At 32.9% G+C, this 61,448-nt stretch overlaps 2 protein-coding genes, 1 non-coding gene and 2 pseudogenes across 8 annotated transcripts; all 5 read right to left on the bottom strand.

Moving 5' to 3' along the window:
- Positions 1–5,081: 5,081 nt before the first annotated feature.
- Positions 5,082–5,851, bottom strand: LOC145571818 (PRA1 family protein D pseudogene; annotated as a pseudogene).
- A 3,068-nt stretch (positions 5,852–8,919) lies between these two features.
- Positions 8,920–12,150, bottom strand: LOC145571817 (sterol 14-demethylase-like). Of its 3 annotated transcripts, none has more exons than XM_081630853.1 (3): positions 11,629–12,150; positions 10,226–11,229; positions 8,920–9,854 (listed from the first exon to the last, which is right to left on the bottom strand). In XM_081630853.1, the coding sequence occupies exons 1-2, from the start codon at positions 12,100–12,102 to the stop codon at positions 10,231–10,233; spliced, it is 1,473 nt and encodes a 490-aa protein (XP_081486979.1). In that variant the 5' UTR covers positions 12,103–12,150; the 3' UTR covers positions 8,920–9,854; positions 10,226–10,230. The 3 variants fall into 3 exon arrangements, with proteins under 3 accessions (XP_081486979.1, XP_081486980.1, XP_081486978.1); XM_081630854.1 differs by having other exon boundaries at positions 8,921–9,777; XM_081630852.1 differs by lacking the exon at positions 8,920–9,854 and having other exon boundaries at positions 10,005–11,229.
- Positions 12,151–22,014: 9,864 nt separating this feature from the next.
- On the bottom strand, positions 22,015–22,098 carry TRNAL-CAA (transfer RNA leucine (anticodon CAA)). Its single transcript has one exon. It is a non-coding gene; the product is annotated as a tRNA-Leu (tRNA).
- An 11,988-nt stretch (positions 22,099–34,086) lies between these two features.
- Positions 34,087–36,892, bottom strand: LOC145571816 (xyloglucan O-acetyltransferase 4-like; annotated as a pseudogene). The gene is made up of 3 exons (XR_014096629.1): positions 36,347–36,892; positions 35,522–36,163; positions 34,087–34,553 (listed from the first exon to the last, which is right to left on the bottom strand). The product of XR_014096629.1 is annotated as a xyloglucan O-acetyltransferase 4-like (transcript).
- An 868-nt stretch (positions 36,893–37,760) lies between these two features.
- On the bottom strand, positions 37,761–46,358 carry LOC145570177 (uncharacterized protein C630.12-like). Of its 3 annotated transcripts, XM_081629194.1 has the most exons (13): positions 45,992–46,357; positions 45,036–45,089; positions 44,783–44,961; positions 42,780–42,915; positions 42,350–42,446; positions 41,490–41,549; positions 40,166–40,266; positions 39,985–40,019; positions 39,836–39,893; positions 39,679–39,753; positions 39,437–39,594; positions 39,038–39,298; positions 37,765–38,627 (listed from the first exon to the last, which is right to left on the bottom strand). In XM_081629194.1, exons 1-13 carry the CDS (start codon positions 46,136–46,138, stop codon positions 38,387–38,389), a joined length of 1,602 nt encoding a protein of 533 aa, XP_081485320.1. In that variant the 5' UTR covers positions 46,139–46,357; the 3' UTR covers positions 37,765–38,386. The 3 variants fall into 3 exon arrangements, with proteins under 3 accessions (XP_081485322.1, XP_081485321.1, XP_081485320.1); XM_081629195.1 differs by lacking the exon at positions 45,036–45,089 and having other exon boundaries at positions 37,763–38,627; positions 45,992–46,358; XM_081629196.1 differs by lacking the exons at positions 45,036–45,089; positions 45,992–46,357 and having other exon boundaries at positions 37,761–38,627; positions 42,780–42,922; positions 44,783–44,915.
- Positions 46,359–61,448: the final 15,090 nt, after the last annotated feature.

Genomic DNA, 61,448 nt, shown 5'->3' with positions numbered 1-61,448 from the left:
ATAAACAAAACTCATTAAAGAAAAAAGAAAAAACATGACTTATTACTCGAATATGAACTGAACGCAAATCGAGCATGACCTAAGTCACATTTTTGCATCCTCGCCCAACAAATACCAGTATACCACATACATCTTCAACGTTTTGATAATTTACTAACAATAACTAGCTGTTTACTTTGATTTGACTCTTTAATCGTACAACAAAACATTGACATACATTGCATAATGACCAATCACAAAATCCAAGAAAGTTGGAAACATAACTCATTTCACAATTATAAAGAATGTTGATCTAGATATTTTTGGTCCCAAGCTTGCAATCTCAACAAAATCTATCAATTTTAGCTAAATTATGGTTTTAAAATTACATAAGATTGGCATTTCTTGGTGTTGTAACTTGGAAAACGATGTTACTTTTATGAAAAGGAAAAGGGTAGACTTATCTCCAATATGTTAGCAATCTCAACGTAGCGCCATTGTTGAGGCAAAACATCTCCCTTATGCAATAGCATTGTATCATTCTCAATCTCAAACATGTACAATTCATTGAATCTTGGGATTTTGGTATCAAGAGCATAAAACGAAGAAGATTGTATTTTTCGTTTTTCCTTAATGCTAAAGCCATGCATGAGTGCTAGCTATATCATAAATTAGAACATGAGTATACAGAATCATGTGTATGGTATACCCGGGTGTATAATGGGCAACCTAATATTTGAATGTAATGTTTATTACTTCGTAAATGTTTTACCCAAATCAAATTTCCTTATAGACGAAAATTGAATTGGATTTTTGGTTAAGTGGGATTCTTCTACTAAACTCACAACCCTCTCCTAATTTCATAACTCTTTTTCAATGAACCATTAATAAAGCTTTATACTTTAACTAACAAACATCCAACCTTTGCTTTAAATTCTTTCATATGTATTTAACTAACAGAACTAGGCATGACCCAAGTATTACCTAATTTGTAAATAAAATCATTCATGAATCGCGATAAGGGTGGATGCCAAACGAGATCGTTACAAGATCAGTGTGCAACCACACCAGTAGACAATTACCAGAAATTATGAAGCATATTATCTTCATTGGAAAAGCACATTCATATACCAACAAACACAATATAAATTTGATCATGTTATAAAGTATATATAAACAACGTTGCATAGTTCATTAAACTTTGTTAACTGATTTAAAGGCAGTAACGTGATCAAATCATTAACGAATCAGTAACTGATCTTAGCTTTAGCATTAGCAACCAAAATAGATTGCATCTTTGATTTGGGACAGTAAATCAGTCAAATGGACTAGTAATTTATTTATTTTATTAGATATATATATATATATATGAACAACTTTTGTTAGTTGTGGTTCAACTTGAGTTAAAATATTATTTGAGAAATTACTTATTTTGATGCCAACATTAATTACCAACCAATACAAAAGAATATCATGAAGATATAAAACAACGTTGTCTTATAATTAGTAAATCGAGCAACAAACCTAAGAAGACTTTAGGTTGTTCCAATTTGAGACCAACCAACAACATATCATGTGGAAAATCCTAAAATTGCAATTTGCAAGTGATTAGGAATACTTGTACACCAAATCTTTGAACCAGATAATGGCAAGTATCAACAATAATGTGATAAACAGTTTTTAAATTTAGCATTAACAATTATTAGTTAGTTATCTCCAAAATCTATTGCAATAATTGTGATTTTATTTTTGTTTTTAGTTCGTTTTTAATCATGTGCTGCTTACTCAAGCTAAACTATAAATGATCAATATGAGGTAGGCCATTTTCCAACCACATATTTGAAACTAAATTAATTCATCGTTTTGAACATACAAGGATTTGGTGGTATGTGAGATATGCTACAAATCTTGTTTGTTTTTAGCATAATATAAGGATGTATTAATATTAACTATTTACATCTTACATCTTAAAATCAATAGATATAAAAATTACTCCGTAATAATTATAAAGTTGTACATAAAAAAGGACGTCAACTATTTAATAGGTTATAATATCCTTCAATGATCAAAATGTTGTCTACAAAACTGCAAATACAACTCTCTCGCTCGTCACTTCAAATTTAAATGTGTAAAATGTATTTATCATTATAATATTGATATTTAATTTGGTGGCTTGGTGCTTGTTAAAAAAAAAAAAAAATATCTCCCCTGATGAAACAAGTTCCACTGTAATTTGGAAAAATTATAACCTCTCCTAGATGCCTTATTTGTTAACATGAAATGTGGCAAGACTTCCATCACACCTCTATAAGTTCCACATCAAATAAAAGCTTAATTTGGTTTTAATTGAAAAACAGAAAACATGTAGGCTCCATATTTATTGTGAAGCTTCATTAGAGTTTAGTACCTTTCTAATTCCATGATTGTTCATCCTAATTGAAGCATCTATTTAATTCCATGCATATCCATTTATATGCACCATAAACTCTTGTCACAAAATTTTTAGACTAGTCTTTGTCACTCTTGTCGCACGGAACCAATAATATCAAACACGTAAAATAGACCAATTAGATGGAAAAAAAAAAAGAAGATGATTTTTACTTGAATTGGCAAAAAGACTGATTTAAGATGCTAGGTTTTGTATCTGATACTATCGTCTTATTCTTATTTGTCGTCATCCTTCCTAAAAAAGATCAATTGGTGACTTAACCAATTTAAACTTCACCGTAAAAATTAGAGTCTAATACTCTCTAAGACACGCTCAATAAAAACATAAAACTTGAATTGATTCCATAACGAGATGAGGTAGGTTCCATATAAACCGGATATGATTCCTCAAATCCTATCGACTTAAAGTAGCTTAACATTTAATATACCCCTAATTGCCCATCTTTCATCTAATTAAAGTCTAAACCATAAATAATTAACACAGCCCATTGTTTGTTTGGGCGTGTAATTCAATTATTTTTGTATAATTTAGCTATAACCATGGTGTCTATGACGTGTGTTGGGAGGTGGGACCTTATAAAATTTTGTGCAAATCCAACCAAACAAGTCCTTAAGCCCTCTAAATTATCATCTCATTGCCGGGTAATTGTTCCCTTACAACTCTACCTTTGCTTTGTTTTGTATAAACATCCTTCCTTTTTCTAATGCCTCCTTTGCCAACTTTCGAATCTTTCTATTACAATTTTCTCTTTAAAATTATAAATATTAACCTCTTCTCGAAAACTACTCACAAATTTCATAGTAGTAAATTATATTTTAAGTTTATGTCCACGTTCACTTCCCCATCTTAAAAACTACGTCGTTTTATTTTTTTTAACACATACCCTACTTTTTTCGATACTAGTCATGTTCACCTCCTCTTAGATTATCCCTTAATATATTTATTGTCAACTCATTGGCATGTAATATATATACACCACATTGTGTATCATTCTTTCATAGTCAGTGAAGAAGTATTCTTCCTCCTCATCACATAGTTAAGTTTCTTCCTTTTCATTTTCTTTCCTTCACATTCTTTTCCTAATCACTTGAAAAAGAAAACAAAAAAAAAAATTTAAAAAAAAAAAAAAAAATCTCATTAAGTCATGGCTGAAATCCAACGATACAAGAGTATTTCATATGTTTCTTCAAAGAGAAAGGGAAGTGGATTATCAAGGAAGTGTGCTTCTTTGGTTAAAGAACAGCGTGCTCGAATCTATATCCTAAGAAGATGTGCTACAATGCTTCTATGCTGGTATATTCAGGGTGATGAATAGAGATCCTTCATCCAAGGTTCTGTGTTCTGATGTGATCCGGTGCATATCAGTACTAGCTAATATATACGAATACATAACTACACCTTTTTCTAGGATATGGCTGGCTAAGTGGCTAGTGGTTCCTTTTCCCTCCCTTTTTTAGGCGATCTCCTCCGATTTTCTCCTGGCGGGTCGAGCTTGATTGGTCAAGCAGTAGTGCAGCTTCTTTTTATCACCATCTCTTATGACATCCAAAATTTTTGACCCAATTGGCAAATATATTATTGGGTTTTTACTTTTTTGTTTTGGTTGTTGTTGTTTCAGAGAATTTATGGGTGCACTACTGCTTTTTTTTTTTTGGCGAACCAGCATACAGAATGCTGATAAGGCTTCCAAACATAACCTTGGCGTTGCTCGGAGAATCGGATTTGAGGTAGCTGAAAAGGGGATACCTATACTCACACTTGTGTTGAATGTAACTTGAAAGAGTTTTGTCCAGGGGACTAACTATAATATATTATGTATTTTGATCAAAGTTTGGTTCCATGTTTCTGATACCTTATGATATACGAATTATGAAGAAATGAAAATAAGCGAGAATGTTGTATGTACTTGTAGTACTTCAACATTCCATCGCACAGAATAATAAAATTTATACTAAAGTTATATTTCATGTCAAGACTCAAGAATATTTGTTCCTTTAACAATATTGTTTGTTGGTCTTACGTTAATTTCTGGATAGAATGTTACAGGTTTTCCTAATACACATTACACTTGCACACAATACAAGTCGCATAAAAAGACCAATATTGTCAATAAAGCTAACACCTTAGTTTGTTCAATAAGGTGAGAGCAGATGCATGCACATTGCATATAACTCTAAATGGCAACCAAGAGTAAACACACACCAATCGTAAATAATTTCATGTACCCGAGTTCACCATTTGATTCTTGCCCACAATGGTGCTTGTCGCCTAGGCGATACAGACAGGTTCAAGACCATATCCTAATTAGTTGTATCATTATCTGCATAGCTTGGTTGCTACACTGATATTTTCGAAGCCTCATACGAGTAATATAGAATCGAGTAGTATTGTGGCGATTAGTTTCAAGTGTTGATCAGCAATGGTGCCCCCAATTAAGACAGGTTTTTATTCAGACAAACTGCAATTTGAGCCAAATTTATAAACTCAAATGCATCTGGTTTTTTTAAAAAAAAAAAAATAAACTCAAATGCATCCCCATTGAACAAAAACATTGTATAATTCTTTGGTGAATCAATTTGAGGATCGTCTTAAAGAACAATTCGAGGAAAATAAATGATCAATCACAATAATAACTGTTACTTGAGCTCAAATCTGACAATTAAACCAATTTGACAGAAAAATTACACAAAATTTGTCCAAATTAGCAACAACGCGATCAATTTCATTGCAATCAACTACAAACAAAACTAATGCTCATATAAATCAAGCATATGATTCAATTCCAGTTTCAATCAGAAATCAACAACAATTACAAACTAAAATTAACAATCAGAAAGCCCTAAATGAATTAAAACTCACTATAACCACCAGATTCAGCATCAAGAAGACCACCATAAGGATCAGAATCACCAACAGGAGCCCTAAGAACACCGTGCAAACAAACAAGCACCGCTGAAATCACAACCGAAACCAGCAAATTCATCCAAGCATGAGCAACAACAAAAGCGATGATCGTAATCACAGAAAGCACACCAACGATGACACGATCGTCAACGACGAACCCTAGAATTTCGAGCGGAGAAGTGCGGGAGGAGGAGAAGAAGAAGTAGTACCAGGCAACGGCGGAGAGGAAGACGAGGAGGAGAGAGAGAGGGCGAAGAGCGAGAGTGAGGAAGAGGACGATGAGGAAGATGTTGAGGTAGTTGAGTTTGAAGTGGGCGAGGTTTGAGTTGAGCCGAGTTGTGGCGTCGGAGAGGGAGACTGGGAGAGAGAGAGAGTGGATGTCGAAGAATGACGGCCATGGTTGGGTGGTTGTTGCGGCGGCGTAGTCGCCGGAAGTTTGGGAGGACATTGTTGGGGAAGGAGGTGGTGGGAATGTGGGATGAGACAGGGTTCAGAAGAATCTGGATCGCGGACCGGCTATGTTTAGTTTTGTTTACCAAAAAAAAAAAAAAAAAAAAAAAAAAGAGTACAAACGTACTATAATATGATAATATCTTTCGTAAAAAAAACTTGGAATAGTCTTTATTTGAAAGAAGGGTTTCTAGTACGGAGTATGGTTCATGGTTGAAAATTAAAAATTATCATTTGTCACGTTTTCATTTGTCCGATCAAGAATTAAAGGAATTGCGTTTTTTAGCTAAATAACTGAGAGGGTGAGATGATGCTGGGTTAAGGATCGAGGACGGTTGAAGATAGGAGGAGAGGAGGGAAAACAATGCTTGTTTGGGCAGAAGCTATGGTGGGGGTACTTGGATTTCGAGAATCTAGTTGTATATACAATTGCACAAATTCTTAGCTACACACATATGTAGTTAAGCTAGCTGCAACAACCCTATATATGAACATATAGTATTTCAAAAATGAACAAACGTTTTTTCTCCTTTCTTTATATTTACCCCTCTCTCTCTTCTTCTTCTTCTTCTTCTTCCTTACCTCCATTAATATTCTCTCTTTGTTTTCTTCTCCCCTCTTTATATTTACCTCTTTCTCTTTCTTCTTCCTTACCTCCATTAATTTTATCTCTTTGTTTTCTTCTCCATTCTAAATTTTCTCTCTTCTTTCTTTTTTCTTTCCTTATAAGTAAATTTTTTTTCTTACCTCACTTTCCTTCAATTTGTAAACTTCTTTATCCTCCTATTTTGAATATTCTCCAATTCCTCACACTATTGTAGCATTCTCCATCACCTTCGTTGCGATCCTCACCATATTTTTTTTCCTCAGTATTCTACAATATTATGGATTTGTTGTTATTCAAAAGAGATCATCAATGCAGGTTAGTTTTTGTATTGTAGATTTTTAATTAGTTTTAATTAGGTTAGATTTGGGTTAAAATTGTAATTGATTTTTCTGATTTTATAATTAGTGAATTTCACAATTTGATGAATTTTAATTGACTTTTTAATGAATCTAGTACTGAATTTTTGAATATTTTATGAATATTAATTTAATTAATGAGTTTTTGTGATGAATTATTGAATTGTTACATCTTTAATTTGTTTGTTATAATGATTTCGGTTTTTTGATTGAGTTGCTAATATTTGTGCATAATTTTTAGAAGAAAAACAATGAAGACGGTGTACTTTAAAATTGAACATTTAGTACAAAATGAACATTTAGTGTACTAAAAATGAACATTTAGTACATAAAAACTGAACATATTTTAATGATTCATTTTATCTTTATTTTCCGTTAATAATTATATACAATGAATTTGAATTTATATGAATATAAGAAAATCATCTTCATTTTTAATATACTAACAGTGTGTTTGGATAGATTAGGGGGAAAGGAAAAGATGGGGAGGGAGGAGAAAGGGAGGGGAGGGAAAAATGAAGAGTTTTCCTTCCAAATCTCTCCATTGTTGCAGAGATCAATTTCTTGCTATTCTATTCCTCCATTTCTTTCCCCTCCAATTCTCTTCCTTCCTCATTTGCTATCCAAATGAGAGATTATCTATCCTTCAATTTCTCTTCCCTTCCTTTCCCTCTACTTCCTTCAATCCAAACAAAGTGTAAATGTTCATAATTTTTTTTCATGTGTTCGTTTTTTTATACTAAATGTTCATTTTTTTAATATATTCACATATTTTTATGAAATATTCATTTTATTTGGTGTGGTCTAGCTATTCTATTATTGTATGATAAATGTTCATTTTTAATATGCTAATGTTCATAATTATTTTTGACATGTTCATTTTTTATTAACAAATGTTCTTTTTTCATTATTTTTTTTACGTGTTCATAATTATTTTTACACTAAATGTTCATTTTTAAGGTTGTGGCCCATCAATTTTGTGATTATCATGTTTATTTTAAATATTGAATTATCATTTTTTTTAACATGTTCACTTTTTAAATACTGAATGTTCAATTTTTTTAATGTGTTCATTTTTATTACTGAATGTTCATTTATTTTTACGTGTTCATAATTTTTTACTACATGTTCATTTTATAGGCAGTGGTGCAGCTATTCTAGCTGCACTAGAGTGCAGTTGCGACTAATTGTATACAATTGTATAATATAAAGATTTACTTATATACCCTCTCTATAACCTAAGTTGAAATACCATGTAAGGTTGAGGTGATGGAGTAGTGACGTTGTTCCTTATCTTATGGTCCTGTTTGGCAAAAGTACAATAGCGGGTAGTTTTAGCGGTCGAATAGCGGGTAGCTGTTAAGGTAGCGAGTAGCTGTCAACTAGTAGTGGGTAGAGGTTAGCTGTTAAGGTAACGGTTAATAGTACGAGAGTTTGACAAAAGTAGCGGTTGTAATACTAAAATATATCAAAATTCATATAGATATTAATTAAAAAGTAATAGAAATAAATCAAACGCTACCCGCTACTTCTAAACGCTACTATTTTAAACGTTTGAGAAAAGCTATCTAAACTCTACCTCTATCGCTAACCGCTACTAGAACCGCTACCTTGCCAAACACTCTCAAATTTTTTCTAGTAGTGTTTTAACTAGTCAAAACGCTAATTGTTACCTCAAATGCTGCTACCAAACAGGACCTATATCTTTAAGGTTTAGAAATCAAATTTCATGGAACTCATTTATATCTTCAAGAGTAATAACTACTGAATTAGTATACTAGTTTAGCATGACTCTAAGTTTAAAATAAAATCAAATCAAATCACCCCCAAACACTCAAATTAACACCACTAGTTTGAATGTTAGTGGTTGAAGACTTAAAGTCATGAATTAAAAAGCTCAAAAATAGAAACGTTGCAGCAAATTTTTTAACTAATGAAAGTACAAGTACAAATAACAAGTGTGAAATTGGAAACATCACAACTCACAAACTTAACTATTTCTAAATGAAAAAAATAATAATTAAACAAAGCCCAATATCCTAAAAGATTTTATTTTGCTTAATCTTTCGCAAATATATACTTTTTTTTTTTTTTTTTTGAGTAGTCGCAAATATATACTTAGTACTTAAAAACATTAAAGTAAGAAACCCAAAAGTTCACATCGTTCACATCGTTCTTATTAAAGTAAGAAACCCAAAAGTTCAGACATCAGTGAAATCTGGCCCAAGTTGAGGTAGAGCATCAAGCAAGCCATCATAAGTAGGAGCTCTAAGAAAGGCGTGCAAGCAAACAATGACAATGGAAATTACAACAGAAAGAAGTAGATTAATCCAGGCATGCCCAATGCCGAAGGCTAGAACAGTCATACCAACAAGCACTCCAATGATGATCCAAATATTGAAGACGAAGACTATGCACCCGAAGACACGTACTTGGAGAGGGTAACGTGGGGTCACGTATAGGTACACACATGCGTAAGTAATCATTAGATAAAAGAAGAAGATATTGAAAGGGAGTCGGCGAGGGGTGAAGCTTAGAAAGAGGTAGAAGATTGGGAAGACCAAGTTTATGTAGTTGACATCGAAGTGAGTTATGTTTTGGATTAGTCGAGTCGTGGCTTCGTGGAGAGAAATAGGAAGGGAGAATGCGTGGATGTCAAAGAATTCCAGCCATGATGCTATTTTAGCTGGTGAGACAACAGAGTTATCGTTGGCTGCTTGCGACAAAGGCGTCATTAAGAACTCGGATTCCGGAGGCAGGATCAATGAAGGGTGCTGGGCTGGATTTGGTGAGGATGAAAAGTCGTACTCCATTTGGTGTACTTATATACTGAACTCTTTTGACTATGTCAGTGCTGCTTTCATTTCAATATTCAAGATATGACACATTCAAAGAGTTGATTACCTGTGGCCCAAATAAATAATTTTATTAGGTGTATGCTGAGCTTGTGAGGATCTGCAATTGTTTGCTTCTTCACTATTACTGGGTTGTGCTGTTGCTGGCTTGCTGATGTGCTTCGAATTTCAACCTGTCTAGAGTTTCAGAAATCAAAATGAGGATGGATTGCCAAGTTTCTTGTTTCAGATTCTAATTTATCGATAACCAGATGCTGGAACGAAAAATATTCCATCAATAGAGTATTCAGAAACATGCAGATACTTTCTGGACTTGGAATTCATAATTCCAGATTTTCAGATCAAGTGGAGAAGCAGATCAAAAGGTATTTTCTACGGAGTAGATTAAAATTCACACAAAGTAGTTCAAGTAATGACTAGTTAATTTCAAAATTAAGAGATAGCTAACCACAAGAGTTTACATTTAAAACATTCGGTATTCATGAGATTTTGTTTTAAAAAAAGGTGCAGCTTTACAACCAAAATGCTAACTCTACCAAGAACATGAACACCAAGCAGGACATTGGTGGCACAAAACATATCAACTAATTTAAAAGGATATTTCACCAAATAGGCAATTACATACCACAATTAGTCAACCACAAGTTTTCTTCGCTTGTATCTAACCATCACCTTCCCCTTTACGCCCACCACCATGGCATTCCAGTCAATCTCTGGGAATGGAGATATTAGCTCAAATTCAAAATTTCTCAACAAATGGCTCCAAATTGCCTTTATTTGCAAATAAGCAAACGGCTCTCCAAGACAGCCATGCCTGCCCCCTCCAAAACTGATGTATGAGAATTGCCCTGCTAACTTATCTTCATCCCTTCCAGGGGCAAAACGCTCAGGATTATAACTGTCTGGATCTTTGTATATATGTGGGAGATGGTTGGCGAATGCTGGTGAGGTGGCAACAATGTGACCCTTTGGGACATCATATTCCATACCATCTCGTGTAGTCACACTGAAATCACTGTGTGATTGGCGCAACAACATAATCAGCGGAGGATGAAGTCTAAGTGCTTCCTTGATGCAGCGATGCAAGACATCCATCTCAGATAAAACATCATGGTCTACATTTTCTCCATGCTTCTTCATCACAGTTCTCTGTTCTTCAACCACAGCTGAAAAGAATTCTTTATAACGAAGAAGATATGCTCCAGTCCACGTAGATGTAATGGAGCTGGTATGTTGGCCAGCAAATAGTGCAGCAATCAACAGACCTGTGACTTCTTCCTCTGTAGTAGGCCGACCATCTTTGTACTTTGATTCAATAAAGCACTGCAACATGTCATTCTCACACTTTCTAGAGGATTTACGGGAGCTTATAATGCGTGAAAAAATTTCCGCGAGCTTCTTACGGGCTCTATCACGGCAGCGATGAGCCGGGATGGGCAGGTATGGAAACATAACACTAATGGGTAGCATCCCATTATCAAGATCGTGAAATAGAGCAGACACATCGTCAAACAGCTTGTCACGGACCTCCTGACCCAAGAGACATCTACTGGCAGTCAAGATAATAAGATGCTCCAGCTCATATTTCAAATCAACCTCTCCAGAATCTCCCCAATTGGAAAAGTATTCCTGCATATTAAAACAAAAATTAATAATCTGCATACAACCAGTATACTAGGGTTAAGGTCAGAGAAATGACTAACAAATTAGATGACTGCTCATTTTCAGCTTCATAATACACCATGTATATTGGATAACAGGTAAGATTTTAGAATTTTATAAGGATGATCATACCACAAGTCCAAAATATCAAACATATTAGGAGAGGATTATGAATTTCCTTGCTAAAGGATGGCAGCAAAGACCACACACACACACCCCAAAAAAAAAAAAAAAAAAAACCTGAATTGTGCAAGGATGTATTAAATCAGACACAATGCAACTTCCCAAGGACAAGTAAAATTTCATCTTCCACCAATAAATATTCATTCAGCTAATACGATATAGACTACACAGAGAGAACAAGACCTGAGCTTCCATAACCATATGATCAACATAACTCTTGAGCTTATTGGCTCGAAGAGCCTCAGTGAAGAAGCGGAACTGCTCCTGGCGGATGGAATAGTCTACATCAAAGACAACACCAGGTCCAAAAGTAGGGACATTAAAGCGATAGACCTCCTGCTGACTGAGATCAGTCTCAGGTGCCTTGAAGAAATGAGCAGACACTTCAGGACCAATCAAGAAGGTAATATTCTTATTGACCAGATTTAAGGTGAATACACTTCCAAGCTTTGGGTACTCCTCCCTCAGCATGATAATGGGGCCCTTAAGGAAGCGAAGAAGGCCACCAATAACTGGAGGGAAGGCCTTAATCACAGGAGGAAGGCGTTTTCCAGACTTTGGCATAATGAGTGTTGATATCAATTTAGCAGCAACAAGGGTTGCCACAATGAGTAGCCCCACATTTAAGAACTTATTGTCCAGGACCTCCATCTCCATGCTTGTGCTAGCTCAACCCACTACTACCTGAAGAATCAAGTAAAATGACTAATTTAAACAAATATCAACTACTCGTTTCAGGTATAAATACACAGAAGCAACACTTGCACAGAACTTTTTAGCTTCAAAGGACTAGAAAAAATAAAAAGTCCAGAAAGTTCTGAATCTCCTCTACTAAATATCTCAAAATCCCATACGCCGTTCTCAACCCCTGCTACTTCTCCAACATACAAACACGGCAGTGTCCATAGGTCTTGAATAAGACAAGTGTATCATATACAACACGCTTAGTTACACAAATCACGTAAAGGCTACTCCTTTGCAAATATGACTATGAGGTGAATGGTGTCACTAAACCAATTTGTATACAAATTTCTGTAAAAACTCAAAGTCAACACCCCTCCCCCCCCCCCCCCCCCCCCAACAAAAACACCAACCATGTATTAATAGTTCTTAGCCATTTGCTTACACAAGAAAAAATGTGGATGTCCTTTAGTTTAGTTAAATACTCGAGGGTGTTAATCACTTAATCATAATCAAACCTCGTCTACATCAATGCCATTTGCAGCTCTATCTACACCAAAGATACTTAGATGAAACCAAAGCTACACACCCTTCTCCCAAACAATAATTATTCATATGCTTGGATGCGAAACCATTAAAGTCAATGAAATCTAATGAAAATGCAGTTTAGCTCGTGGGCGGAATTAGACTAGAAAATTGCAATACATCAGCAAAATTTGGCTCAATTATTATAATAGAGTCCCAAAATCACATAAAATTCTTGTCAATTAATAGTAACAACATAAATGTAGCAGAGGATCCCAGTTTCTCATGATGAGAAATGAATTCGTTTCTCATGGTGGCATTTTTGTGAATAAATCAACAACTTTTTCAACTTTATTTAACTATGGAGCCCACAACATTGAAAAAGTTGTTGATTTATTCACGAAAATGCCACTATAAGAAACAAATTTCGTTTCTCACCATGAGAAACAGGGAATTTCCCAATGTAGCAACAACAAAGTCGATTATTGCAAGCTTTTATAACTTCAGAAATCATAACCAATTGTTTGATAATCCGAGTTGAATATAAATATTTGGATGTTAATAAAATGGAAGATTCATAAAAATAACTTCAGAAATCATAACCAACAAGAACTCTAAATTGATATACTAGTACTAGCAATTAAATTAACGAAAGGGTAAAATTAAAACCTAAATTGTGAAATAAATATTTGGATGATTAATAAAAAGGAACAATAATCATACCTGAGACTCTGAGAAGCTCCTTGAATGCAGGAGAGAAAGCTCAGAAACCACTTCAATCAAGTAGGAGAGAGAGTGGTGCAGCTGTCAGATTTAATCAATATCAGAGTAACTTCGATGAATAGGAAAAATGCCCTTTCCCTAAATATTGTTGGGAAATTATCTAATTCCCAAATCACATATACTCTTTTTTAATTCCCATCGTACCGTCCACGTCAGCTAAGAAAAATAAACCGGTTATTTTTTTCTTGGTCCAGCAACAAACCGCTACTTCAAGTAGCGGAATTTTTTTTTTTTTTTTTTTGGATGATTATGTTGAATTATTTTACAAGGGTAAGGGGAAAAGTGATTTTGTTAAAAAAATAATTAGTAAATACAAAGCGCTACTTCAAGTAGCGGTTTCAATGAGTAAACCGCTATTTGAAGTAGCGGTTTTTAGTAGCACACCGCTACTTGAGGATTGGGATTAATAGGATCTGATTCAGATCAAACCCCGCAATTACAATCCCCGAATTTAAAAAACTTTTGCAGTTAATAAATTGATCTTTATGAGAGAGTGAGGGATAGTTCAAGTGGTTAGAGTTTTCTTTCCAATTTTAGGAGATTTTGGGATTGATTTTTATCACTGCCCATATGCCTCCAGTGGTTGAGTTTTTATCGGATTGATAGTTAACTTCCGTCATCTCTAACCAACCTAATAGATAAACGATGGAGAACCCGTACTCATAAACAAATCCATTTTATGGTTTTTTTTTTTTTTTTTTTTTTTTGACAAAGCCCCATTTTATTGTTGATGTATTTGTATGACTGTATAAATTAAATAATGCTTGAATTTCGGCCCAATCAAAGCCCAAATACCTAACTTTTTTTTTTTTTTTTCCTTCCTTTCAAAGTCATGTCTTTCAAAATTTTGATGTGTTAGTTTGTTATTTAGAAACGGAGTATCAAAAGTGCAATTGAGTAGAATTTTTTTTTTTTTTTTTTTTGAAGGATTGAGAATTTAAGAGAATATGAAATTATAAAACATTGATAACAAAAGAGTTACAAGTTGATAACCATTATTTTTTGGAAAAAAAAAAAAAGATTTCATTAATAAAATATAATCAAACAACAATTACATATAATTTCTAAGACATCAAGAATTCCAACACAAGTATATAACACCTTAAAACTAAATACATGGTAGATTTAATCAATGCATAATTGTTTGAGTGAAAATACTCATATGGTCCTCCGGATTCTTTGTAAAACCCTAGATCTTTAATATTTATCATACAATACAAAGATAAAAAGAAAATAAGCTCAAGAAAATCATTATAAAGGACAAGATCTACTTATTAAAAGCAATTAAAAAGTTTTTGAGACGTATCGCGTATAAGAACACCAATAGATATCCTTACAAAAATATAATTGAAACCAAGAGAGAAGGAAAACTTTCAAAAAAAAAAAAAAAAAAATGAAGAAAACCTAGCAATGGTTGTTCATTGTTAGGAAAATATCCAATACAATCATTGTATATCTTGAAAGGAGTGACTTAATTTCCATTTCCCAAAACACTAAACATCCACCTGAGGTTGAGATTGAAGTTGCGCATCAAGTAAACCTTGATATTGATCATAAATGGGAACTCTAAGCATACCGTGCAAGCAAACAACCGTGGCGAAAGTCACAAGCAAGCACATCGGATAAATCCATTGAAACCCAACAACACATAATGATGAAATAATGACAAATACGACATACGCAGCAAGTAAAATACAATAGCATTTAGGGCGCAAATTTTGGAGGTAAGGGCGCTCAAGATCAGAACGGTCCGAATGAATGCACACCTTGTAGAAGAAATAGCACGCTATAATAATAGCGGTAGATATGATAAAACGGAGGACTTCATTCAGTGACTCCTCGATCGCTCAGTTGCCTTGTCGCGTGAGAAACTTGTTTCGAACTGTCCCTTTTTTCCAGTTTTTTAAGGAAAATAAGGGACTGACAGCTGCTATATTTGGTTACCCCCGTCGCGTCGTTCGCTTTCATGCGTGTGAAAGTAAGGTCTCCCCTTCTTCCGCCAGTGGGGTTTCGGTGAAGATATAGTAGAAGACGGTGATGTAGAAAATGAGGTTTAAGTAGTTGGCATGGAAGTGAGTTAAGTTTTGTTGCAGCCGACTTGTGGCGTCCAAGGGAGAGGCTGGAAGAGAGAATGAATGGATGTACCAAAATTCTCGCCATGATGGATATACTGGTGCTACCACGACATTTGAGTTGTCATCGATGCCTCTTGTGTTGACGACGGCGACATTGTTGAGAGAAAATAAAACCATTTTTTTTTTCTTTTTCTTTTTTTTATAGAGATGGTAGATTAGCCCTAATCATATTAGGAAACCTAGAACGACAAAGATACAAAATAATATTAGAGCTGGCAATCCTGACCCGACCCGTGACCCGAAAACGTAGACCCGACCCGTCTCATACCCGACCCGAAGTGGAGTTGACCCGATACCCAAATCCGAATACTCGAATATCATAAACTAATATCCAAATCTGAGTCGAAAAATTTTATACAGTATCCATTATAATTGATTATAATTACTTTCTAAATTTCACTAATTTTACCGTTTTTTATCGTTAAGCTGTACAATATATTTTAACAAATTAGTAGTCTTTTTGCAATAAAAATTATCACCAAATATATTAAGAATATTATAATAAGTTAATAATACATATTTAGTTTTATATGAACAATTTAAAAATTATATAAATATCCGAAATTTTGAAAATCAATATCCAAATATGCATCTGATATCCGCCTTTTCAGATCGGATATCGGATCCGAAATGAAAACTTAGATCGGATATCCAAATATTCGGATCGGTTGTAGATCGGATTAACGAATTCTCGGATAGAACATTATTTCCCAATATTTAGGAAGTGCATTTATACATTTATAACCTAAAACGAGTAATTCTCTTGACTAATTCTCTGTCAACAATGACCTAGTTGAGCAGCTATTAGACTATGATTATTCTTATTAGTAGTAGACTAGTAGCTAGACTCTTACTAGTTGTACATTTGGAGTCCTAATAATTTGATCAAACTTGTACATATTTAATGTGGTTTGGCTGTATTAGCCTGCTGTCAACCGCAGTCCATGACCGTTTCTAAGTTCCATATTTTTTTTTTTAAAGAATACATTCTTATTGAACAAATAATACGGAGTATAGACTAATTAATTAATATGGCTTAGCTTTGTACTTTGTAATTAATTAAGACATCCAAATGATCTATACCCAATAAAAAAATAGAAATAATAATCTTAATCAAACACAAACTACCAATTTGGAATTGTTACAAAAACATTTAATACAATCATTATACATCTTGAGAGTGAGATAGCTTAAGTGGTTAGAGCTCCTCTTCCGGTTTCAGAAGTTCCTGGGATCGATTCTCACCCCCGTCCTTGTGGCTCTCTAAACACCAAAAAATTGTACATCTTACTATACATGGAACAACTTAATTAATTTCAGATCACTTTCCCAAAACAGAAAACACTAAACATCCACTTGAGGTTGAGATTGATTTTGTTCATCAAGTAAACCTTGACATTGATCATACACGGGAACTCTAAGTATACCATGCAAGCAAACAAACAAAATTAACGTGGCGAAAATTACAAGATAAATCCATGGGTGCACAAGACCGAGTGATAACAATTGTAAAATAATGAGCAGTACAAGGTGGTTAGGGCTGAGATTGTAGCGCCACTTGATATCGAAGATGAACTTCCACAACAACATGATCGCGACAAATATGATAAAATGGAGTGGGAAGTCGATGATCATAATGTAAGTGCTAGGAATGGCGAGGAATAGGTATAAATAGTTGGCTAGGAAGTGAGTTAAGTTTTGTTTTAGCCGAGTTGTGGCGTCGTTGGGAGAGGCTGGAAGAGAGAGTGAATGGATGTCCCAGAATTCCCGCCATGGTGGACAAGGTGATGATACGTCGGAGTTGTTGCCGGCCTCCGCCTGTGGTGTCGCCGACATATTAAATTGTTGTTGAGAATAGTATAAGGAGTGATGACCTTTTTTTCCTTTCTTCTAGAGATACATTAGGAGAAATTCAACTTTCCTAATATTTAGGAAGTGCATTTGTACATTTGTAGACTAGTACCATAGTAGTATATATGCAACACTACTAGTCATTTATCTTGACTAGTGCTTTGTCAACAATGAGCTAGTTGAACAGCAGCCATATTAGAATATGATTATTCTTATTTGTTAGTTGACTTGTACTAGTAGTACATTTGAAATTTTGAAGTTCTTAATTGATCAAACTTGTTCATAATATACGTAGTATATAATTATATGGTTTGACTATATTAGCTTGCTGTCAAGAGCAGTCCATGACCGTTTCCATGTTCCAAATATTTTTTGAAGAAAACATGCATCAAGCCGGAAATTGAGTTACTTATAACAACTCCCTCTGTCCCTTTTTGTTTGTATCATATGACTTATAAAGTCATAAACCTCTCACATAAAGTGAGATCATGGTGCAAATAAAAGGAGCCAGAGAAAGTACTAGTTTTAATAATCAACAAGTGGAATATAAGTACATATGAGTATTAATGAAGAGTTATTAATGGTACTCGAACTATACACCTTCAAAATGATACAATACATGTTATTACCATTCTCCTTATTAAACTAAAATTATTTTTACTAATTCTCTATTATATTTCTACGTTAGAGTTACTGATTTTTACTGAACTGAAATTATTTTTATTGAATTGAATTTATTTTTACTAAATATTATTTTTGTAAGGTGAACTCCTAACCTCATAGAATGAATATCACATGTCTTACCATCTTAACTACTAATAATTTATGCTATATTATTCCATATAAATGAATTAATTGTAGAATACAAAATTGCATCCAAACTCAAAAACAAAGAGATAAATATTATATATTCTTTATATTCTCTTCAATATTCAACATTACATTCCAAATTAATACTTCAAACAATTTATTAAAAAAAAAAGGAAATTACTCAAAGTAACATCTCGGACAACGCTCGGATGACACGCTAGTTTGGTTATTATTACATCAACTTTGAATTAACCTGAGAGTAATTAATTAATACGGCTTCATATACTTCGTACGACAAGCACACCCAAACATCCAGATGATCTAACCCAAATCATACTCCGTAGTCATCAAACCAAGCACAAACCACCATTTTGGAAGTACTAACCTTGCTCGAAAAATATCCAATACATATAGTCGTACATCTTACAAGGACCGACTTGATTTCTTTTTCCCAAAACATTAAACATCAACCTGAGGAGGTTGGGATTGAAGTTGTGCATCAAGTAAACCTTGATATTGATCATAAATGGGAACTCTAAGCATACCGTGCAAGCAAACAACCGTGGCGAAAGTCACAACCAAGCACACCGGATAAATCCATGGAAGCCCAAGAAACAATGATAAAATAGTGGCCATTACAATATATACAACAAGTAAAATACTATAGGATATAGGGTTCAAAGTTTTGAAGTGAGGCCGCTCAAGATTGGAAATTTCTGGATGAAAGCGCCTCTTGTAGAAGAAACAGGACGCTAAAACAGCGGCCAATACGATATACACGATTGGGATTGTGATGAAGCCTACGTAGAAGAAGGTGATGTTGTTTATGAGGTGTAAGTAGTTGACATGGAAGTGAGTTAAGTTTTGTTGAAGCCGACTTGTGGCGTCGAGGGGAGAGGCTGGAAGAGCGAATGAATGGAGGTCCCGAAATTCCCGCCATGATGGATAAACTGGTGGTACCACGACTTTAGTTTTGTCACTCGATGCCTCTGGTGTTGACGACGGTGACATTGTTGAGTGAAAATGAGACTTTTTTTTAGGGATGGTATAATCTCAGATATACTTTAGAAATTTTTTATTGATGTTTAGGAAGTGTATTGTTTTGTATATGTACAATTATACTGTGGGTTCTCTTGACTAATGCCGTCAACAATGAGCTTCTTAAGCCTTGAGCACACCATGTTAGACGGTTACGAAGTATTATTAATTGGATGACTTGTTGTACATTTGAAATTTTGATTGCCTAAATTTGGTCCAACTACATATATTATTATTATATATACATTAATTAGACATTAAATATACTTCATAAAATGGAATTAAATTGAGAATTTATGACAAAATCACACACAGATTGATGTAATTAATGTTAATTTGTCCTCAATATTTTCTTTTTTTAGCTTCTTATACATAGTTTTTATAGGGCTATGTTTATCATTAACCAATAATGAAATACACTATACACGTACACCACATTTACCTCTTTAATTTTTGGTTGTTACATAAACTTTGAAATTTGAATCATACAAAGTAATTAATCAATACATCGACTTAATTTCTATTTACCAAAACACTAAACATCAACCTGAGGTTGAGGTTGAGGTTGAGCATCAAGCAAACCTTGATACTGATCTTAAATGGGAGCTCTAAGCATACCGTGCAAGCAAACAACCGTGGCCATAATCACAAGCAAGCACATCGAATAAATCCATTGAAGCCCATAACAGAATTGTAAAATAGTGAATATCATGATATTCAAAACAACTAAAATACTATGGGATTTAGGGCTCACAAAAATGAAGTGAGGGGGCTCATCAATATCAGAACGGTCCGAATGAATGCACATCTTGTAGAAGTAGAAGCACGCTAGAGTAGTGGCTATTATGATATACATTAGCGGACCTACGATGATGCTTGCGTTGAAGTTGTAGAAAATGATGAGTAAGTAGTTGACTTGGAAGTGAGTTAAGTTTTGTTGCAGCCGACTTATGGCGTCGAGGGGAGAGGCTGGAAGAGAGAATGAATGCCTGTCCCAAAATTCCTGCCATGATGGATATACTGATAGACGTTGTTTTATCGCCGATAGTCACCGTTGGAATTGTCACTCGATGTCTCTGGTGTTAACGGTGTCATTGTTGAATGTTTGAAATGAGATTGTTTTTTTTAAGGGAGATAGTGTATAATCTCAGAGATGCATTAGAAATTTTCCGATGTTTAGGAAGTGCATTGTAGTGTATGTATACAAATACTTTTGGTCCGCTTCACTAATGTTGTCATTGTCAATCATGAACTGCTTGAGCCTACCTTGAGTATACCATGTTAGACTATATTATTACGAGTATAAATTAGAAGACTTGTACATTTGAAATTTTGATTGCCTAAATTAAATTTGGTCAAACTATTATGTAAGTGGTTTGGCTATATTTGCATAACCTTTTCAATATATGTTTCAGAATTTTTGAAGAAAACTTTATCCTAATTGAATTCATTTTATTTTGCTTATTTAATATATATCATGTACAAAAATGGAATGAGTATCGATGAATTAGATTCGTCAGAGGTAAAGAGATGAACTAAAGACTAAAAAACGGATGAGTGACATTAGATTCCTATTCTTTTTATGCAACATTGTAACAAAACATTTTTTTAAAAAAATGTAATGAAATAGATATACGAATTTATCTAATATCCGGCCAATTGCCTATAATTGTTTTATTTGGTCATATCAAATATGACAACCAATCATTTGGTCATATCAAATATGACCAACCAAATGCATGATCATAATCACAATACTATAGTGTATAGGTTCAGAACATTGTTAAAAACAACATTAAATAATGTCTTTTATTTTTCACAAAGACATTGCATGTATCGCCGTAGTATATACATGGGACAAATTAACCAAATCTCATAGCTTGGGAAAGATTTAAATTGACTTGGCTAACCAGGTCATACATACAAGGGCACTGTGAAAGGTTAAAATTGACTTGGCCATTCAGGTCATACATACAAGGCACATAATATGTGCTGGTGCATAAAAACATTTGTGTCAATTTATAAATAGAGCAGCAAGAAAAATATTAAACAGCAGGTCGTTGTTGAGCACCAAGTAAAGCAGGTTCATCATAAATAGGAGCCCTAAGCACAACAACGACGGTGACGAATACAGACCACCCTAGCAGCATAGCCATAGCACGCGCTATAACGAAGGGTAAAGCAGTGACGACAAGTTATCTAACGTATCGAGTAATTTTTTTGTAAAACCTTCCTTTTTTTCTAGCTTTTGTCGGACAATCACTATTATTCAAACATGTCGACTTGTTATTAGTTATGACTTGTGAGATATTGAGATAAATGGAGTACATCGTTCTCTTTTTTTTTTTTTAGCAAATTAACATTATTTCTCCATGAGATCAATTCTAAGCTGAGAGTAGAATAAGTACAATAAGTTGATTGATTCCAAACTTATTATATTTTGTCATTTTGATAATTTGATTTTCATTATTACTTGCCAGCTAATTAAATTGATTAATTCAATTTCAATTTTAGCATGGTATAAGAAGTCCACAAAATGAACATAACTCGGAGTATAGGAGTGTACCATATAAGGTGCCACTCTTCGTAGTTGCACTCTCGGCGATGTCAGCCTCGTCGCAAGCAGCGGGTGACACCTTACAACACACATTAAATTATTTGGCAACCACTCGTGATCAGTCTCTCTTAAAGTTAAATAAACGAAATAGGTTTAATGCAACGTTAAAAAAAAAAAGATTGTCGAAAATGTTAGAAGTGGGATTTGAACCCACGCCCTCATTAGAGGACCAGAACTTGAGTCTGGCGCCTTAGACCACTCGGCCATCCTGACTTACTGTTCATTAATTATTTTCATTAATGACATCCTCATTCAATTCAAAACAACATCAACATTCATCAAATCATCGTTTTTTGAGAATGCCTTTAGCTCATAATCTTTTATTTTTATTTATTTTTCTTTTTTGATAATTTATTTTAGATGACTTAATAAATAATTTAATTTATTACTCCTTAGTTTATTTTTTATTGCAGCAAAACGGTGATAGGCAATAGACATCCAGTCACTATTTATACTTTTATCTATTTAAAAAGTGTTCTTAAAAATTTCTATATATCACGTGTGCCTATTGACTCTTTTACTTGAACCTACATACAATAATATTGAGGAGTAGCACCTTCATAATAATGGTATGTAGCTATTATTGTCAATTTGTCATAAATGACTAGAATAATTGTTACAGTAGAAATAAAGATTTTAATTTACTAGAGAACGGCAAGGTGACTTAAAATCCATTGATACTGGATACTTTTTTTATGACTTAATTACATGATCATCAAGTTATTGACGTAAACCAAGACATCAACTTGTTTAAGCTTCGATTAATTGGACAATTCTTAGGAAATTGAATCTCATTTCACCATGACATCAATTCTAGCCAAGATGCAAGTAGGATAATGAGTACGATGATTAAGTTGAGTGATTCCAAACTTAATTTTTGATTTGATGATCGATGTGACTGGCTAAATAGATCAATTCAATGTCAATTCTATCATGTTATAAAAAGTCCACTAAAATGACCAAATAAAACAATCGTATCTTCTTTGGGCTGCTTGTTGTCAAATTAGATTCTAAGAAAATTTTCATTAAATTAGATAAAAATGACATAAAAGATGAATATAGTTCAAATTTTGAATTAATTTTTTTTAATTGACATAAAAATTTGAATTAAATTATAAGGAGTATGTACATACTTCCTTCGTTTCAAAAAAAAATTACAGCAGTGTGAGTAAAAATGTGAATTCTTTGGTCAACCCGCTGTAATTTTTATGAAACAAAAAACACCAAATTGGTATAATAAAATTTTTACTTTCATGTATCTGAAAATATCTCATACATACATATATACACAATCATTGTATATATAGATCATATAGAGCGACTTCTAAAACATTCACCCGAAGTTGATCGTAAAAATTCTAGTATAGTCGTCGACTACGAACGACTACAATAAGAGACTAAATCTGAACTATTGGTATTTATTTATTTAATCCTAACCATCCAATTCAACACCTATGCTACACAGTCATCAAGAGCTTGTTTGGTTATTAGATAATTTTTTTACACGCATGAAATTAATTTTTTTATTAAAATAAAAAATAAAATTAAAAAAAGCAAATTTTAAACATGTCATTTTCAACCTTAAATCTTCTTTCACATTAAAATTGAAATCTTCAACCTTCATCTTCATCCTTAAACGTTCTAATTGATTGTTCATCCTTAAACCTTCATCCTTCATCTAAAACTTGTCCATAATAATTACGAAAAGTATATATGAAACCAATAAATTAATTAATTTATCTGTATTAAAGAATATCAATCACTTATTATATATTATGGTTTTGTGTTAACTTATGATTAGTCATGTGATTTACAGATTAATAAGTTATCGTTGAATGTTAAGAATTAATTTTCTAATTTATCTTTATCTTATAATTTTGAAAATACTCTTATGATTTTGTATTTAAATTTTTCTTTATCTTATAATTTTGAAAATACTCTTATGATTTTGTATTTAAATTTGATAAATCATATGAATTTGTGAGTAATCATCCACCATTGTTGAATGTTGAAACTTTGGGCATAATTTTAGGTTGAAGACAACTAAAAAAAAATTTAAAAAAAAAAAAACTTTTTTTTTGAAAATAGAGAGGTTATTTAGGCAGGCAATATTTGATAAAATCTTTTCATATATATATTATTTAATTATTTTAATAAATAATTAGAAAATTAGAAAATAAAAGGATATATATTATTACTAAATAATATCATTGACTAATTGATATTATTTCACCATGATTTATTCTGATTTATTCTCTCAAATATGTATATATTGACTCATATATTTATAATTTATTATAAAATAATGTTATATTTTTCCCCATTAAACATATGTGTTAAAGCTGCTGAGCACGGGCCATGTTGAGTCATATCACTCATATAGGCTAATTAGTTTTTGCGTCCAAATGTAGTACATACAATACGCATTGGCCATTAGGCTATTATGGCTAATTAGTTTTGGGGTAATGGGGTCCAAATCAAATGTAGTACTCCGTACATGCATTCGCAGTAAAGAGTTTTTTTTTTTTTCTTCTTCTTCTTCTTCTCTTCTTTCTTTCATTTAATGCTTTTTTTTTTTTTTTTTTTGACAAGAATTTAATGCTTATTTTCAGGTGTATGGTTAATTGGTTAGAGCAACTTCAATGGCAAGCTAATTGTCAAATTAGCTTGTCATGCCACATAAGTTTTCAAGCTAATTATCTTTGTAGCTAGTTTGAGCCCCAATGGCTAGCTATTAGCTTATTATTTAAATTATTAATTTATTATTTTTATCTTAATTACTAATTAACTTTTAGCATTTTCTATTTGGCAAGTTTTTTTCAAGCAAATTAGCTTGGCAAAGCTAATTTGCTAGACTAAGCTAATTGCATATTTTTACTCCAATGGTCAAGCTAGTAGTTAGAGATTATTTAAAATTGCTAGCAAGTCCCTAGCTACAACCATTGGAGTTGCTCTTATTACATTTACAATGTACCGAGCAAAAAATGACACAAAGTAAAATGTTTTAAAAAAATATTTAATCTAGTGATTAATGTTGTTAAAAAAATATAACAACAATTTTAGATGAATGATATGAAGAATATTTTGTAATCATATCAAATCTTCATAAATAAACCAATCTAATTTATCGACAAAAATGATACTCAAAAAGTGATACGGAGTATATGTCGTGTAACACGATGATATATATATATATATATATATATATATATATATATATATATATATATAAGGAATGATTCCAGAATAATATAGGTTTTTTTATTTTCCTTTTTTCTGTTTGAGACTACCTAGTAATTGTTTGCGACAGCCTAATAATAATTGTTAATATGCATCAATCAATTACATTATACTAAAGGCGAACCTGGAGAGACACTTCGCAATATAACGTAAAGAGTTTTTCCTCCAAAATAACTTACTAAAAAAGACCTTATTTTTATGTTTGTATCTAAATTTTGACTTTTGATTTGTACAAAATCTAAAAAAACTTCTTTATTTATCACATTGCCCATTATAACTTCTTTACATATTTAATTATTTTCTTTCACATATATATCATAATTTTTTTTGAAACAAAATATTTCATACTTTTTTTTTTTTTTTGAAGAAATACATTTCATACAGTTTAATACTGAGGGTCTGTTCACATTTACTTAATTTCAGTTCAGTTCAGTTCAACTCTAATCAGTTCAGTTCAGCTCCAATCAGTTCAATTCAGTTCAGTTCAACTCTTAATTTTCTTCTCTCATAAAATATTCATTTCAGCTCAATTCAGTTCAGTTCAGTTCAGTTCAGTTCAGTTCAGTTCGGTAAATGTGAACAGACTCTGAATTATACTTTTTTGATAAAATTTATTATCATTATAATTATTTGAAAATTGTGCATTGCACAGGGTTTAATCTAGTTACATATATTTTCTAGATGTGTTCATGTATACATAACATCAAATTTTCTACAATTAAAAATCATCGTGATCTGATTAGCTTATGAAACAATGGTCAGACGTGCTTCAAAAAAAAAAAGGTCAGATGTAAGGACCAATAAGGGATGAACAATATTATTAAAATTTAATTAGACAGTCTCAATGTTAGTTAGTCCTAAAAAGTATTGTTTAGTCACAATAAAGAATATTTGAATGTTGTTACAATTTAATTAGGTAGTCTCAATAAAGTATTATTGATACCCAATGAAAAGTAGTTGAAGTTTATTACAATATACTAGGCAATTCCAATTAAGTATTATATAGTCCAATAAAAAGTAATTGAAGGTTATTAAAATTAAATTAGGCAGTCCCAACTAAGTATTATTGTAGAGTCCTAATAATAAGAATATTTGAGTTTTCAAAAAAAAAAAAAAATAATAAGAATATTTGAAGGTTATCAAAATTAAATAAGGTAGTCCCAATTAAGTATTATAGAGTCTAATAAAAAAAATAGTTGAAGCTAATAAGGTTATTATAATCAAATTAGGTAGTCCCAACGAAGTATTATAGAGTCCCAATAAAGAATATTTGAAAGTTATATATTACAATCAAATTAGGTAGTCTCAATTAGGTACTCCCTTTGTTCTTTTTATTATTGTAATTATTATAATTATAATTATAATAATAATAATAATTATTTTTTATATTCCCATTTACTATTCATATATAAAATGAAGTAGTAAGTTGAAAATGTGTTTCTATATATTTTTACTTGTTATTTAGGAGAGATAAGGCATTTATAAACATTGGTATATTATCATATATAGAGTTTTGTGTGGGCTATGTGGTGACGTAAGATCAATGATAAAAATGAAAAAAACTGTATTGTATGTAAGAACAATAATGGGTAAGAGGGTATATAAAAAAAATGAACATAGCTAAACGGAATATAAGAAGATAAAAAAAGAATGGAGGGAATGATATGTAGTCCCGATTAAGAATATTTGAAGGTTATTACAATCAACTAAGGTAATCTCAATCAAGTATTATAAAGTCTCAATAAAAAAAATAATGGAAGGTTTTTTTAATCAATTAGGCAGTTCCAATTAAGCATTATAGAGTCCAAAAAAAAATAGAAAGGATATTACAATCAAATTAGGCAATCCTAATTAAGTGTTATGGAGTTTAATAAAAAAATAGTTGAAGCTTATATTATAATCAGATTAGACAGTCTAAGTATTGTAGAGTCCTAATATAGAATATTTGAAAGTTATTAAAATCAAATTAAGCAGTCCCAATAATTAAGTATTACAGAGTCCAATAAAAAATACTAGGCAGTCCCAATAATTAAGTATTATAAAGTCTAGTAATTGAAGATTATTATTACAATCAAATTAGGCGGACCCAACTAATTATTGTAGAGTCCCAATACAGAAAATTTAAAGTTATTACAATTAAACTAGACAATTCCATTTAAGTACTTCCTTCGTTTCTTTATACATAGAGTTTTGTGTAGGCTATGTGGTGACGACATAAGTGTTTTAAGTGATTTTTTTTTTAACCATATATAAAAGGAATAAATGATAAGTGGGAAGAAAAAAAAATGAACATAGCAAAGCGGAATATGAGAAGATGATAAGAACGAAGGGAGTATATATTGTGTAATTCCTATTAAGAATATTTGAAGGTTATTACAATCAAATATCGTATTCTTTTTTCATGGTTATTCTTCAAATTGTTTTTGATTCAATTTAATCTTTGGTTTTTTTTGGGACTACCTGTAATTGTTTAGGAGTTTAGGACGATTTAATTATAATTTTTTTTTTTTTGTTATATAATATATTAATATGTATACACATGTTTTGGTGAAGAACATTGTTGGTATTAAATTGATAAGAACATTTGAACATTAAATCATTACCATCATTGTATTTAACAATTAATTTAATTTAACAAGGCCGAGTGTCATATTGTTGGAAAATGACAAAAATACAATTTAAGATCAAACCCCTCTTAATTTCATCATACCCTAACAAGGTGGGGATACCTACCCATAATATAGGACCACCCAATAAACAAGATAAAAAATAAAAAAAAGACTCACTTTTTAACACTTTTACTTATATTTATAAATTATTATTCAACCTGCCTAAATAAAATTTTGGTGCTTTTTCAATGTGGCTGGCCATAACGTGTGGCCGCGAGTCCGCGACTAGTTACTTATTTAGGGGTTACTTAAATAAGGGTTACTTAGTCGGACAAGATTACTTAATTAATTATTTTGGGGTTACTTAGTCGATTAACGCATTTTTGCCGGAATTACTTATTTAAGGGTTACTCAGACAGTCACGGTTTACTTATTCTAAATTTTCTCAATCGGTTAGCGCCTTTTCTGTGTGAGAGTAATCCGTGACCGACCGAATAACCCATGACCTACCAATTAATACTTTTATATGTTTCTGAAAAATGTGGGATTGATGTAAGTAAGTAATAATTTCAAGTGAAGTTTATTTAATATTAAGTTTGAAGATGAATGTTGATATATGAACGTTGCAATTTTTTTTTGTATTTGAGATATTTTTTTACAACGACACCAACTACCAAGGTTGAGTTTTGATTATTTGTTTTTGTCTTGTTTCGATTTTATCTTTATTTATTAACATAATTGAAACAATTAAATATAGAAAAAGATTATTGGTAGTATATATAGTTGCATTTGCACAGTCGAACAATGATTTTTAGATAACGGAGGTATTATAAACAATAAATCCACCATATAAACATTATAGAAATGGTAATAATTTAATTTAATTTAGATATTCTTTTGAAATTAATTTTATTTAGTTTTATAGATGGCCGTATTAATTAAAAAATTTACATATAGCAATAATTAAATACAAGTAATTATTTTTCAAAAAAAAAATACAAGTAACTATGCTTAAAAAAAAAAAAACGCAAAAAATACGCTAGTAATAAAAAATGAAAAAAAAAATAAAAAAAAAAACAAGTAACTACGCTAGTACTCACACGAATACTAGTACTTGTTATTTTTTTTTGTTTGAAAGCCAAAATCTTATCAATATAAGTGCTACGTATGATGCTTTAGATTTTTTTTTTTTTTTTTTAATTTTTTTTAAGGACTATGACAGCTTAGTTAGGCAAAATATATTCTATAAGTATTTAGCAAATCTGTATTAATATTTTGATTAGTTAACAAAATATATACTTAGTATATTTGAGATTTTTTTTTATTGAAAAGATTCATCCTTTATATTAAGTACTTTTATATATATTTATTAACATAATAAAACCACCTATAACAAATCACGCCCAAAAAAAGAAAAATGGAAATCAGTTAGATTTATCTTTATTTTTATTTTAATTAATTTTCAACCTAAAATCATGCTCATCTAACTTCAACATTCAACAATGGCTTCTTAAAAAAAAAAAAAATTCAAAAATGGCGGATAAGTATTCACGAATTCATATGACTATTTTAAATTATACTAAAAATCATTTCAATTATTCTAAATTGATCCCGAAAGATATAATCCATAGTTTTTCAATCGAATTTTTTATTCACATAGTTAAATTGATACATATTCTGAAATAAAAAATTAAAGCATAAATGTGATGATTAAACATTAATCTTATAGATTCTATATGTAATTTGGTATTTTTTGGATAAATAATGAAGATTGGAGGTTGAAGGTAGAGTGTCCATTAAAATAGATCAACAAATAGGTGCACCATGAAGATGGATGAAGCTATCAAAATGAGGATGAAAGTATACAAATGAATTTTGTCAATTGTTTATTTTGGATGATTTTCGTCAATTTTATAATTATGAGTGATTATTTATAAATTATAATATTATAACTTGGAAAAAATTATTTACCCTCTAAAAATAATGAACCAAACAACCCTTTGCTGACTGGGTGTTGACTGGTCGCTGACTTGTCATAACTTAAATGATGTGTTGTTTCAAATTTCTTTTAAAAAAAGTTTCGACGACTAAGATTAAGCAATAAAAAATATCGACGGTTGAGATTTAGTCTGTTATTGTAGTCGACTATAGTCGTCCGTAGTCGACCGGTAGAATCATCCAGTTGATCGAGGTCGAGGTTAAGGTTGAAGATGAGCATAAAGTAATCCTTGATATTGATCATAAATAGGAGCTCTAATCACGCTGTGCAAACAAACAACTACGGCACAAATCGCAGGAAAGACCAAAAGATCAATCCAAGCGTGTGCGATCACAAATGATGTAAGTATAATTACGAGGAGCAGCCCAAGAACGATACGATAGTCCACGGCAGAACCGGAGCATTTCACGTAGAGGGAGTAACACGTATAGGTTACAACGTTGAGGATGATAAACAGAATAAAATGGAATGGACAGAGGCTGAATCCAAGGTATATAAAGGTAATGATATGGACGAAATTAAAGTAGTTACCTAGGAAGTGAGGTATGTTTTGTTTTAGACGAATTGTGGCATCGAGGAGGGAGACGGGGAGAGAAAATGTATGGATGTCGAAGAATTCCCGCCATGGTGGTTTCATTGGTGATCTGGCGGCCGGGTTGTTGCCCGACGATTGTGCTGTTGACATCGTCGAGAGATTTATTTGGAAGTCAGGACTTTACCTTGGTACCTAGTACCCTTTGCACTATGTCTATGTCATGACTGTGTACGACATGTTAATTAGACGACTTTTAGGGGCTGTATGGTAAGAAATATGGAAATGGAATGGAAAGGATTTTGATAAGAAGGGAAAACGGTAATCAAAAGTGTTACTTTTATTTATTGTTTGGTATTATTATTATTTATTTATTGAAGTAGGAGAGCTAGCTTTGTTGGAAACGGTAATTGTTTCCTTGGGTGTTTGAGCGGAAACGAATTGGAGTGATCTGTTACCACAAAGTAATGGTATTTGTTTCCCCACATCACAAACCAAACAGCAAGTAACAACAACTATTACACGAATCCGTTTCTTTGATTGAAAAATGCCATACCAAACACCCCCTTAGTATCGAGGGGATAATAATCTATTACGAGTACTTTATCAATAACTATATACTATAGTACAGGTATATAATTGATATTAATTTGATATGAAAGTATCTCCTTTTTCCATCCTTATCAAAGAAAAATCAAAGAAACAAAATTATGTAGCACTTCATATTCCAACTATAATTTAATGACAATTTCAAAGACTATAAAGCCTAACAAAGCTTGAAGTCACTCAAGTTGTCACCAGAGCATAATATTTACTACTCCATATGTTGAATTAATGTAATGAGTAAATTTCATAATTATTCATTATTAGAAGTACATCCTTCCCCTTATTAGTTGCCCTGGCCTATACGTATTGTATGTAATGTCGTTCTAAAAAAATATCCCATCTTGTTTCTAATTATGGGAATAAAACACGGCTTTACATACTGTTACATAAAAATACATTTGACTCCATTACTTTTGTCTTTTATCAACTACTTCAGTCAAACAAAGTAAAAAACGCCTTGGGGCCAATCGATTGGGAACGTAGAGAGTAAAAAATAACATCCTCACCAAATTGATGTTGAAGATGAGGTTGAGCATCATTAGGTAAACCGTCACATTCAAAGGTATCAACTCTAAACACGGCGTGCAAACAAACAACGGAGGAGGAAAAGACGACGAAAAGTACTAGAGGAAACCAAGCTTGTGTATGAACAAACGTTGAAAAAGTTAGCAATACGAGTAGTACAAGAAAAAGAGGGGAGCGAGTCTTTATGTATAAGGCGGCGAAAAGCAAGGTAGCTATAGTGGCGAAGTAGAGGGTGGAGGTGACGGTAGAGTCTGAAAAGGTGTAACATTGGTAGTTTATTTGTAACATGAAGATTATAAGGACAACGTTAAGATAGTTGAGTTCAAAGTGAGCTAGGTTTTGTTTAAGCCGAGTAGTGGCCTCGAGTTGAGAGAAGGGGATAGAGAGTGTGTGGATGCCAAAGAATTCCCGCCATGGCGGTAGAGTTGGTGTCGCGGTGGTGGTGTCACACGACGGCGCCTCCGCCTTAGGTGGTGACATTGTTGAGACAAATAGTTAAGGAGGGTCTTTAAAGGAGTTGGAAATGTTAGGAGTTTTTTTTGTGAGATTAAAATTGTTGGTTTAAGGGATATATATAAATGTATACTACATTAGTCCTACTTGTAGTACGCACCCTTACTGACTAATCAATGTTTGGCGCACCCTATTTTGGATTATTAGTGTGCAGTCTTTTCGGAATTACTCGGTAGGATACTTCCTTATAAATTAAATAAATAACAACAAACATTTGTAAAACGTTATAAATAATTAATTTATTAGTGAAAAAGAAGGTTATACGACAATTTCTATATATGGTACTATGGTAGTGGTCAATCACATGGGGTTGCTAACCTTTAAATCATTTTTTTTTTTTTTTTTTATTTTGAAGCCAACCTTTAAATCAATTAATCTAATGAGTACTATTTTTGTACAAGTAATTAGTAATATAGACATATAGTAGAGGTTGATAATGTCTTCTGAGTGCAGAGTAGGGATGATTGGATCTGATGTAATGAGGTCGGGTCGGGTCAACTTTTAAAGTTGAGTCATGCAAAAAATTATTTTGTCCATGCTAGTCTAAATCTGAATTGAATATTTTTCGGATCGAGTTAGACCGGGTGTGATTTTGGCATCTCTAGTGCGGAGTGTGTGGCAAGGCCAAGTGTATTGGTCAAGTCAATTACAGCTAATTTTGTAACTTTCTGGTTCCTTATTTTCAAAAACTAATCAAATTTGCTATAGGACTATTTTTAAACGATCGCAACACCTCTTTCACGATAGTTTTTACATACTCCCTCCGCCCACAATTATGTACATGCAACAAAGGAATATTTTATATCTCACAAACAATACCCCTTTGCTGCACATAACTGTAGGCGGAGGAAGTACTTGCAACACTTTTTTTATTTTTATTTTTTTTTTGACAAGAAGACCAATATTATTCATTTTATCGTTTCTTTTCTTTTAACTCCACTTTTACAAATTTCTAAAATTATTTTTCTTTTCTACAAACTATTAAAATACCCAATCAACCTCACATATATACTAAAATGCACTTTTCATGCACTACATACTTGTTCTTACTAAGCATACAAGTGTTCAAGGATATACATATACATGATGAAAAAAAATAAGACTTTTTAAGAAGAAGCTCTTAGCTTAAAACAAATATGTGTGGATTATGTTCAAAGTGAATAATAATATCGTACATATTTCAAATATATATATATATATATAATATTATACTAATGTGAAGTGAAGGCAATTACGAGTATATGGCCCAAAAAGTTGGACGACCTAGGTCCAACATAAAAACAGAGAGAGTAATGTGAAAAGGGAAGGATGGGGGACGTAGCTTGAAGTCTCTCTTTTTCTCATCTTTTTTGGATAAGATAAGAAAAGTTTGAAGTCTTGAGTTGCTCATAACGTTGGCATAAAATATTGATCATGTGAAAAACTGAATTAATAAAATACTCCGTATTTAAGAAATGTACTCCTTAATTCCTACTCGTAATTAGCTTATTGCATGCATGTGCAATGATTGTTCAAATCATTTACTGACAAAATTGATTCATCATTCATGAGTATGGACAACAAGTTTATTATTTAAGCTGTTACCGTCCATTTATATTTATTCTACAGATAAGTGCGTAATAGGAATTAGAAATTGCCCTCTTAAAAAACGTGACAAAATTGCTTCTATTCGGTTATGACACTTTAATATGGAATATTTTTTTCAACCATTTATATAATGTATATGTGTGAAAGATCGCTTTATTATTATCATAAGATTATTTTCGCGAGTCATTGCGAGTATGTGATCTTATCACAATTTCATTTTTTTTCTTGACTCAATTCACCTACAAAACTACAATGTAGTCTTATGATGATAAGATGGTCTTATTTAAAAATTTGTAAAATATGTATCAAGCGTATTTAAACTTTTTCCTAAACACCATAATTTTGGTAGTACTCAACTTGAAATAATAAACACCATTTTCCAGAGGTGTCAAAAGCACACTCGATCCGACCCGATCCGAAAAATATCTGATTTAGATTTGGACTCACGTGGACATAACAATTTAGTATGACTTAACTTTAAAAATTTACCTGACCCGACCATATCAAACCTGATCCTATCATCCGAATTGACACCCCTACCCTTCCCTCGTCCCCAGGCCCCCGCCCTCTCATACTTGTATCCAATATAGTAATTGTACTTCTGATCATATGTTATAATCCAACCTAATTTAACCATTACTTGTACAATGGATGAACTCAACTAAGTAGTGCTAAGAAGAGGTCATTCCACACATCAATAGGGCCAGGCATGCACCAATGCACACAATCATTGAACCCTTTCTTCTTGTCACGCCAGTGTGAACCCGGGTGCCCGTCTGGTCTCAACAACATAACCTTGGTGATATCCAAGGCTTGGAATTTTCGTTGTCCCTTCCAATAGCCTTCTTTCTTTGCTCTTTCGATCTCTTCGATTTGAATGTCTCTTACCCCCCATTCATCATTGTTTTTGCTAGATATCAACATATTTTCTTTGTTGTAAGGCTTTGATCTTTCGCAATGGCCTCCGGTGTTCCACGTCCCATTTTCGAAATGTGTTGGTGAAATTGTCCTCACCAAGGTCACCATGCCATTACAATTTTTGCAACCATTAATGTAGCTGCATGTGTATTTCATGTACGTTTAGTATATTTTGTAATTAGAATCTAACTTAATTACTAGGATATTGTGTAATTTGATCTAGCAATAATACCAACTAAGCTAATAATTCCGGATAAAGAGATTGAATAATTTACTACATAATAATAAAACTGGCCAAACATAAATCCCACAAAAAAAAAAAAAAAAAAAAAAAAAAAGGGAAAAGAAAGATACTTTAAATTAGACCTTGTTCACTTCACCTTATATTTGCTGAACTAAAATTATTTAGTGAACTTAAATATTTTACTGAACTGGAATTAATTTTACTAAACTGATTTATTTATTTTTTTTGCTGAACTAATTATTTTTACTGAATTTTTTTTATATTTACTCTTTAAAGTTACTGAATTTTAAAAAACTGAACTTATTGTTACTTAATATTTTTTTAAGATGAAATGAACAGAACCTTAGTGGCTAAATATATATTTATGTCATCATATTATTATTGGCAAAATCATAAAATAGAAGATAGAAAATTAGTTGTAGTCTAATAAAACCATTGTTTCTTTCCTAAAAAAAAAAAAAATAAATAAAACCATTGTTTCTTAATATGAGTACAAAGTACAAAGGGATACCCCCAAAAGGGCCTAAACCTCCTACAACATATTCAGTCATTTTTTTAGGACAGGTCGATTTCAAGTCAAATTACTTTGAAATTGGCCTAGGTAATTTCGTGTTAAGAGACATTTCCTATGGTTCAGTTGCAAACAATATGTTTAAGACCATATATTTATGAACGGTTTATTCTATACAACCTCTATTCATGCTAGATAGATGGTTGTGCTGGTTGTAATTTTGCATAAACATAAAACCCAACTAATTAATATGGTCTAATAATCACACCTCACCATAAATCACAAATCATAACATGTCATTTGTGATTGAAACCAATTGAATAATTACACCAAACACAATTCTTAAGCTTACCTGAGTGTAGTTTGAAAGGCCTTCCCAATAGCAAAACTCACTTTAAATTGAGTCAAATTGGCTTCATTGCAATAGAGACATCCAATTAATTTCCCACCTTCAAATAAATAATTCTTTCTAAAGTACCATTGAGCACTTGAAACAATTGCATAATCCACTAATCCTTGACTCACATAATAACCCCATTTTTCATACACTTGATCAAGGTGCAAATCATAAACTCCACCTTCTCTTTCAACACCCTTAACCAAAAACCTAGTCCATAACACCATTAGGGTGAAATTATTCCTAGGGAAAAACCATGTTCGAGACCGGTCTTTTGCATCCTTATACACATCAATTGGTGCTTCTTCTTGAGATAAGATGCATAAAAGGGACTCCATTTGGTTTCTACCAACAGAATCTCCTATAAATGCTAGCCTCTTATCGCGCATAATTTGAAAAAGGTATCAAGTTCGAACCTTGGGAGCTCACATTTGTGTGGCTTCCATCTCCAATACAAAAACTCCTTGTCACTCCTCCCATGCAAGAAGCAATCTTTTGACGTTGGAATTGTTGTGCATGTTGCGTTTGTATAAAGTGGGCCTTTTGAGTAATCTTCAACCCATTTCCCCTTGAACAAATCACATTTTCCATTTTTATCTGAAAAAAATCATTAAAAAAAAAAAAAAAACATATAAATACAATAATACTACATACATTAATGAAAATTCACATATAATGTAAATTACAACAACGCTCTCTCTATAAGACGACCTTATCCCAACCCTTCAATGAGAATCGAACCCTAGTCTACCGCCTAGGGCGAATAGTGTAGATTCATACCCTTTTGAGGGTGATTTATTGAATTGATTTGCTCCAATGTTTTGGTGATGTTTAAAGAGAAAGGAGAATGGAAAGCAAAAATGCTCAAGATAGTTGTGATAAGCAATAAGTAACCCACCAATGAAGCAAGTCCACTAGTTTTGGTATTTTCTAGGAGCTCTCTCATTTAATACTTTTGTGATTGTTGCAAAAATGAAGGGATAATAAGAAAAATAAAAGGTTGTCCGAGTTTTAAGAGAAAGATATATAGAACTACCTCCCTTTACACCCTCACCTCCTTGTTTCTTGTTACTTTGTAACCAATTAATATACTTATTTTATATTTGTAGGGATTTATAAAATCTTGGGAATTTTTCTAATAAATACAATAAAATGTTATGGAACATGAAATTCCGCCCTTGATATTGGGCAAGTGCAACATCTGTGATGAAGTGAATATTTTGAATTGGTTGCTCGTAGTTGTTCGGTGTTGCCACATGTACCATAAATTGGTTCATGCCATACAAATGTTTATCCATGGAAACTTTGCATGCATCATATAATCACATGTAATTTTTGTTTGCATTAAAAAAAAAAAAAAAAAAAAATCCCAAAATATCTAGTATAGTCGTTGCAATATATCGATCAATTGTATCGATATGTGGTACAATCGGTGAACAAGAAATCTTAAATAAGAATGACGTGAGCACATAAACACGCAAACGCTAAAAGTAGGTACATCTTAATTTCGTTTGAAAATGATGAATTCTCATAACACGCTTCTTAATGAATCGTTTACATTTGAATATAGGGACGTATGGAGTAACAAATTTAAGGAGTCATTATCAAATTTGCTGGCTACTGCAATGCTTAGGTTTGTCTTATCAATGTTATCAAAACATGGGTATGTTTTGTTGGTTGTATACTTGTATTGTTTGGTCTGAAATTTTTGCATGCAAAAATACTAAAGAAGACAACGAAACTTCACGTGTTGAGCTCATTTGGTCTGGAATTTCACGAGATAATAGCAGTTTATAGTCAGTCCCAAGTTCAATAGTCAAAATTTAAAGTAATATGGTAACTCAACTTGAACGCGTAAAATTGACATCCAAAACTTCACTCTCATAAGTGGGGAGACCTTGTTTATTGATTATAGTGACTTATCATAATTAGGTTTTGAGTCATTAATTTCATCACACCAATTACCCTTTGTTTTATTAAACTTTGTGAACAAGTGATGTTGAATGTAAGCTGTCCACTACACCAAAAGGCAAAAACAACAAGGCTTTAGTCCTAAGAAAATCTATTACGTACATCCGGGTGTACCCGTACACACGGGGTCATTTGCTCATTCATTCAACAAATGAGTAAAAATATTACTTGCTCATTTGTTGATTAAATGAGCAAATGACCCCGAATGTATATAATAAATTCTATAATCCCATTGATAATTGGATGACTAACATAAAATCATGAATCATTTTAAGAAACCATCTGCAAAAATTGGAGTATAAAGAAAAGACAAGTGATAATAAAATGACAAATATGTAAATTTCCCGCTAAAGTCAAAATTTATACAAGAATAAAAATATTAAAAAAATAAATTTAAAAAAAAAGTATTTACCATATGTATTATTCAACATGATCAGAAACCATGTAAATATTCAAAAGAATACACTGGGTAAAACTGTAAAAGTACTACTACTGAGATGCTCCTTACTTCCTCCAGACGACCAGACCTCCACTACAACAGCTAATAGACATCACTAAATTTCAAAGTTACATGACATTAAAAGTATTAAAGCCTTTTTCTGATTTTACAACAATTTTAACCTTAATAGTAACATGATACTACAACAAGCAATTCCCCAGCCCCCGAAAAAAGACAGAGATAGAGAAAGCTGATCACAAGCACTATCATGAAAGCAGGGAACGACGACAGCTAGGATATCATTTGAACTATCAATTCTGCTAGTAAAATGGCAAAGTACCTTTAATCAAATTGTTTAGCTAGTACTTCATTCACAGATGTTACAAAAGACCTACAGTGACCTGAGCGCATCATTGTTCAGCCCAATCTTTGAACAAGAGCATCATGTAAAGTGGAACGTTCACCACAGCGATCACCAAAACCATACCAAGTACCCGAATGCATCGTTGCAGCATTATCCTCAGTAATGATTTGCTTGACCTTGTCAAGTTTTTCACATCAGACCCAGGATCCCCACTAATGTCCACTTTTGTTGCACCCTCTTGTTCTAGGACCATTTGTTTCCTAGCAGCACGCATCACAGCATTCCCTCTATACAAAAACATGCCATTAGTTGAAATATGTTGTGAGCTATTATCATTGAGTAGCAAACAATCCATTCCAAAAATAGTATGCGAATTACAAAAAAACTGAGAGAAGACAGTGTGCCAAGGCTCCACTTGATTGGATGAACACTATATTTTACTAATATTTTTCTTTCAAACTTTGTATCAATGAACTTAATATCATGAAGTTATAGAGAGTGCAGCTACCAATAATTTGTGGATAAAAAGAGTGTGCGATAGTGTGTGTGTGTGTGCAGGCATGCGCCATTTGCTTCATTTTATGATATTCCATCGACACATGACATGACTACATGAGATCAACTAAGACATGAAAGGAATGAAATCTCAATAGCAAAGCCACAAATCAGTGAAATGAAGGTAAAAAGACCAACAAACCTTTCTGTTGAGCTCGTCTCCTTTGACACAACCAAAGGGGTTTTACTAAGCTTCTTGATGACATGCAAACTCCCTTCAGCATCCCACATCATCTCATATTCACAGTTTTCATCTTCGTTTTTCTCTTTTCTACTACTTGAAAAAAGATCTTCTCTGACCAATTTGTTTATTTTTGTCATCAGATGCCCAAAGTGGAGATTTATGTCGTATGTAGGCAAAATTGACAGGGCAAGAATAGTTACAAAAAAAAGTATGATATACCTGAAATCATTAAAATTGGAAATCAATATCATACGACAGATTAGTTTACTTAATTTAACCATTAGCACTTGAAATAACTTTGGAGTAGTTGATAAGGCGAATTGTTTAAATGAAACGGGTAAAGCTACAAGCAATTACCATATATATATGAACAGTTGCGTCGGAAGAAAGCACAACTGAGTAAGTATGACTGGTTCTTGAGAAGATCCATTAGTATGTGTAAAATTGCCAACAGATAGGAGCATAAACGATGGATAGAAGTTCCCTTGTTGCCAACTTACCGTCCCGAGAGTATGCTGGCAGTAGTAATATGTTATTAGTTTGTTAAGTACCCAACGTATCAGCTATATCAGCAACATATTCTGGATCAGACTAATTACCTCCTTGACAGTACCATGTTTTGTCTCGTGGTTGACTGTACACTGTTCATGATCATGACCAGAGAGGACAAGTACCTGACCAAACAGAAAAATGAAGTTTATTGCAGCAACTAGTTTCATTCTGCTTCACATATAGAGGAAAAGACAGAGAACATACAGGTTGAATAGAGTCTAAGATATGCTCTGCAGACTCCTTAGTGACATAATTCTGGTATCTGCATCATACAAAAAATAATCAATATTGACAAAAGAGTGAGTAAAGCAATATCACACATTGACGGAAAAGTTTTGAGGTATGAAATTTACAGTATCCTCTGATCATAAGCAGAGCGAGAAATCCTCTGAACACAAAGGAAAAAAAGCCTGTGAGTTAAGTGCCAAATGGTTAGGCATATATGATAGTAATGCAAATATAAACTGCACAAATGCACAAGGAGGTAAAACAAAAGTAAGTCATAAGGTGTTCATAAAGGGAAGACATCAATACCTGATTGATAACTTCTGAAGAACGGTATGGGCCACAAGGAGTCCAATCCGGACGGTACAAAGGGATATGGGTCAACAGCACCCTTGGATTTGTTCTTCCACCTGATGAAGAGGATAACTTAATGTTGTCATACACTAAACATCTTTCTCCAAATAATAGCCTCTTTCAATCTAAATGTATTTCAATTTTTGATGGGACTCTATGTAGCATGAAAACCGATATAAGTAAAGTTAGTAAACACAAACTTAGTTCAAAAATAAAATCTCCAAAAAAACAAGGAAATGGGGATATGGATTTTAGAGGAATCAATATGTTTTAATGTTGTTCAACACTTTCTGTATGAATTGTAGAAACGAGACAGCCATTCTCAAATCTAAACACTAAACTAGCATCAATCAAATAATCCTCACTTCTTTATGACCAGAAAGCAACCCCTCCCTTTCTTATATTAGTGAAACTAAGAATAAATATCCCCTGTGTGTGAACACACGCACATGTGTGAATATGACCAACTACCCTTATGGGAACTCACTCCCTATCTCCACAATAGATGTGCAGACACACCTCCACTAAGCTTTTTTTCTCTCTACACCATCCACTTTCAATACCCTCTGGTGATTATCAACTATAGTCCAACAAAGCTAAAGTTTTCAGCGACTAATGTGAAGTTGAAAGGTTAGAAATCTAGAGGCAGATGCAAGACAATTGAGAATTTTTAAGCAACTGACAGTTCTTTTCTTGACATTTATGGGCACAAAACAAGCCCGTGTATTAATTGTGCATCTCAAAATTTTATGCAAGGCTGATTTCATGAGTTCCAATAGAATGGAAAAGAATAAGGCCACCTAGGCCTTCTGTTTCTGATGGGTATCTTATGCAGTTTGGTTTGTGGAAGAAAACTGATGCTGGGCGTTTTTGCACTACATTATTGGGATGTGATGAAATTTATGGAACTCTTAGAGAAATGAGTTAGATGAGAAAACAAACAGGTGTCCAAGCTTACTTGAAGTAAAAAGTAAACAATCACTTTAAGATGCTTGGAAATGCATTACAATGTGTTTATTAGTATCAAATCACAGCTGACAAGATCAAGTTCAATAGAATTGCCAATGAGCTTTGTTTAATACAAGTGTGACAAGAACTTATCAAGGTTTGGTGTTACTTTGCTGAAGCTTCTAGCAAGTCATACCAGGAAACTCCTACATACACTTGCACACGACAATGGAACTGAATAAAAGGCCTTTTAGGAAGGCAGAGGAAGCACTAAAGTTCAGCTACCTAAAATGAACAAACTGCTGTTAGAGAGATAATGAAGTTGACTTACCCGTGGATAAACCATCCACAAATGACCAAGTAAATGAAGTTGTATTGTCTTTTATGTTACCTGTAGGAAACAAATAATTCCCTTAGTGAAACTGACTCCATGAACCATTAACCACAAGCATAAGCACCAATATAAAATGATTCCCTTAGGAAAATTGACTCCATGCTACCAACATAAAATTATTTCCTTAGTAAAACTGACTCCATGAACCACCAACATAACATGCATATGGATATTTGATTGAAATTAATGTTTAAAAATGAAAACAAAGCATTAATGTAAAATAGTATATTTAATAAAAAGGTGTTTATTTATTTAGAGAAATAATGGAGATCGTGCAAAACTAAAAAAATCTAAAATGGGAAGCAATTTCAAATTACTACATGTGTTTGCATCTATTTCCGCTATTTCAAGCAATTAAAAAAAATAGAAAAAGCAATGTATGTCAAACTCTTACAAATATATTCCAATAATTTATATTATTGAACAACAATTTGCTAAAAAATAGTAATTTGTACTACTTTTTTTTACAACTTTCCACAGTTCTACTTTGAACAATTTACTCATTGATAGGATTTACAAAGATAAGAACCATAACTAACGTGGGACATAAAGTTTTCAAACAAAAGTCAAGCACTTGTAATAATTTAATGAATCAAACAGTTTACAACTGATACCCTAAGGCCACTCTGAACCTAACAAGAAATAATGTGGCACTGAAAAGTACACTTTAATATTTAGAGAACTATGAACGTTCCAAGAAATTTTGAATTAACACCACTGAACCAAATAAAAATCCTTGTTAATTATGCAGATCACATTTGCGACAAAGATACTGCGATAATTGAAATTTAATATACCATCAATGGTTTGGGCATCAATTGCAACAAAGTCTACTTTCCCAATAGTAAAATTATAATTTCTTTTGCCAAAAGTGCCTTCATAACGCTCTATAACCTGCAGCAAAGATATTGTAGGCCAGTCAGCAGGTTAAATGGAAATGATGAACATCCGTATATAGAGACATTAGGCCTGTTTCCCTATCCAGTTTGTTGCAAGATCCATAAAACATGATCAGAATCAACTCTTACGGTATTGTATAATAAGTGATCAAATTGTATTGCATAAGGAACCCTTTGTGAAATAATACATTTTGAAAGTACTTGAAATAATAAATAACTTCTGCTAGCAAGTTTGTAAGTTGTAATTACATAGAAAATTTATTAGAAACCTTGAAGACTTTAATCAAGAAAAAGTTCACCCAAGATCAAAAGGTAAAACACTATTTACCTCTGGCTTATGGAAAAGATGGCCTGCATAGCCAATGTCGTGGTTTCCAGGAATGTAGTGAACTGGAATATCTTTAGTTTTTCCTTGTTTACCCAGATCAAAGATATGCTTGAACCGGCTCAAAGATTCCTGCCATCTATTGGCTAAAAAAATGTAAGTGGTTCCTGATCATGAATGCATAAGTAGAGCAAACTTCAACATATTAAATGCGATGATTCATCTACACTACTACTTGTCATCATTTTAGTTGAAAATTTACATATGACTCGTAATTTATGACTGTGATTGGTGTGATATTCACTAGGGATGAAAATTTATGTAAAACTTCTGAGGACCATGCAAGATTTCTCTCAAAGAATATAAGAATATGGTCTCACAAAAGAAGTTTCATCCACAATGATCATAGGTAAATCATTTATAAAATCCCGTAGTGATCGATCAGAATACAAAATTCATAGGCTGCACAAGGAGTCCGTTATTAATGGAACACTGACATCATAAAAGTCCAAGACTAGAAAAGCCTTTAGAATGCTGAAAATTGTTTTCAGTCAAAAATAAAATAAATATAGTACAACTTTCCCCAATTATTTTCTCAAATGAACAGTTGGCTTGATTATCTCCCCTTAGCCACTCTGTAAGTCTGTAGCCTATCCTCACTATCATGAGCCTCTATCCAAAACAAAACAGCACATATCAACATCCATGTCAAATTGTCTTCCCTCTAGTTGTCTTCTAATGGTATGCTCCACAATCAGTTTCCTCCCATGGGTGAACTTATAAAAAAGGAATAAAAGGGCAACGATGAAGGCATTTTCAAGTTTTCAATGAAGATTCAACATAGCAAAGTCAAGAGATTAGCAAAAGTAAGGGGGCTGACTAGAGAAGAATGGAATCCAAAAGGTTTAGAAAGTTTATGGGGTGTTTGATTGAGAGAGGTTCGACTATTCCAAACCTTAAATGAGAATGCTTGGTTAAGAGGGGGTTGGAATAGAAGTTTATGTGCTCGTATGAAAAGCTAATTTTGAATATTGGTTGTAGGAGAATTTTGGATGATTGTGACATGACTATTTTATCATAAGATTGATCAAATTTACTAACTTTTACCAAAGGCTCTCTACAACTCCCCTAACAATAAATTAAAACTCAGAATATGGAGAGCAAGATTGAACAAAGAAAGCAAGCCCAATAGAGTGCATAACACTAAATGGTTGGACTGTGCATTAGCACCACTAAAAAATTGTATAATTTTGAAGGGAACAGTGTCAGACTAATGGCATCCGCAGCAGATATCCAAATTTATGTGTTTAATTTGAGCAATGCCTTTGACACATTTGCCAGACATTACTCTAGTAGATAAATTTTAGACTTATTTCTTAATCAATAATGTGTATTTAAAAGAGATGTTGACAATATCTAGTATGATGGGATTCTAGCTATGTTATTTTCTCATAAAATTTATCCAGACATTAATGTACTTCCTCTACAAGTAGAACTAGGTTAAGATCTATACATATACGTCTACATTCACTCTGTTTGTGTGACTTATTTTAGATCACACGCTCAAGTACTTTTTGAGGAAACACCAATGGACTTTACTGTTAATTTTTTAAAATTCTTCTGTGTGCTCCGCTGTTTTGAAAATCTCTTTGATTACCCAATCTATGATTAGTTAAACTAAAAAGACATCTTGTATGGTACATGTATTACACCAGTACCAGAATAAATCTTCCTAGTTATGCCACTGTATCTATATATACAAAGGATATATAAGCAGAATATATATAAACCATCATGCAATAAGACTATAACTGCAACAACCAACACCATTTTACGTCCAGGGTCCAAAATCGACCAATTATATTATTGATTAATATTTTAATCTTTATCTTCAACAAGAAATGAAGCACACAACAGCTAATTTTGTACTTGTAGCACATCCTCCTCCACCCAACACATACAGCTAAAATATAAATAACAAATGAGTGCATGTAATCAGGTCTTACTCTTTATTTGACAGCCGTGGACCTCCATCAAAGTAGTCACCCAAGAATAAGATTGCATCAGGTTTGAAAGGCAAAATTGAAGAAAGAAATGCTCTGCGCATGTAAAGATCAGAATAAAATGTAGCAATCTCCAAAGCAACTGATTTGGGACCAAAATCATGGGAGGTTCTGTCCATCAGCTGTTACACATTAAGAATGAATTAGGATTAAGGGTAGGTCCAGGAAACAAACACAAGCAGTAGACAAAAGTCACCTGAGGGTCAGTGATGACAGCTACTTTTACGTATTTGCTTGACGTATCACTTCCCTATAAATAAATTTGAAAAAAAAAAATCAGAAGCATTCCATCAAATAAGCATTTTCACAATTTACTGCTTTAAATATTTGCCACCTCAGCTTCCTTTCATGATTTGCATTGTGTTCCTTTCATCACAGACCAATGTTTTTCTTATTTCTTAGTTTATGTAGTGTTCTATTATATCAGAAACTTTGCACTTAGCATCATCAATTGATTAGTGTTATTAATACCATGTTAAGTTAGGCAGGAAGTACAACCTCTTTAGGTGACAGTAACTAGCTAAAGGAAGACCTAGATCATACAAACTTGAGAATACATTTTCATGTATTGAATAAACTAACACCTATAATATTTATGCTCGTAACTCCATTAAAATCTGAAGCCATTATAAAAGTGACCTGTGCTGAATCAATTTATCTTTGCATTGTTTATTTACAAATGTCATTCAAAGATTGAGAGGCTAATTGAGAAACCCTCTTAAAATTTCTTTCAGCTTAATTCTTCCTAGAGGTGATGTATTGATTGTGAATCACATTGCAATTAAGTTGCATTTTCACTAAACCAGATAAATTATCTAATTATAGCTCAAATCAGCCCATTAAACCAAAAAAAAAGAAAATAAAAATAAAAATGAAATGACAAAAAACAAAATCAAAAAAAAAAAAAAGACCCACAAATAAAATCCTTTTTCCCCTCTTTCTTCTTCAAACTCCAAAAAAATTTGAATTTAACAAGAAAAACCCACAAATTTACATCAAAAGCTAATCAATAAACACCCATCTACTAACTAAATTTAATTAAAAAAAAACAATCATGACTTCCAAATCCCAATCAATAAGCAACCAAAATTAACAATAAACAAGCTCAAAAGTAACCAATATAAAGAAGAAAAGAGGAAGAAGAGCAGTTACCAAAGAAGAAGAGGATTGATGAGGCCAAGAATAAGACAAAAGAGAAGGAACCCAGTAAGCAAACATCTCGCCATAGAGTATAGTGATTGCCCAGATCATGCAAAAGAATAAGCTCAACTTCCATGTTTTCTCTCTCATCATTGCCATTTTTGAAGCTCAACAAACTGTTCAGTACTACTACATATATTACTGATTACACTTTACAGACACCATTACTTGACCTTCAAAATTGCTACTGTAGTGCTTATTCCGTTCAAGCTGGGCTTTGATTTGCTTCCTCTTTAGTCTAACCTTTTTCTTTTTCTTTTCTTTTTTTTTTTTCTCGTTTTTTGGTGTTTTCCTTTTTTTTTTTTCTCTTTTTTCCAATAACTTTAACACAAATACACGATAACAAATTACGGAGTAAAAAACGCCCTTATTTTATCGGGTAACGCCCGCACTTAAACATGAATTAAAAAACATACTCTACCTTGTATTTCATGCTTTTCTTCCTTGGACAAACATACATTTACGTTAATTGTATCACAGTACGAAAAAAGTTAATGAGTGCCCCGGGACGTTAGATAATAGAATTAAAAGTGAAAATATTATAATAAAACTAACATTAATTACACCGAACGACGCGTGATTTTGTCATGCTTTCCTAACTTAATACTATTTCAACCAATATCATTATTCCTTATCTAACGCCCCGGAGCACTCTTTAGCAAGATCCTTATAGTAAATGTATATTTTCTTTTTTTTTTCCTCAAAATTTGTATTAATTGACTTTAACACAATAACAAGCTAAATGAAGCCCTTATTTTACCAAGTAACACCCGTATTTAACACAATTTTAAAGAAAGGGGTTGTATCAATTAGCTTTAACACAATATTTATACCAAATTCACAAAATAACTTATACTTTGTATATACGGAGTAGTACACAAGCATGATCTGAGCAATACACGTATACAAGTAAATAATAACAAGTGTACAACACTCTTTTTTTAACACATAAAAGACGATATTATTAATTACTTAAAACGTTTACAATAAACACACACAACCTCATTCCGTAAGCAAAATTAGAGGTGTGATTAAAAGCTAAAACTAAAACATTGTAGGAGTTTATAGGTACTACGCAGCGGAAATAACATGAATCATATTCATACAGTACCTAAACCAAGGATCTAATGCATAACACATAAAGCACAAATAATCGTACCTTTGAAGCGTGATTCCACGTGCGATCGAGTAAGAACAAAGGGAGATAAAGAACCTCAAATGCGATTCCTCTACTTGGTCCACGGGCACAGATTAAGACCTCCACTAATGCTTGTTAGTCGCGAAAGAACACTTCTATCGACCTTCTACGGAGATGGACGAACGATCAACTAGGCAAGAAACACCGCGCAACACCACGAGGCCACTAGGGGTGGCCGGCCGTGGGTGTGAGGGGAGGAGAGAGGCGTGCGTGTAAGAGAGGGAGGATGAGGGCTTTTGGATGGTGGTTGCTTGATTCACAATTCACTGTATTGTCAATTGTGACTTCTACAATCAACCCTAGGCAAGGCTATTATTTATAGATCGTATCTCTAAATAATAGTCCAAGTCCAAATCCAAGCCCACTTCCTAATCCCACTCAAACTATACTTAGCCCACTCATGCTTATGACTAATTGATTGCTCATGAGGCCCATTAATGGGCCTCTAACTTGCTTAACCCAATACCCTTGTGTGTGACCAATATAGGATCCATTCTAAAGGGCTTTGGGCTATTTGACTAGCCCAAAGATCATCTCTCATAGTCTAGCAACAGAGGATGACGCCCCAATAGAATGAACTTATTATCTCCATAATATTGATCCTTGATATATCTAGTAATTGCACTTATCGAAGACACAATTCCTTCAATCTCCCACTTGTCTGAGACAAGTGCGCAATATTCAAATTCCTTAAGTCATTTTGTGTCGATTTGATAATATGATTGCATCTTATGCGATCTATATTAATCTACAAATCGTTTCTTGAAATCCGAGTTAGAATTACAAAACAAATGGTTACTATATAACACATTTGAGCACGGCCATGCATTTTCTGAATTCTCCCTCTTCAAGAGGCCAAAACATGACACATTCCTAAATAAATAGGAAGACTCTATCCAATCTTGTGGCAACCAAAGCTCCCACTCAACTTCTGAAACAACCAGGAAACACCCTTTATAATCTCCAGTTACGGGAAGACGTTTGAATGTACCACAGTTATTTCATCCATTGAATGAAACCAATGTTCCACTCATGTCAAAGGAATCCACTAATATATCCGGAAGTTCTATACTTGAACTTCAAAGTTGGTCTATAGTTCGATCCTGCATCATTCATGCATATCCATGTGATTGACCGAGCCTTATCACTATGCTCCTATAGCCCATGAAACCGAGCTATCCAATCAATCTTACATGCTAGTCCATTCATTGAAATCATTTATGTCCACTTTAATGATTTCGAACTAGGAACTTAAATAATATGTGGATTTTGTTCACCTGTGGGGTTTCATACACCAGGTCTCTATCTAATAGATAACCTGATGAGCCCATCAATCCATAATTATTTTGGACATTTTATTTAATCTTGAAACCACGATTAAATAAGATTGAAACTTTGTTTCAATTGATAAACATAACTCTGCAAGCTAATGTATTTACTTTTGTAATATGCTTTCTCAAAACATACACAACTAAAATTACATAACTTGCTTCAATCCAAAAACCTTAGTATGACTCTCATACCTTGGTCATGGAAGGGGTTTAGTAAGTAGAGTTCATGAGACATTCTCATAAACATGAATTTTGCAATTTCTAAATCTTATAATCATTTTCATCTCCATACACTAATAATTTTCCTTCGCCCTTTCGCAAGGAATGAACTTAGGAATTTCTAATTTGTATTCCAACGTTATATTGGATTTCGATTGAAATCTATCATCACTTGTTCTTAAAACACGTGAATCAAATAGACGAGTATAGTCCATGGTATGCATGATGCATCCTTTGCAAATTGCATAAGGATCATCACTCAAAGTCTTAATTTCATCAATCCTTTCTCAAGGTATTGAATCATTAAGCAACGTGCCATGTCACAAGGGATTGAAACTCTTTTCAATATAATGTTGAACCTTATAAGAATCTTATCAATATAAGCTTCTTAACCAAAACTCAAACATCCTTCGAGACCTATCTATATAGATCTTGAATCACAAATGTACTCATCTTCTTCTTCAAGGTTTTCATACAAAATGCATTACCCACCACTTGACTCTTCAAGCAATAAATAATTGCTCTTTATACTAGACCAAGAAGACTTCATAGCTCCCACTAAATATCTTGTACATACAAGACCTTTCCTTCATTTTACGAGAACATCAAACGATTTGATTAACTCACAAAATTAAGAACATTAACTCCCTGATGCTAACTTCAATCCATTATGGATCTTTTAGGCATCCCTAGGATTATTGGATCTCCAAACTTTTGATTGTATCATATACAAATCTTCTTTCATGAACAATTTCAAGAAAGCGTTTTGAAATCCATCTACCAAATCTCATAAGGTAGAAATCACTAAATATCTTTAATAGATCTTTGCAACATGTAAAGGTTTCATCGTAATCATAGTCATACTATGATTTAGTTGAATCCTATAACAAGTCTTTGCTTTAGTTAGAAAACGTTTTTCTTTCTTGTCTGCTCTGCTTATATGGGTTTCACCCAACTTAGGCAAATTATTCAAGTGTCATACACTTGCTTACAGATTTAGAATCTATTTCAGATTTCCTGGTTTTAAACCACTTGGAGTTATAACTTGTCAAATCATCCTTATTACTTGCATAATTATCATGTTCCAAAATGAATATTTTAGAACTCTTAGTCAATATGAAATCATATTTCTTTGGCTAAGTTTTACATATGCTAGTCATCATTGTGGGTTTTTATGCAACAATTGAAACTCATACAACAACTTTGTTTAGTTTTCAATGAGAAACGACAATAGAGGATGTGCACTTGGAATGTACTACCTTCGACACATGGTTATTAATCCCATTACACTTAATGAGACCACTCGTTGTCATTTGTATCATGAGGTGAATCATGCTCATATTGTTGCTGTTATTCGATAACTTCTCAAATTTCTTCGAGATTTTCGAAATCACTTTTCTCGAACTCTTTCAAGGCTCTCGAACTTTTCGAGGTTCTTATACTCCCACTTACCTTTTGAGGAGGCATATTTAGCATAGGGTGAACCAACCATGGTTTTGAACCATGTTTGTTTGTTGCTTTTCTCGAACTCTTTCGAGATTTACACTTTTTCTCGAACTCTTTCAAGGCTCTCGAACTTTTCGAGGTTCTTATACTCCCACTTACCTTTTGAGGAGGCATATTTAGCATAGGGTGAACCAACCATGGTTTTGAACCATGTTTGTTTGTTGCTTTTCTCGAACTCTTTCGAGATTTACACTACTCCCACTTGACCTTTTGGAACAATTTCCATAAGGGCACCTACTTGAGCAACAAACATTTTGTGCTAAGTATGGTTTGTGTAGTAGTACCCCGTGCTCTATATAGGAATCGAACGTGCATCAAACGGTTTAATACATGTTCTTGTTTTGTAGAAAGACTTAATAAGAACTTTTCTTATCCATATCACATATGAAGTCTTTGCTACTTTTGACTTGACGTATGTAGTTTGTTTAGTTTTGTAGCTTTTCTTAAAAGTATATCCCTTGAACAATGGTTGGAAGATAGGTAATTTACATCCATTATCAAATTATATCTCATATAGATTGATAACTTCCTACGTAAACACTTCACAAGGTTTTCTTTCGGAGTTTGTTGTAAAACGATTTCACAACTATTGGATGTTTATCAATGCCTTGGCTTAAATTCTCATTATTAAGATCATATCGCAATATTTCGAATGTGTTGCCAAGTACATGTCTTGACTTAAATTTTCACAATTACAATCATATTGTAGTGTAATCATTATCTTGTCAAGTTGATACTGAACTTCATACTGAAAATTTTGAACTTTTCAAAATCTTCACTTCCATGCTTCAACTAAGCATAAGTAGTGATCGTATCACAAATGAAGTTTCGTTGTCCGTCTCTAGCCTTTGAACCTTTGGTTTTCTTACATCAATATGTATTTGACCTCGAGTTCACATCATCATTTCTCTAAATGGTGACTTAGTCATAATTTCAAATTAGAATGTAAATTACATATATCAATAGATTCATAATCTAATGATATTGAAAGTCCATCCCTTTGGATCTTCCACATGCAATTTTCATTTTCATTCGAATTAATTGATATATTAGAGACAATTTATATATATAGAAATTGTTTAATTATGTCTATCATATAGAATTTTAAACCTATTTAGCAATTCAAAACACATTATGACTCAAAGAAGCATAGAATAACATTTATTCCACGTTTTGAATCTTCGATGCTTAGTCATTACTAACATTGAATGGTGTTTTGATAATGGCAAGAATGAATAACATTTATTTAATTCTAGCCAATACCAAGGCAAGGTGAAATATAGGTTCTACTTGTAAAGTTGCAACTTTTGCTTCCAAACTTGTAGATTCTACTTGTGAAGTAGCAAAATTTGCTTCTAAACTTGTAGATTTATTCCTCCTTTAGCTAAATTCCTCCTTTAGTTCAACCAGATTGTGCAATGAGTGATCTAAACAAGACATCATATGTCCAAGAAGTAGCAATATGCTAAATTAATTTCTATAGTATACTTCTTAAATTGGAACATTTCCATTCTTTTACCTTCCAACTATATGAGGTAGTTTCTAATCAATTGGAATTGATCCATTTAATTTGAAACATTTGTTGTTCATAACAACTTTTAGTATGTAAGTAGTTCTAGGTTTGAGAAGTAGCAACTTGTTTGCATTTCTTGGCCTAAAACATCTTAATGCATTCCTCATATATTCCTAAACCTTTCCATTTGAGCCACTTAGAACATTTCTCTTAGGTTCAAAATGATACTTTGCTCAACTATTTTAAGCACTTTTCATGATTTTGCTAAGTCTATTCTATCATTATTTATATTTGAGTTTAATCAAGTATTAAACTCTATATAAAATAGATGAAGAATACTATCATTTGATCAACTTTTGATCATAGAGATTTCCAATCACTTTCTCATATTCAATCATATTGAAGATAAGAGATTTTATTGGATTTCTATACTTGTCTTTTGGAGGATTTGTACCTCCCATCTCATTATATCCCTTGAAACATTTTTCAAAATGAAGATGTGTTGGTATTTTACTCAAACATTTTGAATAAAACTAACCTTAGACATGTGACATGAATTTCTAAAACTTGCCTTTTAGAACAATCTTAGCAAAATTGGAATATAGGTTTATGGATTATCTTTTAAACTTTTTGAGAACGTTTCTCAACTTTATTTTCAATCGAGGAAATTATATATAATAAAATTAGAACGATATGTTACTAATAAGTAAACGCAAAATTCAATTATGTTTATAAAATTTAAAGTACCATAAGCGAATTAAATTGGTAACTTTAAAACACTCTATTCAATTTAAGTGATCCCATCTTGAATTAAGTGATTCCAAGATCCTTTATTCGTGCAATAATTAACCGGACTGAGGCCCTGCCATCAACCATTACATTTTCAAGGTGAGTAAACTCTTTACTGATTACAACTCTTGTAACTCTTGGTTGAATAATTAACCATCACATGTTTAATTATTACCCTTAGCTTCAAGGTTCTAAACTGATCTTTAGGTAACCTTGTTGAATATAACCAATTAAAAGTGTAGAACGTGATCTACCCCCACTTCCCCAAGATATATTATGATGCTCTGCTGAGGCCGACCTATCACAAACGATCAAGGTTTTCGTCGGGTTTTTAATTGGAAAAGCTGCATCAATATTACTGGGATCTAGATTTATTATGTTGTGATTAAATAGTGAACTCTAGCGCATCATCACAAAACATCAATAAAATCTAACATGCATAAAATACTGAATGCATAAATAAGACATAGCATGGCCCCTAATCCTAAGAAAACTAATAAAGTAAATGCTCCCACTTGAATCATCATGGATCGCATCCATCTTTCTCCTTTGGGCCTTCACTTCATGGGCTTCTTGGATTAACTGCAACCTGTAATTCTACTCTATTCTATCTATTACTTAAATAAAATAAAATAAAATTACAAAATACTTTATCGGTACGTAGACCGTACTAAGATTACAAAAATACATCACGATGCGCAGATCGTATTTAGCAATCTACTGGGCCATACTAGTCATTATATAGCAATAAACAATATCATATATTATAAAATTGCCACATAATAAATCACTCATCATGCTTTCCTAAACTATAACATCTGATGATCATAATAAAGGAAACATGGCATCTAAATATCTCATATTTTAATTAAAGCAATTAGATAATATCATATATTATTCATGATCATCAATAAAATATCATATATTCTAAATTAGTCATGAGATAGAATCAAATCTTATTTTAATCTTAAAAAGATAAATCATATTTATCCTCAAAGATTATCCTAACAATGTTAGGAAATTCTATCCTAATTACTAGCCAATCACAATATTTTAAATCAATTATATCCAAAATAATTATGGGATAATCACATTATTTAAATCAATTATTATCCTTTTGGAATATGCTCAGAATATCCTAACAAATCTTATCCAAAATTAACCACTTTAATTTAGGATAATTACCAATTTAACAACTTAAATATGGATAATATCAAATATAACAACTTTTGAATATTTGATTTTATCCTAAAATAAAAGATTTTATCCAAATAAAACCAATTTTATCTTTTAAAATAAAAGATCATATTTTCAAAATATTTTAACTTATCCAAAATAAAACTGATTTTATCCCAAAATAATTCATAATTATCTTGAAATAAATTTTCAAAAACTGATTTTTTTTTTTTTTGAAAAACGTGCGCCAGCCACCGTGGTGTGGCCAGCCGAAGCCAGCCACGGTGGTCGTACACCGCAAGGTGTACGCTGCTGCCAGCGGCACACAGCAGTAGCAGCAGCGCCGCGCAACTGCTGCACGGTGCTGTTGTTGCTGCACTTCGCTGACCCGACCTGCTACCCCATCCCACCCTTCCCTCCGGACCACCTGCAGCGGCAGCCGCCGTGGCTGCGCCACCCAGCCGCGGTTGCCGCTGCTAAAACCCTTTTATTTTTTTTTATTGATTTCAATTTTAATCAACAACTTTTGTTAAATAAAATTCATGTGGTCCATGATAAATTAAAACATAACTTTTATGATAATTCATCCAATTAAAATTAAATTCACAATCTAATTTTAAAACTAGGGTTCTTCATGAATTTTAATCCCCAATTCAATTTAACTCTTAAATTAAATAATTTGATCATGAAAAATTCATAATTTATCATGAAATCAAATAGATTAAAATCATGAAGCATGAAACTATCGAAATTATTCAAAACCAAAACACAAAATCAAAATTTTAGGGTTTAGGGTTTCGAAATTTTGAATCTAAGGTTAGGGTTTTCGAATAAATTCGAATAAACTAGGGCAAAATTCGGATCTCTTCATGGCTATTTGAGCATAATTAAATCGCATTTAATCGATTCCAAAAGTTTAATCATATTAAATATAATAATCGAACCATAATTAAATATTCTCCCTCCTAATTGAATTAAAATTGTGGATTATCAAAGAATTATTGGCAATATGCGTAAATGCAATAGGCTAACTGATACCACTGTAGGAGTTTATAGGTACTACGCAGCGGAAATAACATGAATCATATTCATACAGTACCTAAACCAAGGATCTAATGCATAACACATAAAGCACAAATAATCGTACCTTTGAAGCGTGATTCCACGTGCGATCGAGCAAGAACAAAGGGAGATAAAGAACCTCAAATGCGATTCCTCTACTTGGTCCACGGGCACAGATTAAGACCTCCACTAATGCTTGTTAGTCGCGAAAGAACACTTCTATCGACCTTCTACGGAGATGGACGAACGATCAACTAGGCAAGAAACACCGCGCAACACCACGAGGCCACTAGGGGTGGCCGGCCGTGGGTGTGAGGGGAGGAGAGAGGCGTGCGTGTAAGAGAGGGAGGATGAGGGCTTTTGGATGGTGGTTGCTTGATTCACAATTCACTGTATTGTCAATTGTGACTTCTACAATCAACCCTAGGCAAGGCTATTATTTATAGATCGTATCTCTAAATAATAGTCCAAGTCCAAATCCAAGCCCACTTCCTAATCCCACTCAAACTATACTTAGCCCACTCATGCTTATGACTAATTGATTGCTCATGAGGCCCATTAATGGGCCTCTAACTTGCTTAACCCAATACCCTTGTGTGTGACCAATATAGGATCCATTCTAAAGGGCTTTGGGCTATTTGACTAGCCCAAAGATCATCTCTCATAGTCTAGCAACAGAGGATGACGCCCCAATAGAATGAACTTATTATCTCCATAATATTGATCCTTGATATATCTAGTAATTGCACTTATCGAAGACACAATTCCTTCAAACATAAGACCTCAAAACAACAACAAAATAAGAGGTCATCAAAATACACTCAAACAAAAAAAATTGACATAATATGCTTCTTTTAATACATATGTTTATGTAATTCAAGTCAATCATATGTCTCACCTTATATCTCACCCTTTTATTACGTAATATAACATCAAATTGGAATCATTTTATTAATTTATTCTCGAAATAATTATGTAATACATTTTATATAGATAATGAGACATAAGATAAAAACGGAATGAAAATGAAGAATCTCCAACAAACATTAAGCTCTAACTTCCTTTCCCAAAAAAAAAAAAAATAAAGAGCTCAAACTTTTTCATTTCTTATAAGGTGAATTCTATTAAACTTTCCTCGTTAAAGATTACTTTACAATAGGATTGACTCCCAAGTCCAAATGGAAAACTCAAATTATAGCTTGTTCATGAACTTATTAGTTATTACACTTTCTTAACATGAGAAAAAAAGAACTGAAATCGTTAGATTAAGAAGGCCAGCCTACAACACACCAATACCATAATCTCCTTGCTTCTTCTATTCAGATGATGGTATAGTTTGAGGTTGTCTGTTTCGCAATCACCCTTCTTAGACCAGCCTCTTTGACAACTTTTATGCCAAACCATTGAAGCATCCACCACCTCAGGATCACACATTTCCTCTCTACAGAGCATACAAGTGGAGACCGAGATCTAGATTGAACGATGGAAAACTACCGTCTTTACCTATTGATAATAATCATTATGCAACCAGGCAAAGGGACATCAAGTACATTATGTATAAATACCGTAGTTTAAGCATCATATATATATGATACGAAGTATAACAAAACTATCCCCTAGAATTCAAAAGTTAAAACAGTCTACTACGCAATTGGTTAAACAGGATGGAAGAAAATGACTAAAAATTCTCATAGAAAGATAGGAAACATGATCAGGCAACTGCAAATAACTAAACCAGACATTAACTAAAACTGTAATCTCCATTTTTAATCCAAATAATATAATCTGCATGATTTCTTTTGCACTCTGCAGCCTGATTTACCGATACTTACATCCTCGGTCAATGATACAGTTAAATTGATTTCACCTATGTTAAGGTCTTAGTCTAATAGAACTTGGCAGTAATTTTTGCTGCAGTACAGAACAAAGTAATCTAGCTATTTACCTGCTATTTATCTCACCCTCCATAATCACACTCGAGCCTCACTATACTGTCAAAATTCAAAATCTCCAAGATTAATCCGAAGCACCACAAACCATGGTAATTCAGTTTGACATTTCATTAGTACAGACTCACAGTCTCGAGATAGGCAACAACTGTCGTAACTTCTTTAAGTAGATATACATTCTCATGAAAATTTTTTACCATTTTGATGAAGCTGTTTTATGTGCAACATGATCAGCCTAATACAAATGTCAACTTGTGTAAACTAAAGACAATGATTCCAACAAAAGATTAAATATAGAATGACTTTCAGAATGTAAGAGTAACTATTAAAAAAAAAATCACTCTGTGTCAGATACTCCTACAAAGCAATTGTTCTCATCCAGTTCAACCAAGTTAATAGATTCTGTGGACAACCCTTTAACGTTAAATCATGAAGTAAATCAATGCGCCAATGAAAGATCCTTACTTCTTATTTGAAGTGTAATGTAGGTTTAGTGAATCCCCTATTGAATTGACGGTCTATCTGTTGCAACTATTTCACAATCATAGGGATACTGATCATATAGTCTCTTTGCAACTTTTACAGGTTAGCTGCATATACCTAACCTCAACCCTCCCCTCCAAACGGACACACACACGTCAGCAAGGTGGGATCTCCACCAGAAGAATCAAGGAAATAATAGGCCATAATAGCATGAAAGCACATTTACTTTAGCAGAACTTAAGTATTGCATGCGCTACATCCGTAACTTTGAGATAATATATGTGAGGCTCATGTTTCATGCTTTAAATATGTCAATAGAAAGCGCCTCAGCTCCCAAAGTGAGGAGCTATGAAGGATCACGATCAGAGATTTGAATAGAGGAAAAGCCTAGGAGGAAAGTAATGAGCTACGATTAAGCGAAATTATTTCTTTCCATAGGCAGGTACTGTCAACCAGAAAGCATATCTGACCCTTGAAAATTCTGGTAACAATTCTAGCTAGAGTGTGTGCTTTAGCTGTTGTTGTTTTGGTCTAGCTTTTCTGTGTTCTTCACTTGTCTCTCTCATGTATTCCACTCTCAACTAATGTTTTTTACTATTAACGCGATAATGACTACAACTAGTGCTAGAACTGCTACTGTGCTTTTGCTACTACTTAATTACCTTCAGTCTCGCATTCAAAGTAATTTCACTGTAGTTTCCTTCTAACATGACCTTTGAAGATTCCGTACACCTTGATCTTCTTTATTTCAGCCTGAAGAGGGATAAAATCTAGGTAGTTGTTACTGTTGTTGCCATGCCAAGCACTCCATGATGGCATAATCAATAAAACCAAGCAAACAATCGACATTAACAAAAATAGAAACTACGGGAACAGAGAGAGGGATTGGGGTTGGAATAGACTCATAGAGTAAGACAGCAGAAGGCATGCCTCATTGACTGATGCAATTAAGTTGACAATTGATAGTGTTTTCTCGTTTCTTTTTCTGTTATATCTTTGTCTAGCATCAAACCATGCTCGGAAACAATTAACGTAGATACTGGTAGAATCTGGTGAAGGTGCACAGTGAGCAAACGAGAAAGACATGCATGATATTTTTTTTTTATCAGCTGTTTCTTTCACACTCTACTATAACTGTCACGAAACTTGCTTCCACCTACTCAGACAGAAAGGTTTCTGCCCTCCTCCAAATTCTACTGTTATTGCTCAAAACAATTCTCTTAAAAATCAGGGAATAAGAAGATAGAAAAAAAACAATGTACACACCTCAAATTTTTCAAAATCGGAGAGGATTAAGATAGATGGTAACAAAAGTAAAGAAGGATAATCTTTGAAGTAGTGTTAGTCTTCAGCATAATCATTGTTAAGGATATGAACATTGTACGAAACTGGTTGCTAGTTAAAGTGTGAATGTGTGAGATTCGCTCTTCTATACATAAAGACCAATAGCATAAAGTTTCGCAACAGCAGAGTGGTCAAGTGATTCATCAAAAACCTAAAGACATGGGACATGCAAGTCTCCACTAGAAACTAACGTCAGCCTGCAAGTCTCCACTAGAACTCTCTTTACCTCACTACCAACATAATGTTACAAATAGAATTTGGTGCACCTGTATAATACTTTTCATCTTGAAAACATTGGATTTATGACAAGAATAAGACTCAATCGGCATATGTATAAAGGTCTAAAGGAAGATTAACTGATGAAGGAGATCAGATGTACGCAACCTCATCCCTATACAATAATAAGAGACTAAAGTGAAGCTGTGAAGGTGAAGCCACAGATTCTGAAACGCAGCAACGTCTGATATTTGCACAATAAAATCAAAATACAAACAATTTAAATATCTCATGAACCAATCCCACTCCAATAAAAGTAAATCTTTCAAAATTAGAATTTAGGAGAAAATATAACTTTGTTGGCTTGACGAAATTCATGATCAGCTATCTGGAGGGAAACATTTAAAATCAGACACCCTTACGCCATTATTTTCTGATGTGATAGCTTCTCAAACCCATTCATTTTTGACAGAGCTTAAGGTTCAATGATTCAGGAAAGTATTGTCCTACACTTCTTATTTCTTGTACAGTAATAAAGATTGTCACATTTCAGATCAAGGGTCTAATAAAAACAGTCTCTATCATTGCAGAAACCATATTGTGCACAAATGAATCCCCCCATTTCTCCCCAACCCGCCTATTCGCCCTAAGCAGGAGCCTCATTAGAGACCCTGGAATTATCTTGTGCTGATGTTGTGCAAGTGTTTCTCAAACATAGACGGCTCTATCAATTCTAGGGTATCATTTTCATTCGTTTCTTCACCCTCTTTCTGAAAAAGACTCTAAACCTAAGTTTCTTCTCGAAGAGCTTTCGAAGACCTAACGTACCAAGTCAAATACCAATATAAAACCCAGAAGAGCAAGACATACAGCATACACAGAAACTTAATTAGTGACAATTTTTTTAGCAAAGTCAGCTTTAGTAGTGGCATGAAATCATACTTTCTTTCAACTATAAACAATATAACCCACTGATCTATCTTTAAACAAACATGAGTGACCAACAAATTGTTCATATTCCCATCTTAACTTGTAAAAAAATGCAACATGAACCAAAAGCATGGAAGCTAATGATTAATTATTATTCGCGATTAACTCAAATTAGTATCATTTTAATCCCACTTGTAGTTTTTTCTAGTACAAGTATTACTATCACCAGTAGCTTCCTTCAGTGGAGTATCATAACAAAGACCACCCAACAACTGATTAACAGCAAAATCATCATATTAATTAAATATTCAACCAATGAATAACATCCTTTTCCTTAATCGTTACAAAAATACAAAATCAATCAATCAATAAGACAATAACCCACATCCCCTTGACCTAAATCTTACCCCTAAATTAAGCTCCTAATTTACGGAATATGCTATTACTAATCTCATTAACTTTACACAGCACCAAATCACAAACATTAATACTTGGACAACATTAAACAGAAAAATCATACCAAGTAAAGTATATTATATTAATTAAAATTAAAACTCCCACCAAATTGACACCTTTTTCTTCCCTTTTTCTCTGCCTTTTTTCACTATCACTCCAAAATCAATCTTCTAATTCACTACTTCTACTAAACAAGTTTTTAAGGGTGCTCTACAATAATGATGCAAACGGGATTTGATAAAATGTATTGATTACCACCATACAACTTAAACAAACCTAAGCTAATTGGCATCAAGACTAAACAAATATATAATCATTAGATCTCCTCATATAAGCCTATAAATTCCCAACTAACTAAATATCTAACAATTTTCCAATTTATTAAATTGCCCACCAAACGGAATTAATCTGATTTGTGCATAATCAATATTTTTGCTGACCCACCTCCATAAAATCCCATCATTAAATCCAAAAAAAGGGTCAAACTTCACTAGTTTAGGGGAAAAAAAAAATATATTACGCCCCTAAAATTCGAAAATTCTTGAGGACAAAAGAAAATTATAAAAATGAGGTCATTAACATAATAGTCTGGCATTTTATTTATTAGCCGTTGAACATTGTAAAGAGCTTGATCAGAGTAGAATTTTAGTCAAATTTTAAATCCTTCAATGAAAGAAATCGACAAGGAAATTTCTTAAATTCTCCACAACTGTATATATTTATAAGAAAAAAAAAATAGTGGGGCATTTGATTTAATTTACTACATATTTTATTATTTTAATATAGAAGAGGACATTTAATTTGATTTTCAATCAGGAAGAAATAACAGAGGGTTGATTTGTCAACCGGAATTAAACAAGTCGGAAATCCAGAATTGCCGCGTCAAAGGCATTACGAATTTAGGATCATACTCGTAGGCTCGTAGCTATCTAGTTGAGTTTATCAAGTTTGGCATTCTTTCTTTTCTACTTGATTCGTTTTGATTTTTACACTATTCACAACGTTTTATTTGACCATCTTTTGTGAATTACTACGTATATATTCACGTAAAATTTTATTGAATTCATCTCAATAAGTACTACTGTAAAATAATATATGTCCACTATAACTTTCACTTATGGGAAAATATAATTATTGATTATTAAAGTTTTACATCGACAAACGTGATAAATGAAACAGATCAAGTAAAAAAAAAAAAAAAATCTTACTTAAGCCGCATCAACATATATTTACATAG

Source organism: Chenopodium album, chromosome 12, assembly GCF_948465745.1.
Source record: "Chenopodium album chromosome 12, dcCheAlbu1.1, whole genome shotgun sequence".
NCBI lineage: Eukaryota > Viridiplantae > Streptophyta > Magnoliopsida > Caryophyllales > Amaranthaceae > Chenopodium > Chenopodium album.
The sequence above is the reverse complement of the archived record's forward strand: the minus strand, read 5'-3'. Positions and strand labels throughout refer to the sequence as shown.

What these genes read in the sequence shown, in the direction of transcription:
- LOC145570177 (XM_081629194.1), bottom strand. Translation starts at nt 46,138, where the DNA reads ATGGCAATGATGAGAGAGAAAACATGGAAGTTGAGCTTATTCTTTTGC. An exon ending in ATCAATCCTCTTCTTCTTTG is followed by an intron (nt 45,090 to 45,991) that starts GTAACTGCTCTT and finishes ATTTATTTATAG; the next exon opens with GGAAGTGATACGTCAAGCAA. An exon ending in CAACTGTTCATATATATATG is followed by an intron (nt 39,299 to 39,436) that starts GTAATTGCTTGT and finishes TAATGATTTCAG; the next exon opens with GTATATCATACTTTTTTTTG.
- LOC145571817 (XM_081630853.1), bottom strand. Translation starts at nt 12,102, where the DNA reads ATGGAGATGGAGGTCCTGGACAATAAGTTCTTAAATGTGGGGCTACTC. An exon ending in ATATGGTTATGGAAGCTCAG is followed by an intron (nt 11,230 to 11,628) that starts GTCTTGTTCTCT and finishes TTTAATATGCAG; the next exon opens with GAATACTTTTCCAATTGGGG.